The 56,887-nt window shown below is 43.5% G+C and overlaps 1 protein-coding gene across 3 annotated transcripts; it reads right to left on the minus strand.

Moving 5' to 3' along the window:
• Positions 1 to 30,561: 30,561 nt before the first annotated feature.
• Positions 30,562 to 55,976, minus strand: LOC147895554 (uncharacterized). Of its 3 annotated transcripts, none has more exons than XM_087383925.1 (5): positions 55,510 to 55,976; positions 38,001 to 38,139; positions 32,538 to 32,629; positions 31,157 to 31,262; positions 30,562 to 31,005 (listed from the first exon to the last, which is right to left on the minus strand). In XM_087383925.1, the coding sequence occupies exons 1-5, from the start codon at positions 55,852 to 55,854 to the stop codon at positions 30,893 to 30,895; spliced, it is 795 nt and encodes a 264-aa protein (XP_087240051.1). In that variant the 5' UTR covers positions 55,855 to 55,976; the 3' UTR covers positions 30,562 to 30,892. The 3 variants fall into 3 exon arrangements, with proteins under 3 accessions (XP_087240051.1, XP_087240053.1, XP_087240052.1); XM_087383927.1 differs by having other exon boundaries at positions 30,562 to 30,984; positions 31,147 to 31,262; positions 55,510 to 55,975; XM_087383926.1 differs by having other exon boundaries at positions 30,562 to 30,984; positions 55,510 to 55,973.
• Between the last annotated feature and the right edge of the window lie 911 nt (positions 55,977 to 56,887).

Below are 56,887 nucleotides of genomic sequence, written 5' to 3' on the forward strand. Positions count from 1 at the left end.
GACTATGGAAAAAAATAAAAAAAGGCTAAAAGATTAACGGGCCTATTCCAGAGAAACCCAGCTCACTGCCTAGGGGATCTCTGAAACTAGGGCTAACAGCCGAGTGGGGGGACTATATAGCCAGCAAATCCCTTGCAGGGTGAAGATGTAGAAAACTCCTATAGGCCAAGCCTTGCAAAAATGAGCATGCCTCTCGATAGTTTCCCTGGAGCTAGCCTAGAGTCCTACGCTCCCAGGTGGATTGTAGAGTGTAAATGATATCTTGCCATATGGCAACTAGGGTAGCTACGAGTGGAACCGGGTGCTCACCCATCACAAGACTGCAGCGAGCCACCCAAATGTTCCAAGCCATGATGTTGGCTACCACCTCCCAGACACTTTCCCCCTTAGGAGGAGGAGCTAGATTGTCAGGGGGAACTGCCTCGTGGAGTGCAATCCTCTGGATGCTCTGACCCTATATCCGGTAGGCAAGTGAGATCTCATCAATAAAAAATGCATGTCCTACCTCCATCAACCAAGCCACCATCCCCTAGGTGTAGTCTCTACGAAGACTCTACATACGTGTCATGATCTTGAGGGCTCCCATCCAGACCCTCGCTACATTATGATATCTCCACAGGCAATGCGGGATAGTCTCTAGGGCACCATCAGAGCAACAATGGCACTGCAGGTCCACTTGCATCTACTCGAACCACGGTCCAATGGGCAAGCCTCCATGGGTGGCCAACCAAAAGAAGTAAGAGATCTTCCTTGGCCACAAGCTGGACCACAACCGTATTAAGAACCTAGAGTGCACATCCCGAGGCACTCTCTGGGTCACCCAATGTCTCTCCCTTGAAGGGGTCCACCTCGACGAGTCCATCTAAAGCCTCCTGCCAATGCGTGTGGTGTAGGAAAAGAAGGGCACCTCATACACCTCCTTAGCTAGGCTGCCCCTAGAGGGCCAGAACCACTCTCCCGAATCCCACTAGACCTCCCTCAGGGGTCTACCCTCCCACACCCAAAAGCACCATCTAGAGGCATCTTGCTCTGAAATACTAGGAGGGTCAATCTGCCACTCCTTTCCCAAATGGACCACCGCTTTGATCATTTGCCAGTGTATCCCATCAAGACTCCCATCCATCTCGGGATCACTCTCAGTGAGTGGCTGAAGTAGGCCTCCAGGTCCTACACGGAAGAAGCTGGGGTGTGTGCTGCCATGCTACATCAACATCCTCAAGGGAACACTAGTACGGGAAACTACCCCAACCATCTGCTCTCTCCAAATGTGAAGTCCTTCCCACCAGGACTCCGGAATGGCTAAGTCAATCTCACCCATCCACTGCCCTGCCCATTGAAGATGCACTAGGGCATCAAGCCTTGCCTCTGTCTCCATAGGTAGTCTGCTCCAACGACCAGAGGACCCTGCTGGACCACTATCATACTGTGCCCAACCAATGTGAGTCTATTGTCTGAGCATACGGCCCTCCTGATCTTTGATCTCTGGGTGCCACATAAGGGGCTGGCACTTAAACTCCTCTTTGCATCTGGGTGGAGCACGGATGAGACCCCCTGTCAATCTCTGCCATACCTTATGAAGACTCCTCATTAGAGGGGAGCCCTTCCCTGTAAGGTGGGCCTCTGATAAGATCTATCGATGTGAAGGCTGCCAATGTCCCCCAATGCATGGGGTGTTCCTCAGAAGCCCTCACTGTAAGAGGAGCTTCCAAGGCTTTGCACCTATGGTGAGGCCATGAACCACCAACTTGCCTAGAAGGGCCCTACTCTGCATCTATGATCAATGACACCCAAGCCTCCCAATGCCTGCGACATGATCAATGTCTGCCAAGTTACTCGGGCCCTAGTGTTCCTCATGCCATTTGAACCTGCCCAAAGGAACATCCGTACCAACCGTTGGAGCTGTCCAATGCAAGCTCTATGAAAGCACCACCAGGAGGCGATATACCAAGTCATGGCAAGAAGGACCTGGTTTGCCACTAGGGCATGACCTACTAAGGAGAGTTTGGCCGAGCTCCAATAGAGAAGCTTGCGCCAAACACTCTCAAGGACCGGGGCAATCTGCTGCTCTACTGTAATGTCAATACCCACCTGGCATCCAAGGTATCTTGTTGTTTGGCCTCGTGGTATTCATCTGAAACCAAAGTCATTCCCCAACTCCCGGATCTCCTTTGTCTCCTCAAAGCTTGTGAAGAAACCTATAGATTTTTTCCAATTGATCCGTGCCCTCGAGGCCTCACAATAAATAGCAAAGGTGCCCCTGACTCTCTCCAAACTAACTTTGGTGCCCTCAACATACAAGGCTGTGTCGTCTGCAAACTCAGAATCAAGTAGCTCCTTCTCCTGTCTGATTGGGAGCTTCAACCTTGTGAGACCCGCCACTTGTGATCTCAAATAGTAGCCCAAATCCTCCACCACAAAAAGAAGAGGAAGGGAGCAAGTGGGCAACCTTGGTGGACTGAGCAAGAGAGAGGAAAGGCCTCGCTTGTGTGTCCTCCGATAAGCACCTGGCTAGAGCTCCTTGCATATAATGCTAAAACTCCTCTGACCCATCTGTATGAGAAACCCAATCTCCTCATAGTGCCCTCCAAGAAAGACCACTCCACCCTATCATAGGCTTCTTAAAGTCCAAGAGAAGGATGGCCAATGGCTGTGACTCCTCTCTGGACCAATCCACTTCCTCCTAGAACATGAATATGTTGTCTAGGATGCTACACTCCTAGACAAACCTAGTCAGTGTGTCATGGATGATGTTGGTAAGATGGGGCCGTAATTGCAAACTCAAGACCTTGGCAAGGATCTTGTATGCAGTATCAAGTAGACTGATTGGCCTCCATTGTCAGATGTCTGACCTATCTCCCCCTTTTGGGATCAAACAAATCCACACCCTACTCAAAGACTGAGGGAGAAGGCTTGTGTCAAAAATCTCTTAGCAAGCTAGATGGAAAGGGGTGGAAATAATCTCCCAGAAGTTCTAAAAGAAGGTCAGAGTCACAAGCCATCCTCCCCCGGGCACTTCTAGAGCTCCTCATCTGTGAAAGGCTCCTCAAGTTTGTTGCATAAGTCCTGTGAGACTACTGGAGGAACATGATCCCAAACTAGCTCTCGAGCTACAAGACCAGCATCCTTTCCATCTGAAAGAGCTAGCTATAGAAACTCGTGGTCATATCCAAAATCTCATTCGTGTCAGTGTGCATGATGTCCTACGAGTTTTGGAGACACTGTAGCTATGTCCCTGCCAATCGAGGCCTAGTGGGCTGAAATAACTGCTTCATCATCCTGTCCCCTTGCTGCACCCATCGGACCTAGGAGGAATGATAGGATAACTCAACTTGCTGCACCTCCGTATCTTGGAGCTCAAAACGAACACTCTTGAATCTATCACTAAGCCACTGAGACACTGAGTCCTGCTCCCTAAGCCTCTCGATAGAGGCAAGGTCTCTCCTCAACTACTCTCACTCTTGAAGGGTACTCCTCTACCGAAGGGTGTGAGCTTGCAGCTCCTCACTTCTCCTCTGAATCGCATCGGCCACCCACGTAGCCCAGCCCTCACACGGTGCCATCTCTAGCTACTCCTAAATCCATGCCATGACCTGCTGAATCTCCTCGTCCTATAGGAGGTCCTTTGGAATGCGGACCCCCTTCTGAGGGAGACCTCGGCGGGGTTGATCCAAGTGAAGTACCACTAGAGAGTGGTCTGACATCATGGTACCTATCAGAATCCCAGTAGATCCACCTCTGTGTAGTGCCCAGTCCCCAACATAGAAATGGTCTAGTCTCTCTAGCAATCTATCATGTCTCCTTTGTCCAAAGTAGAAGAGAAGGCTGCCAAGTCTCTTGCTAAAATCTGGCTCTCTCCATAAGTCTCTGCACGTGATCATAAAAATGAACTGCTCCTAGGTGCTATGCTTTGTTGCTAGCATCTCAGAAAAAGAGGCTCTGCCCTGCTTGTCTTCCCCAAACTCTAGGTTGTTGAAGTCACCTCCAACAATCCAAGAGTCTACATATGGAAGACACTTTGACAGCCTCCTCCAAAAGGCTGGGTGGTGTTGTCTACATGCTGGGGCATACACATTCAAGATCTTGATCTCGGACTCTCCCGTCTGAACTCCCATCCAAACTGCCTGTCCTGGAATGAGCTCAACCTGATCGTAGACCTATGGGGCCAAAGTCGGTGAGACTGAGATGCAAACCCTCCACTCCATCCTACCGCAGGGGACCACTCCTCTGGACCTCTTCCTGAGAGAAGGTGATGGCATCGTCTAATGTCTGAAGCTGAAAACATGTGCTCCTAAATCATAAGGATGTCCACTACTCATCCTACCACTACCCTCTGCAACTCCTACCAGAGTATCAGGTACTACTACCGGCTATGAACATAGTCATGGAGCCCATGTACGTTCCAACTCACTATGGTCCAGCTCATGAGGATGAGGGAGTCAGGAACAACAAGGCTCTCCTGTGATGGGTGCCTATCCCAAAAAGGTGGAGTATTTCCCGGTAGGATTTCTATCCTATGATCTTTAGGTCAAGTCGAGGCGGTAAATCTTCTAAGAAACAATCAAAAAATTGAGAAAGAAACTTTTGGTGCGTAGGCTTAGTGTTTGGCTGAGTAGCCATTAATTGCTCTTTTGGCTTGTGTGTGGTTGAGTAAAGGACTAGATCTCAGGTTTCATTGAGCTTTTTAGACATATTTCTTGTCTGTCCTTCTTAATCCACATCTGATGTGAATCATAGTCTATCTTAGGATTGTATTGATGTCTCCATGGCATTCCTAAGATGATGTCCACTCCCTATAGGGGTGCCACTAGAAAGTCTCTTGTATCCTTGTAAGGTTTGATTGAGATTTCAAGATTCTTGACTTCTCTAGTACAATTGTACTTTGTTTTGGTAAAAGTAGCTTTGACCTTATAGTTAGATGGGAAAGACTCTAGGTTTAGCTTTGCTAAGGTTCTTTCCGAAATGAAATTATGAGTACTACCATCATCATGCAGAATAACAACCTCTTTGCCATTAATGAAACCTTTCATCTTTAGAAGAGCATGACAATTATACTTACCTCCCTCTTGCTTGGCTGCTTCGTCATCAATCATGTGCACTTTTGCCGTCGGGGTCTTCTTTCTTTCAAGACACTTAGTGGCTATGTGTCCTACCTTGTTGCACTTGAAACACCTTATTTCTTTCTTTGGAAAATTTCCACCATTTGGCTTTGAAGAAGAATCTGTCTTCTGTGGAGCAAAACCATTTTTAGATTTAAAGAAGGGCTTTTTATCAAATCTCTTTTTTTTATGGAAAGGTACATGCCGTTTTGAATCTTTCCCTTCTTTTGGGATCCCATTCTTCCTTTCATAATTCATTGTAAGAGAAATTGTTGAGCTCAGTGAGCGAGGACGAAACATGTTAATCTCGGCTCTCAACTTAGACTTTAGACCTGCCACATACTTCTTGCATTGATCTCGCTCATTAACTTTCTCTAAGGATTGTAATTGGATCAACATTTGCCAAAATCTATCAGTATATGTGGAGATCATTTCCTTATCGAACTGCCTGAAAGTATCCCATTGTTGTCTAGCTTTTGCTTTGAAATGTGAGGGAAGAAAATCTCTCTTGATGAGCTTTTGAAAAGACTTCCAAGATTTTCGTCACCTTTTACTATGCTTAGTGATGTTCCACCAAAGTGCAGCACTCTCTACTAAATGATTTGCAGCACATTTAATCTTATCTTTTTCTAAGAATTTCTCCCCCGAAAAATAATCATCTAACTGACTAATCCAAGACAAGACAGTCCATGCTTCTTTCTTTCCATCAAAATTTTGAAATGAGAAAGCTTTTCTACTTATCTTACTCTTCTTCCTCGAATTTTGTGCTCTCAGTGTGGCTTTGACTATTCTAATAATAGTATCATCATCGAATGACTCATCATCAGATGAATGTCTCTTTCTTTTCTTACCATTGATTTTCTTTTCCAATCTCTCCCTATGCTCACGCTCATCGGCCAACTGTGCTTGAAGTGCATCTAGCTGCTCTTGGAGCATGGGTGGTTGTGGCTGATGTGCCATGATAATGTGATAAGTATAAATAAAGTGGAACGGAGGAAAAATAAAGATATTAAGTGTATGAGAATTAAACGCATGAAATAAAGATGTGATTGAAGTGTATGGTAAGACAACGGATGGCAGAAGATACTAAGTGTATGAAATATAAAGCAAAAGAAATCACTTATCTCGCTCTTTGATCAGAGGTGAAAAGGACTAGAGTGGGAGATATGTGGCCAATGATGTCACTCGTAGTCGTCTTTGCATTCGACTAATCTCCAATTAATCGCTGATTCGTGGTTCCAATCGCCTTCTTGATTCAAGCTTCTCAGATTTTGCTTTCCCTTTTTCTACTTCTCTTTTTTTTAAAATACGCCTTTGATGGTCAGTGGAACGGCCTCGTACTTTGTGTTACAGATGCCAAAGAGAGGAAAACATCTTCTTTTTGAGAACCTTAGAACGCTCTCTTTTTTTTTGAAATAAAATAAATCCTTTAAAGGGACTTTGGAGGGGTTATTTCCCCAAGGGTGGTGGTGCAAAATCTACCGCTGTCTGCGTTGACAGAGGCCCAAGAGCCAAAGGCTACTATTGTTGGTAAGTATAGGTATGCAGAGGCAATAGGGGTGGCCTCTATGCAATGAGACTATAGGGATGTACCACATGCGAAGTCAGAGAGCTAGAGGCTTCGAAATCCGAGATGGCACGATGGCCGAAATATTGTAGGCGACTACAGGTCCGTAGACAAGGTGCACAGAAGAAGAGAGATTTCCAAGGTCTCGTAAGGGGTTGCCAAAGCAATTAGAGGCTCGAACAGCCTCTGAGGTAACACGATTGCACTGCGCGTGGACAAAGAATGCCAGTGTACTATAGGCCTGCATAGACGAACGTACAAATTTTGGAGGGGCACGCAGATTTTAAAGATGTGGATGGCACGCTGTCGCGCTCAATACTGGTAGGTGGCACGAAGCACACTATTCTGTTCGTGGCGGCTGCTATCCAGCACTACTGAGATTGAGGTGTTGCAGAGTCTAGAGGCAGCTGGTCTTTGCAAAGGCTACGTTCTTAAGGGCGGCGCTATTAATGACTGTAGGACTAGTATGCGTAGCTGCTCACGATAACAAAAGGCTTACTACAGAGTCCAGTCACGATGGAGATCCTCAGAAATTGAGGTGCATATAGTTTTTTCAGGAGTGCGGCATCTATAAGTGGGGCACTGTCACACTGTGCAGAGCTCTGGACTATGTAATTTCATGTCAGCTGTCAAGGTGCAATGGTCAAGGTTGATTGCACAAAAACCATGGTGCTGAATTTTTTTTTTCTTTTTAAAAATTCTCTATCATTGCGCCCGCTCCCTTGATAAGAGAAACTTCTTATTACTTCTCACATGAGCCACAAGGTAGCCTTCTTTCTTTACAAGAGTGTTACCTAAGCTTTGATACCACTGAAACCAAAAGGTAATCTTTTCAACACATAAATTCACCACATAATCAATTGGAGAGAAACACAATCACACCATGAAAGCAACATCAGAATGGGTACAATCTCCCCCCCCTAGATGAGTGGCTCACGCTTCCTCATCTAGAGTATTTATGATATTTCATAAAAGCACCAACAAGCCAAAATTATCCCTCTCATCCAAAAATGAGGGATTTGCTTTACATAGCCATCTTAGGTCCCAAAATGAATTATGTCCTCAATAAAATATATTGCTCAACTTACAATAATAAAACAAATACAAAATTGGCCCATGGCCATATATAATGCGCTGTGTGACACCTTGATCGGTACCCTCACACTAACTCCAATCCTCGCTATGAGTTCCATCACCTGTACTCAAGCTGCCAATTACATTAGTTATTAACAATCGATTGAATGAATCAACATAACCACACTCAAAGAACAATAATCAAGCACAACACCAATAACACTAGCGACATCAGTATTAACATGGAATCACCCACAATACCGACCATCTAGCATGGCAAAACACAAGCTAGTCAGGCATCCCCAACTAACCACACAAAGTATCCACTAGGACCCCCGCCACATCCAGGAGTACTTTGCCATAGTCACACTTGACTAAAGTAATAATATCCAAAGCAAGATATATAAAAAATAATAATTTTCGTAACATAGTTTCATGGTCAAGGCTAAGAAGTAGCCTTCATCATTTAATGATTCTACAGCTAATTTAGATTTGCCTTTTCTAGAGCATCTATCCTTGCCGTCATCACTATTAAGGATGGTGTAAATTGCACCATCTAGATAGGGCATATGGGCACACCCTATCCCTAAGAGGTACTCATGTATAGATTCATGTTCATGTTCAATGCAACATAGTGTACATCATGTGCACTCCTCTCTCTCTCTCTCTCTCTCTCTGACTCCTCACTTTATCATGGTATCAGAGTTGATGGTGCTCCCATAACTTCATGAGTGTGAAGCCCTCCTTTCATGAGGAATCCTCCATATTGAGAGTTTTCTAGAGAGAGAGTGCAAGCCCTTGTTCCCTCAAGGCACAAAATCCCTTGTTCCATCAAAGTGTAAGCTCTCCGATTGAGGCACCTTCTTCATTTCTCTAGCTCTTCTTTTTTGTGGGTTCTTAGAGAGATTTATGTCTAGTTCATTCTCTAAGCTACATGAGTGGTTCAATGTGAGAAAAGAAAACTATGAGTAGTTAGAGATTTTGTCTCTCTCCTTCTCACAAGAGAAGAATTCTCCAGCAGGTTTGAAGCGAAACCTTCTCCAAAGTCTTCTCAATCAATGAGCTAGCGGCCACATAGTTAGCATCAACACTCAGCCTCCCTTGGGCCAACTCACAACCAAGGCAAGGCAAGCCCTTATGCCATCCATAGGATTCTATGGACTCTCCTACATCTATGAACAGCCCTCAAGAGAGTTCATGAGTGGCCTCACCAACAAGTGTATTACAAACTACAACATTTGGCTCTCTCTCTCGATATCCACAATTCACCAACAGAGAGTGTCTCTATCCCAAGGCTGAGCATAGTGATGTCTCCTACTACAAGCTCTCTCACCTCCATTTATAGTGCCAGCCCACAAGGGAGTTAAGCAGCCAGGGCTCTACAACAAAAGGAGAAATGGCTCCAAGCAATCCTACAACATCTACAACTAGCCAATGAGCGCCAATCTACAAATACTTCTAATGGCTCATTAACATTGACAACTCTACGTCCTTCATCAACCACAGAGAGTCACAACAGGGAGCTTCAAGCCTCCTCCAATCAACGACTTGCAATGCCAAGCCCCCACACAATGAAGACGGTTAGCAACAACCTCCTCTAATGAGTTCTTCACCGCGGCTGCCACAACACATAGAGGCATATCCAACAACTCACAAGCTCCTACACTGATAACTACATCACCATCAATTTGCAAAAGCATATAAACGGCTCTCATTGCTCAAGTGGCTCTTGGCATCGAATGACTGCAACAACAAGGGAACTGCGGTCTACACACACAACTCCAACGAGATAACCCTGCATGCAAGAAGAATGACACGGCCTAAGAGCCATCCATAACCCAACCTCCATGACCCTCTCAATGGCCTTCAACAACACTCCTTGGAGTAGTGCAGCTGTAGCTTGGCCGACGACAAATAGCCCAATGAGTCTCCATCAACTACTTCAACAAATGATTGACAATGCTCCACTCAATGGCTCCTCTCCATCAACAACACTCCATGGCCATCCACAATAGCTGTCTCACCCCATCTCAAAGATCGGTGCACAATCATCAAGCTCTAGTAAACACAACAGATGAGCAACCCGACAACACCTCCACGACTAAGTCTTTACACACAATGGAATCCTTTTAGATTTTGACAAAATCTAAAAATATTCTTTGAAAACTTATCAATGCAAGCTTGGTCTCTCTTGAAACATGCAACACGCTAATCCTATCTGCCACATGCCATCTTAGCCACATCAGTAGATCAACCTTATTTGGCCATGTCAGGTTTCATAATAGCTGCCTCCCACATCACCGTCTGGATGTTAACACCTACCACATCATCAACATCGATAGTGTGACACATCATCATGCCCTAGTTGCCATGTTAGCCCCAGCTACCATATCACCTACCACATCATGTTGGCCACATATGCTGCCATGTCAGTAGTGGCCATTCTATGCCACATCATTGTTGATATCATCATGCCACATCATCACTCCACTTAATATCACATAGTGCCACATGGCACCTCTACCATGTCAACACAGTGCCCAATCAACTTGTCTAGTCATCTACCCAGCCAGCCTGCCCAATCAACATCTATGTCAACATGCCTCATTAACACATTGTGCCACACTGGCACCTTTTTTAAAAATCATGTGACCTCCCAATGCCACATCACTCTCCATACCACATCATCATTTTTAATCACCCTCTTGGGATCAAAGCTTAGCCATCCTTCCGAGAGCCATAACTTTTGATCTAGGTGGAATTTGGAGGTGATTCAATAAGCAAAAATGATTACTAGATCATTCTCTACGAGATGAACACCTTAGATTTGCAGTCTGACATTTCCACAGGTTAGAAACATTAAATCCTTATCATCAGATCCACCTCATGATCCATTGCAATGCACCCAGCACATAAAATGAATCAAGATAAAATGAAGTACAATGGCCAAGGAAAAGGAAGGAAATATGAAGAAAGTAAAGTCTACCCTGCCCATTGTACTTTAGCAATTCAAGATTTCCCATGGGTCTTCTTCCATGGTTGTTGAGGTTTGGGCAGTTGAAGAAGTTGTTGCCATCGTTGTGGAAGGCAAGGTCATCATCATCATGATGGTGATCTACCACGTCGTAGATTGGATGAGGACAAGGTTTTTGATTAATTGGAGGAGGTAGATTTGATGAGGAGTGTTGTCGTAGATGCCGATCGAATCGTAATTGCATGCACACTTGAAAAGGGTTTGTTTGAGTGCATCCTTCTTTGGTTTGGAAGTTGACTTGTGAGCGTTATGGGAATTAGAGATGTGAGATTAATTTGGGGAACATCATTCTAGAAATGTGCTTAGGATTGTTGTCCAAAAATTAACCCATGCATGAGCATGAATTACTGAGTGCAAGGGATGCTGAAATGGTGTGTAATGGGCTGGAAAAATAACCCGTATTGTGGCATTTCCATGTGTGAAATTTGGGTTCAAACCATGTGTAAAATCGTCACCATGTAGTTTGTGGAAAGAACAAATAAGGGATGTGCTTATTCAAAAGAAGCAGATTAAACCCTTGGCAGGGATTGAAGCTAAGCTTGCAGATATGTTTGAGGATGATTGGAATGCGTTGGATGCATTAGCAAAGTCTACTATTAGACTTCATCTTGCAGAGTCAGTTTATTTCACAGTAGTAAATGAGCAGACTACGGAGGATTTGTGGAAAAAACTGTGTGCCACTTATGAGAAGGAAACTGCCTCTAATAAAGTTTACCTCATGAAGAGGTTGTTTGAGCTGCAGATGAAGGAAGGGGTCTCCATTGCTTCTCACTTGAATGAATTCAATATTATTTTCAGCCAACTTCAGGCTCAAAAAATGAATTTTGATGCAGAGACTAAGGCAATATTTCTCTTATGTTCATTGCCATCCTCATGGGATACCTTCTGTACATCTGTTAGTAACTCTGCACCTAGTGGAGTACTGAAATTTGATGATGTTATGGGTAGCTTGTTGGCCAAGGAGATTAGACGGAAGTCTATGGATGGCAACAAGCAGGATGCAGCCTTAAATGTGCAAAGGGCAGATCACAGTTCAGGGAGAATTCCCAAGAAAGAGTGAAGTCACGTAGCAAATCCAGGGCACGGAACATTGAGTGTTACCATTGTGGCAAGAAGGGCCATATGAAAAAGGATTGCTACAAGCTAAAAAGAGAGCAAAGGGATAAGAAAAAGAATGCAAATTGGGGTGCAAATCAAAAGGAAGAGAGTCCAAGGGAGGACAAAGGAAAAGTAAAGATCGAGGAGATCAATGTAGTCACACATGATAGTGACAATGACGTTCTCTTCATGTCTAGTTTATCTACAGAGTTGCTTACCACTTCAGATGATGCATATTCCCAGGATTGGATTTTGGATTATGGTGCTTCATTCCATGTTACTCCCCATAGGGAATGGTTCTCCACTTATGATAGTGGAAAGACAGGTTGTGTGCATCTTGGAAATGACTATGCATGTGACATAGTGGGAGTAGGTGACAAAGTTTTCTTTTGCAAATGGGTCTGCATTTGTTTTGAAACATGTGAGACATGTGCCTAAGCTGACTAAGAGTCTTATTTCAGTGGGTCAGCTAGATGATGCTGGTTTTCACACCACTTTTGGCTTTCAAAGTTGGAAAATTCAGAAGGGCTCTATGCTTTTGGCCAGGGGTGCCAAGTGTGGGACTTTGTATCCCTTACATGTATCAGGGGTATTTGATCATGTTGTTGCAATAACCGAGCAGCCAAGCACTTCTTTGTGGCATTGCAGGTTGGGGCACATGAGCCAGAATGGAATGAAACTCTTATGCCGTTTGGGTTATGTACCGCATTTGAGTTTCTCTGATTTTGAATTTTGTGAGCATTGTCTCTATGGGAAGCAGACTAAATCAGCCCATAAAAGAAGGGGAAAGAAAGAGTTTGAAATGCTTGATTTGGTGCATTCAGACGTATGTGGTCCCATGCCTACACGGTCATTAGGCGGGGCTGAATACTATGTGACATTCATTGATGATGCAACTAGGAAAGTGTGGGCTTATGCTATAGCTCGTAAGAGTGATGTGTTCCAGGTATTTCAGAAATGGCTGGCCTTGGTTGAGAATCAGTCAGGTAGAACGCTTAAATGCCTACGGACTGACAATGGTGGAGAGTATCTCTCTCATGACTTTCAGCATTTCTATGATACATGTGGGATTAAGAGGGAGCTCACATCCCCTCATACTCCAGAGCAAAATCCAGTTGCAGAAAAGATGAACCGTACCATTCAAGAAAGGTTGCAATGCATGCTTTCCAATGCAAGTCTTTCTGGTGGTTTTTGGGCTGAGGCAATGAAGACTGCAGTGCATGTGATCAATAGATCACCTAGTAAGAGTCTGGATGGTGGTATTCCTGAAGAGGCATGGAGTGGCAAGAAGCCCTCTTACTCTCATTTGCGTATATTTGGGTGTGAGGCATATGCACATGTGCCAAAAGAGCTTCGAAAGAAGCTAGATCCTAAGTCTAGGAAATGCATCTTTCTGGGTTATGGTGAAAGTGGAGAGATGGGCTATCGTCTCTGGGATCCAGAAGCAAAGAAGATCATACGCAGCCATGATGTGGTCTTCAATGAGAAGAAGATGCATAAGGCACCCATGAGGGATGTGGAAATGAGGAGAATCACTTTCCAGGATGTGAATCATCGTGCATATGTTGATAGACAGCAAGCTGTCCATGCACCAAATGTGCAAGAAATGGTACCACCAAGTACTCCCACAGGTATACAATCAAGGGTAGATGATGGATCATCTATTGGTGGAAATGATGAGCCAAATGTGGCTGATATGCAAGTGGGACAGCAAGCTGAAATGCCCTTGAGAAGATCATCTAGAGTGTCTAGACTACCTGATAGGTTTGTTCCAGGGGTAGACTATGTGATGCTTACTGATTGCGGGGAGCCTTCTTGCTACAAAGAGGCTATGATGCGTGAGGATCAACACAAGTGGGAGTATGCTATGCAATCAGAGATGAGTTCACTTATGAAGAATAAGACTTGGGACTTGGTTTCTTTGCCACATGGAAAGAAAGCATTGCCATGTAAATGGGTCTACAAAATGAAGGTCACAGGTGATGATGTGCCTAGGTACAAGGCCCGTTTGGTTGCTAAAGGGTTCAAGCAAGAGAAGGGTGTGGACTTTGATGAGATATTCTCTCCGGTTGTGAAGATGACCACACTTAGATGCATGCTTGGACTAGTGGCATCAGAGGATATGGAGCTTATGCAAATGGATGTCAAGACAGCTTTCTTGCATGGGGATTTGCATGAGGAAATTTACATGGTGTAGCCGGAAGGCTTTGAAGAAAAGGGCAAAGAGCATTTAGTTTGCAAGCTGAAGAAGAGTCTCTATGGTCTTAAGTAAGCACCTAGAGAATGGTATCAGAAGTTTGATACTTTCATTCGGTCCCAGGGTTTTAGAAGGAGTGAAATTGATCACTGCCTCTACACTAAAAGGGCTAAGGATAATAGCCTCATAATCCTGGCACTATATGTGGATGATATGCTATTGGCTAGCAAGAATACTTATGAGCTAGATGCATTAAAGGCCAAGTTGCATGAGGCCTTTGATATGAAGGATTTGGGACTTGCAGGTCATATTCTTGGTATGCGCATCACGCGTGATCGGAGTAGGAAACTCCTTTGGCTTTCACAAAAAGAGTATGTTACAAAAGTATTGCAGCGTTTCAATATGGAGGGGGGGAAGGTAGTGAGTACTCCATTGCCTCCATATGTGAAACTGAGTCATACAGATAGTCCCAAATCAGATGAGGAAAGGGCCATGATGGCCAAGGTTCCTTATGCATCAGCAGTTGGGACTCTTATGTATGCTATGATAGCTACTAGACCAGACATTGCATTTGCAGTGGGAGTTGTTAGCCGGTATATGGCTAATCCAGGAAAGAGGCATTGGGAGGCAGTTAAGTGCATCATGAGGTACATGAAGGGTACCAAGGAGATGTGCATTTGCTTTGGTAAAGGAGACATGCGTGTACTTGGGTACATAGATTCAGACTATGCAGGGCATGTGGATAGTAGGAAATCCACTTCTGGTTATGTGTTCACCTTTACAGGTGGTGCAGTGTCATGGATGTCTCGTGCACAGAAGTGCGTGGCTTTGTCTACCACAGAGGCTGAGTATGTTGTTGCAGCCACAGAGGGTTGCAAGGAGGCTATATGGCTTGATCGGCTAGTGGGAGATTTGGGGATTCATACAGGTGTACCGACATTGTATAGTGATTCCATGAGTGCTATTCAGCTAGCACGGAATCCGGTCTTTCATGCAAAGACCAAACACATTGAGGTCAGGTACCATTTCATCAGGGAGGTACTTGAGGACAAGCGCATAGAGCTTGTCAAGGTTCATACAGATGATAACCCTGCAGATATGCTGACGAAGAGTCTACCTAGTCAGCGGTTTGAGTATTGTCGTGTATTGATGGGCATTAGATAGTATGCTCACTGGTTGTTCTCCCTTAAAGGCACATTGTCCTTTAAGTGGGAGGTTGTGGGGGTTAAAGGTCACTGTGCCTTAACCCCGGTTATGTACAATACTCAAACACATATATAAATGAATGAAAAAGAAGATTAGGGTGGTTCTGCACCCACCAAAACTTGTGTGGCTCTCTGTCTCTCTCTCTCCTTCTTTTGTTCTTGCTTCCGTTGAGAGCACTCTCACCGAGGTCACAATAAAAATTAACACTTAGCCACAAACTTATCAAGCGTGTTTTAATCATATGAGTGTTAAGTAGATTGGAGTACAATGAGTGGATTTTGTGCTTTAGAGATTATAGAGGGTGAGCTTGGCACTTTTGTAGAAGGAAAGTGTCAATAATAAAAGGGGGAAGAGGAAAATTAATAGAAGAATAATGAAAGGAAGTTTTAAGATCATAGAGGGAAAAACTTAGAGCATCTTCCCTATGCTCCAAACACATGCTCAAGATGAGTCCATGTAGCATGAGCAGTCTCAAAATAAGTAATCGTAAAGCTTAGTTAAAAAAAAAAAAAAAAACAATAGTAGAAAAGGAAGTAGAGGATTTTAAGGAAGTAGGATAATTAAGGAAAGGAAGTAGAAGAATATAGTTTTAGAACTAATGAAGGAGGTTTGTAAAAAACTAATTTAAAAGGTAAAATTAAAAAGGATGAGGTTAGGTGGTGAGGTTTTAGAAGAACTAATAAGAAAAAACTAAATAAGGAGTAATAAAGGGAGGGGGGAAATGAGGCGTAAAGGGAGGGGAGGAGAGAATAAAGAGTAATAACGGGGGGGGGGGGGAATGCATATTAAAGATATAAATGATTTTAACTTAGAGGGGGAAATAGAATAAATGAGCATTAGAGATTAGCTTAGGGGGGGAAAAGTTAGAGGAGGTGGGACATGAAAAGAACGGGGGTAAAGTAGTGAATAGTTGTAAGGGAGAGAGGAGGACATAGTTTAGATATAATGAGGGAGTTTAAAAAGAAATAAAAAATGATAAAGTTAGGGAGTGAAGTTTAAAAGAAATTAATAATAAAGAACATTAAAAATTGTGAAATTAAAAAACAATAATAAAGAAATTTGAATTAATAAATGGGAGGATCTCTGAGAGAGGGGCTAGTGTAAGTGATGGGGGTGTACACACTACGGGGAGAAAAAGGGGGGAAAGGGGGAGGGAAGGAAAAAATAAGAAATTTATAATATGGGGGGTTATAAGTATTAGTAAGGAAGGGGGGAAAAGATTGTGTAATATGAGAGGGAGGGGGGGGGGCGGGGGTGGTTTAATAAATGAAGAGCACCTGAGAGTCCATTGTAGAGCAGTGGTGGGAGGTGACGGGACAACCGTGATGTGTGCCAGTAGGAGGAAGAGTTGAAAGACTAGCGAAAGCTTTTAATACAAAGAATGAGTGTGGCGCTGGACGACATAGATGAAGAGTTGATGGTGGAAGGTAAACGAGTAGCGCACAGTCAATGTGAGGTGACGACAAATGGCAGAGCAAGGATTCCAATCAAACATGCAGAAGAAGGAACCCGCAAAATACGGAGAAGATGGCGGGAGCATATGAAGATAGAGAAAAGCTATAGGAGTGGCAAGGCCAGAAGTGCACAAACCGAGTCGATGGAGATAGGTGCAAGAAAAGATGGCAAGACTTGGGAGCTGATTAACAAAACTGAAATCATCAACTTGAATATAAAGTGTAAACGCAAGAGCTTGATGTGGAAATAGGAGGCGGCACAATGCTAATGCTTAGGACGTTTGACGTAGGAACGTAAGCCATGCTTTTGACCTCAAGGGCCTTAGAATAGAATTGCGAGATCATGGCAGCTAGTAGAGTTGCCAGCGAAGAGCATAGCAGCTGAATGAAGAGACTTGTAAGATGAAAGGAATCTATGCCACCATCATGGGCCAGCAAATGAAAAGATGGAAGGAGCAAATGAGCCGGCCACTAGGAGCAAAAGGTGGTGGAGGATGCGGTGGGCGTAGAGACAATATGAGCGACACATAAGAGGGTGAGACACCGAAGTGAAGGAAATGACGTTGGTCGCTATGCAATAGATCAACGAGTAAGAAAGGAAGTCGATGGCACAATTGCACACAGTAAGGGCAGGGGGATAATACTACTACTAGCAAAACGAATCGATTGGCTAACAAGGTTGTGCTTAGCATAGCTCATCAAGTGTATCAAAGCTGTCGCAAAGCTCTCATGAGCAATAAGAGGTAAAAATCAAAGGGTTCACTAAATGAACGGACGAAATCAAACGTGTCTGGGAAGCAAGAGTGCAAGAACAACACGTTGGAAGTTTACAGCAAATAAATCTACAAGAAATGAAGAGAATACTGAGCCATAACCGGAAGCTAATGTATACAAAGTGAGCCCGTGCCAAGAGAGTAGTGACCTGAGCTTGTAGTTCCAACGATGCCATGTACTTTGAAGAGAAGCCAACAAGTCTGCAGAGAAGTTGGAGGAGTTGCGCACAAAGCTAAGAAGGAGGAAGTAAACGAGGGAGGTGTGAAGGAGGCCATGACAAAAGCATGCAACTGTGACAGGAATAATCCAAACGCAAAGTTGCATTGCATGTACGACAAAAGTTCCAACACCATTTGCAACTTCATTGGATCCCTTTTTTCGAAGGCACAAATGTTTATTTTTTGGGTCAAATGATGTTCCTACGCTTTAGGAAATAGTACTTCCGCGCTCTAGCCGGATGGCCCTCGAGCGTGTTGTAACCTAATGGACCTACTGTGTTGTGGCTCCTTATGTAGTACTGCTCTAAAGTTCGTGCTTTGTCTACAGTGTCTGTTGTTTCCAAAACTTTGATTTCGAAATTTTCTTTGAAGGGCTTGTAACGCTGCAAGTCCTCTTTCATTTTCGCCGGTGGTTTTTTATTGTGCTGTTTGATCCTCCGCGGCAGGTCCATCGTGCTCCCTATGTATTTTCTATTGTTGGGCTTGCACGTGATGCAGTAGATGACGAGGCTCGCGTGATTCCCTTGCGCGGGCGCTTCAGTAGAGGCTCCTTCTTCATCTCGAGGCTCGCGTCTTTCAAGGTCGTACCTGCGTAAACATTGACAATTACGTTAGTCATCGAGGTTTTCGGTCTTTTTTTTTTTCGTTTGACGTCCATAATAGAATGCATTTATTTACTTGCCCTGGTTTTTCTCTATTGGCGTGAAAGGATCGTTTCCAATACCGAAGCGCTCCTCGTATAAGTCCCTGTCGAAAATATACATAAGCTTCTCCATTGTCGTCACTGGGTGCGTCGCGTCGTGCGTCCCTCCAAATCGTTCCATGAATTATTCGAGTATAGCCGTTCCTTGATCGCGCGTCGTGTCCCTCAGCAACTCCAAGGATACATTGTACCCGTAATGCAGCAGCTCGCACGCATACGCTGTGATCCCTTTCATCTTCGTGTCTAGTAGCTTCTGCCCCTCCAAACTTTCCATCATCCTATCGGTCTCATCGAACTCAATGTCAAGCTCCACAAGGATCTCTTTGAGGAGTCTTGTAGGAGAAGTGCAATCCATGATGAGTTTGTTATTCTTGCAACTCGTTAATTCTTTTTCTCAATTGTTGCGGTTTTTTTTAATTTTCGGAAGCATTACGTACCATTTGCGAATCTCAAGCCTCCCGGCTGTCTTTTAGCTGGGAAACGCCTATTGCAGTTGTCAATGAAGTCGCGTAGTTTCGCATACGTGTTGAAGCCATTGATGTAAGCTCCCGGACGTTCTCCTGCATTGTTTGCTAGTCGGAATTGCTTTGTGGTTAGGAAGAACTTCCTCTTTGCTGGTGGAGGTTTTGTTGCCTTCGCGTTGCTTTTGTATAGCTCAAATAGCTGCTTGCAGGCACGACTTATTACACCGTCTTTTCAAATGAGCCGTCTTTTTAAATCTTCAAGAAAAAAAGATTCTTTCATGTTGGTGGAATTTACCTTGTCTGCGTCCATGTCTTATGCTGCAATGTCCCGAGCTTTCTGATTCTCTGCACTTGTTCTCGACAACAGATAAGATATTAAAACCATTTTCCTTGCACGCATGTTTGACGTAACATATTCATGACTTATCTCTGCCTTGTTTAATCTCTGGTAGTGAATACCTTTATGCATGTGGTTGTGTTGTCGGCTGTGAGAACTCTGGTGGAATTGGTCTGAATATGTCTGGATGTGGGCAATGTAGTATGCGTAGCCTCGTTCTCTCAGTCACTCTGGACAACATCACATATGCTAGGCCAGGGGCAAACACTCCTCGGAATATGAGCAGCGCTTTGTTGGATATGGTTGCGCCTTGGGATTTGTGTCCCGTGATAGCGTATGCTAGGGTTAGTGGAAATGTGGACTTGTGGAACCATTTTCCATTTATTGCCTTTCGCTGATGCTTCGAGCGTCGTAATGTGAGCACGGCCGCCGTTGTGTCCACGACGACAGTGATACCGTTGATTTCTCCCCTGCTAGTTGCATTGATGCTCTTGATTTTGCACATTGCTCCATTTGCGGCACCTATTGCGAGGTCGATGTTTTCCGTTATCATTGCCTTCGCCCCCACGCAAATTTTTCCTATCTCGTTGAAGCTTTTGTTCTCCAACCATTCTTTGAGAGCTGGTTCGCTCGCGGCGTTACTGTGTATTTGAACATGCACAATCATCTCGGGAGTGTTGAATTTCTCCACAAGCTCATCGTTGAAGGTAGCGACATCGACTCTGTGCGTGCAAATGATGGTTGTTTCGGCATCGATGAAGTGGCATGCACCTTCCTTGTCGATAATGCACTGCCCCAAACAGTCGGAAATCTCGTCAGTTGTGGGCGTCCTGAGTCTTATGGTATGCAAGAATGCCAAGAACGGCATGTCTCGTGCATGTCGCACCGAGAATTGCATGTGGTACATTTTCGCTTGAGCCCAGTGCGCAGAGGACGTGATGTGGCACGGCTCGCAGAGATCCTCGCGGTGTTTGCAGACTAGCGGTAATTGCGCCAGGTCACCAAAAATTATGAGCATTTTGTGTCTGAATGGCTCATGCAATGTGGCATAAGTCACATTGACGATTTGTCTTACCACGAGATCGAAAGTCATCCTTGTTAGCATGGACATCTCGTCAATGATGATCGCGTTGGCTTCCTTGATTGCAAGGTGTCGCTCATCCATCTCATGGATGTTCAGTGGGTACTGACTACTGTGCACAGGGATCTTGAATTGGTAGTGTACAGTGGTTGCAATCCCGCTCAGCCGCGTCGCAACCACCCCTGTTGATGCATAGAGTATTGCCGTTTTGTTTTGCGCTACCAGATGCGAAACATAGTACCGTATCAAGAAGCTTTTGCCGCTACCTGGTGTTCCACAGACAACGTGTAGCCCCGAGCTTGTTGAAGCTAGGCTTTCGAAGACTCTTTGTTGTTCTATTGTCAATGCGACATTGGCGACGGTGCGAAACTCGGCCATTTTTTCCAACATCCTCGCGCGTGTTGGCCCTTCGACGGTTTGCTGGTCGATGTTAGGCGCTTCCATCGGGCAGTCTCAGATGATCGCAACCTTTTGCAATATCATATTGATCAACTGGTCCATGTGGTCAGTCGCTAGCAAGTTCCTTTGCGTGTATTCGGTCACATACATCTCGAGGTCCTCGTTGCTCAATATGAGGCCGCGCATTTGGCATTCGACAAAGTAGGATCCAGCTGTGTTGGTAGGTGATATGAGCTCCGTTTCATTCCTGAAGCTGAGTTTTCACACGAGCACATTGTAGAAGTACCCCTCTGGTTGATGTCCAGGGTGGTAGTCAGTGAATCTGACTACTCGCTCACATTTTGCGATCCTATTGCCTAAGAGGTCAAGACCAACCATTCCATGTTGCGTTTCCTTGGGCTTTCAGATCACATATTGCCTATGGTAATCGTAGAACGTGCTATCGTCGATGACGCTCGGTCTCCCGCAGTATATGTCGACTGGGTGCAGGGTGACGTTGTTGTTTCGCGAGATGATGCGTTGTCTTAGAGATGGTGGGGAGGAGTCGACATAGTGAACGGTCTCGCTCCTTGTGATTGTTGGTATCTGCATGCAGTTTAGCATGGCCTCTGTTGGAGAGGTTGGTTTTGATAGGAGGCTCGCGGCGATGAGTTTCAGCTTTACTTCGTCGAGATGTTGCAACCCCAAACGCGAGGCGTCTTCTGAACAGATGTTCAGTTTGCCCATTGGTTCAGATTTCATCGCGTACTTGAGGAGGTAGTGAGAGATTGAAGAGTTTGTCACCCGCTATATGTTCATGTGTGCACCCCACAACAGTAACACGGAAGGGTGGTAAGGGACGACGTTTTGGTGCTCATGTCCCAGCCGGTAATACAACCAACGTTGTGTCAGAGGGTCGAGGATGGGTTCATATTCTGGCTGTGTTGCGAAAGGGAAGCCGTGCTTGCAACTGTGGTGTGACGGTCCGATGTAGCACGCTTTCCTGCATACATGCAACTGCTTCCTGAGGACTAGTTCTCGCAGCCTTGTGTTTCGAGGATCCAGGGCCTCGTCCCTGGGGACGTAAGCCACAATCTCATTTGCAATTCGCTGACGGTCATCATGGTGGACCCACAATATGACATGGGCGTGTAGGGAGCCCCTGTTTTGTATCTCATAACGAACGACATGGTGTTGTATTCGGCCAAGCAGGCCGTCGGATGAAAGCAAATGCTTGCGCATGAACATGTGGAAGCGTGCGTGGAAAAGTGCCATGCATTCAACAGGACAGTCCTTCCAAGTGAATTGCGCATTATAATGTGTTGCGATGCTCCCGATCACATTAATTTCTTGCCACCGTGTATCGGTGACCTCGTCTGCAGTGAATGTCAGAAAGAAATCTGGGAGGCCCCAAGCATCGACCATCGTTATGAGGTCCTTCAGTTGCCGTCGATGCCACGATGGGGACCCTGGCATTGTTGATGGCATGCTATAGCGAAGCACGTGTCTCATTGCGTCTTCATCAGTCATGGCAGGGTTGGCTTTCCTATATTGGTCGATGTCTCGTTGCAAGCATGTAGAGTTGCTTGAATTGGCAATCATCACTGCCTATTTTAACTGGAACATGATCAACAAGTACGGCTTGTAGAGCGTGTAGATAGAGAATAAGGTGCATATTCTCATTTTCACATAGTTGCTGAGCTGTATGCAGCCATCATAGTAGCCCCGTCCGAAAGGGAATAGGAAGGGGAACACTGCTGACTCCATGGTTATGTCAACGCACGCACTGCCAGCTGCTGCTACTCCGTCGACATGGAATGAAGCAACCCTCTCTGAAAGCATTTCTGTACCCCGTAGCTGTATGGAGGCAAACTCATGCTTGTCCCTAGCATCAAAGGCGTGACGGTTCGCGGGGTCCACCATGTTTTGCAAAAGCAGGGAGCTCAGGCTGAGATTCCGCTATTGACATTAACTCGAAGGGAGCTGTCTCATCGTGTAGTTCCGATATACCTGCAATGGTTTGAGGACTCAAGATGCACATACCCATCTTGATGTCCGCACGCTCTGCTAAAGAATTGTACTTGTGCAATATTGGATTGTTCTCGATGTTGTATGCGAGCACACCTGACAGCTCGTTCGTCACGATTTCTTGAGCCGAGCTTAGTGGGACGTTTCGCCAAGATATCAGAGGATTGTTTAGAAGTGACCTTCGATCGAGTGTGCCACGAGCAATCGCATTTGCAGTCGTGGTAACTGAAATGGATATATCTATGATGCTTAGCAGTTGCGTGTGGAGGTGGTTTGTTTTAAGCAACTGCCGAGAGTACTGTGGCATCAACCGCACAATGTATCTGCTCCGCTGGGCATCTCGTGTGCAGCTTTGGCATTTCCAGTAAGTCACTTGCATGCCCATATTCTCGCAGGCATCCAAAAGTATCATGTTTCCGAGTGCGGCGTTGTGGCTTGAGATGCCTATGCCTTGCGAAGAAACGATCCTTTGGTTTGCAGACAGTAGCGTGGTTATGCCACAGACACTGCAGATTTGAAGGCTAGAGAAAATAGCCGCGCAATTACTAACCCATTGCTTGTATCTATCTGCGATGGTCAACCACGATGACGTAGCTGGCCTTAAGGACATCTTTCTTGATGTTATATCAAGTTGAATAGCTCGACCTCTGGCTGCTCTGAGCATTGACGAATGGTCATGTTCGAAGGAGTTTCCGGTGGTCATTTCTACATCGTGACATGAATCGATGTCTTACGTTCCGATTTAAACACCTACAGGGATTAATAATAAAAACCATCCGAAACTTTGCTACAATTTCACTCACGTGGTTTTGTCTAAACGCAAGAGGAAAAACAAAAAGGACTGAAACTCTATCTTTAGAAGGTGAAAGAATTGATAAAATAACTTGAATCAAGCAAATACATTTTGTTGTGCGTACCTTTAGGAGAGGACACTCGTTTGGAGGCTGCAAACATCTCGAAAACAGAAGTGTTGCAGACATGATTAGTATGTTGTTCGAACCAAGCAAATGTAATGTTCCCTTGCAGAAACAGAATGTGCGAAGAAGTGTGCGTGCTCAAGATGAGGTGTTAAAAAAAAAAACCATACGTAATGTATGGTGGAGAGCCGGCACATGTCTCTCCAAAAATTATATATCACAGGGGAAAGTGCCATCCCCTCGTTTCGAATAGTCACCTCCAGTGTTGGAGGTGTAGCGCATTAATGCGGACCAGAGCAACAGACGGTGCAGAAACATTTCAGAATTGAAATGACCGTACATTCTACTTACGTGGAGTATCCTTTGTGATGTCCACAGCTCGACGAGAAGTCGCCTATTTCTTTGCTGGAATGTTGGAATCTGAAAAACAATCATGATTAGTCAATATGTATTCCTCATGTTCTGCATGTTTGGATATGTTGGTTAGCATATGTGCAATTTCCTAAAGATGATAAATTCAAGCACAAAAGCTATACACAATCCAATGTCAGACATCGTCCATGTGTTGATATCTATCTCTCGGAGGCTTAGTTCCTTTAGTACTTATTTGTCAATGCTGCGAGCTTGTAGCAACGTTCATGGGTTGCAACAACGGCCAATGGCAACTAGAACTCGTCATATATCTGCAGCAAGCAAATGTTCAAGGTGGATATGCACAAGCGTTGATGATAACAGAGGTGGTGTGCAGGGTAAGCGAGGAAGCAACTATGGAGATGTCTGACTCTTGCAAGCTGTTCTTCTCTGACTCAAAGTCTCAAGAGGTCACACTCCTACCCACCCAAACGTTGCACATGATCATTAGTGCCCGAGAATTGCGCCCGAGAATTGCAGATCAAAATTAGAAGCAATTGTAGAAATTATAGCTAAAGAACTAGAGGATCTCTCATTGCAAGCCCACGTTCCGACTCTCACAAACGCTGCGTTGGAGTGTCTTTGAAGAGCTTAACGGATGAATAAGTTTCATAAGCTATCAACATATGGCATCTATGAACGTCTGGGAAAAATGGATGCAAAGGTGATCTCAGCTCCAAACTTTCTTTGTGTGATCATTCACAGCATCTACAAAGCTGCAAATTAGCAGCCATTTCGGCATGAAACTGTACCTCTGGATGGTGCTTCAATTCAAGGCTTCAAAATATCGCGCACGCCATAACTCGTTTGTCGTTTCGTCTCCCCTTTAGGAGACAAGTACTCCTTGCATTTTTGGTTTCGATATCATCCCGTCTCTCCGTTCAGACATGCTGCCTGCGTTGATTCTTTACAATGTCTTACTATGGCGTTCGCTAACGGATTGCCTCGTCAATCATTTCATTTATATGTCAGCCTGATTTTCTACGCTCCTGCCGGATTTTCTACACTGGAAGGGGTCGAGACAAGTCACAGAAATCCTGGAGCGAAGTATGTTGGAAGCCGAGAAGGTGAGTGGGAGCTGAAAGCTGCAGAGGAAGCAATGCAAAAGCAGGAGAAGGGTGCGAGAGGTGAAAAGGGAATCGCAACGGAAGAGTGGGGGAGAAAGAAGAAGCGAAGAAGAGGGAAGAACTGAGAAATGGTTTCACAGAACGTCTCCTAGTGTGTTTGTGAGGAAGAAGGTCCCACTGACAACAGTTTAAACAGACCAATCTATAGCCATAAGCTTCGTTGAACCTCTCAAAGACACAGAAAGCATAACGAAGGAGATTCATGGGCAGTGGCTCGATACAAGCTTCAGTATAAGCAGGAGCAAACCTGATGGTGACGGCACGTGAACATTCGAAAGCCAATATGTGAGGGTCTCTTCACAAACCAATAGCCTTCATAAAGCAATCTACGTTGTTTTTGGATTACGTTCATCCGTTTCGCCTATATTTAAAGGTTTTGCCTTGGCTTAAGCTTTTGGGCTTTTAGAATTTTAAAACTCTAAGGGTGTATATTGTGCCATGTGGAAGCACAGGATTTCAGAATTTGAAAAAACGTCCTAGTGCTGGCCAAGTAAAAAGGGGGGTTAATTACTTATATATATATATATATATAAAGGGGGCCCGATAATTACAAGTAAGAAGGACTAGGTTGAGGGGAATAGGTTGGGACTAGGTTGGGTTTTTGGCGAGGGATACTTTACGCGAGAATAGTAACTACGATTACAATTAAATTAAATTTATTATTCCAGAAGTCAAGGATAATGAATAGAGGGGGTTAAAAGTGAGAGAGAGAGAAAAAGGGGGGATGGCACTTCGTAGATAAGATGATTTTTTAATTTAAATTTTAAAAAAGTAAAAATGAAATGAAGCAAGACCTGAATGAAAGTAATACCGGGAAAAATATATAGTTAATAAAATTAGCAAGGGTAAGAAATAAAATAAAAGGGGGGTTATTTTGAAAAAATTGGGGGGTGCAATGTGCATGTGTGAGCAAAATTTATTGAGAAACATTTGTGTGTGTGTGTGTGTGTGTGTTACAAATTAAGGATTAATATGTGTTTGTGTTTGGGGGGATTTGGAGTATGTGTGTGTGCATACATAAATGTGCACAAGAGTGTATAGAAAACAAGTGTGTGTGCGTGTGTGTGTGTGTGTGTGTGAATAGATTTTTTCAAAATCTATCCAACTTACAATAAAGTGGTGGTTCTGGGGTTAGAGTCGGGGAGATGTGTGCGTGTGCATGTGATTTTTTTTTGGAGAAAAATGTGTGTGTGTGCACACGCGCATGTGCATGTATGGGTGCATGTACCCACCCTAACCAGAGTCCATATAGCCTAATGGTAAGGTAGTGGATGCTCACCTTAGGCACCAAGGGAATAATTTATAAACATAACTAGGAATCTCTTCGTTACATGTAAGAGCTATTAGCAGCCAAGTTGGATTCTTCCATGGCCGGAGGTGGTAAAGATAATAAGAGCATAAATTCATTTGTGGCAATGGTGTATATGAGCCGATGCAAGGGTATTTTTGACTGCTAAAGTGTGAATTGTCCCTATGTGGAGCATACATGAATGAAAAGTGAAACTCGTAAAAGGATAAATTTTCCAATTCGGGGCCCTGCAAGGTCTAATATACCTCATATTTCTCAACAACAACTGTGCCCAATCCTCCTCTGGATGAAGTGCAGCTTTGATAATCCAAGTAAAAGAAAGCTTTTTAGCAGCAGAGGAAATATCTAGCACCCCTAGTCCCCCTTCTTCCTTGGGTTTGATACAGTAGTCCCATCTTACTTTGGAAATTTTGTTAATACGTCCCCATAAAAATGATCTGCATAATCTGACGAATCTGTCTAGGAGACCAACAAGAGAGAGAAAAAATAACAATGGGGTAGAGGCAATGGCTAAGAAGTGTTTTTCTTCCAGCCAGGTTGGCTTGAAAGCTTCTCCATTTATCCAGTTTCTTCTAAAATCTATCATTACCCAGTCCCACCTCTGTTTCATTGTGACCTCAAAACCCATTGGAATTTCCAAAAGTCTGAAAATTGTCCCTTTTTTAATTTTAAGGATTCCTAACTATTGGAGAGCACCCTGTTCCTTGCCACTAAGAGTGTCATACCCTATTTTGGAGTGGTTGATAGAGGATCCTGAGGCTTGACAAAAAATATCAAGACAGTTCATTACACATCTAACATCCTGATCAGTGTTTCTGCTCTTTTTAACCCTTGTAAATCCAAGGGGAGTCCCCTATGGAAGTCTCTTTGGGGGGCTTTTGAAGAAATAAAAGCTTACCTCCTTTTCTTTGGCAACAGCACATTTATGGCCATTGATTCTATTTGGTTGTCATCAATATTTAGCCTCTGACATTCTGTTAGATGAGCAGTTTACAGTTGCAGCTAGCTTATTCAAGAAAAGTCTTCAAACTTGGGGTCAGCTTTGGAATAAGGAGCTTTTCAGGTGGAAATATTGGCTTGAATTTACTTCTCTTTTCTTATTCTTATGGAAAGGTGATTACTTGACAGTTGTACTACTAGCACTCTAGCCAATAATTAAAATGTGTAGCCTTATGTTATGCTTGTATGTATTACTGCTATTATGTTGATAGGCTAAACATAACTTATTGTGCCATTCTTGACAGTCATGCACACCAAATTGAAGTTAGAGAACAAAGATAAAAGAGCATGGAGATATAAGAGAAGGTAATCAAATGAGCAAGATTAAAAGAGATCTCAAAGCAGCTAATCAAATGAGCACAATTAGAACCTTATGATGCATCAAACAAAACCAATAGAGATTATTGGTATTGCACATGATGTGGTGATGCAAATCTAGTATGAGTGCTCCTAAAGGTCTCAGTGATGCTACAATGAAGACAATATAAAAAATTATCATGCCATCATATCAATAATGCAATACTCAAAGAATTGTACTGACAAAAACCTTTTTGTTATTTGTTTCTACTTAACACTAGTGTTTCCTTACTAGTAATAAAATTTCTAATTGCATCTTTTATGCAATGCAATGTTGGATAGGTTGCAAAGGTGGACTAAGTGTGCAAGGAAAGAGGAAAGAGGAAAGAGGAAAGAGGAAGAGCTCGTGATTTTGACTTAGATCCATTGTTGCATTGCAAATATTCATTCTTTCGTATGGAGCTTTGGAAATTTAACATAGGGAGCCTTATAATATGTGATTGAATGAGATTTCATATTGAATTCAGTATGTGGTTTAAGGATTCTCAACATAGGGAGTGTTGCAATGAGGACTAATTAGTCCAAGAAGTTCTATTTGACCCCCCTCTTTTTTTAATTCATATTGTCAATTGAAAATATACAAGTTTTTATTTTTTCATGTTATGTCTAAATTTTTGAATTTAGAAGAGCTCAAATAAAAACAAATAGGCCATTTTCAGCCTGTTGGCAAAGTGGAATGTCAACCCTTTTGCGAAGTTTGAACTTTTGTTGGTTCAAAATATGCAACTCACATGTCCACATAGGATCAAATTCTACTTATTCATTTGAGGAGCTTTGCCTCTATAATTTACATAGGCCATTGCCAAGTATCTACCTATTTTGGATGAGATAAAAGATGCACCTAATAGTATTTTGTTTTATCATATCTTGAGGTATCTAACAAAGGCAAAGTTAGATTTGATAAATATGATATGAACAAGTACTGATTCTAATGAAATGACTGAGTTTAACCAAATTCTTAATAGGTTTGTGGATATTAGCATAGAATTGAATATATTCCTATCTAGGACCTTATTACCTTCTGATATTGGACCTATAGAAGTAGTTAAGGTATGGAGAATCAAAACCTAAATAATCAATGGTTGGATCCGTACACAAAGGTAAGCATCTTTACATTTCAAATGAGTAAGCATCAATAAAAGCTAAATAATTGGAAGTGGGATCCGCACGTTTTGTGAGCTTAACAAATGTCTCACATTGAAGAAATCAGCTATCCTCATCATCAATCCAAAAATCTCCCTTGTCATTTTAATTCATCATAGAACCTTTTTCTCCTAACCTCATTTTAAGGGCTAAATAACCTTCAAGGTTTAGTTTAATTGTGTTACCCGACATATAAACAATTAATTGTGGAGTTACACTCCACGTTGATGTGCTAATGAGCAAATTTTAGTTTGAGGACGTAGAGTACTTCAAAACTTTTCAACACTGGTTAAGGTCTATCTCGCATTCAAAAGACGGGAGGAAAGAGTAATCAATGGCAAAGATGGTTTATTGATATTGGTTCTTCCATCATGCTTTCTAAGCACTTGGAGGAACTAATCACATTATTCCTATGATTTATGTTTCAATTTCTAGGTTACTATGAACTCCTACGCAATGTCTCAAAGCTTCGACCCAACTTTGGTGCAATAGCAACTCTTGGTTAACATAGGCGCACACCATGTTAACAAGACACAACAAAGCCTACATATCCTTGGTATCTTTTACCTATCCATCATGCACATGTAATTTCTTTATTGGCCACTAGAAGAAGATCATGCAAATCCAATCGCATATTGTGTCCTAATACATCATTTAAAATATTCTCATTTGAATGTTATCATGTTACAAGCAAATCCTTCATGGTGCAACCTGGCTTAAAACACTTTTTAGACGCAATAGATTGATTGTTCATCACCTGCCTCAATAGACATAGCTTGACGACAGACAACTCTTGTGGCACGCAAGTGTCTACAGTCATCATAAGCGACAAAGGATTGATATGGACACTTTCTCAAGTCCTAACAAGTATAATCTTATCGCCACCAGGGGTGATAATTGTCTTATCGGAAACTATTCCACCATGCCCGCGTATTGTAGAAACAAGGACTTTCCCGGCTTGCAATCCACGAATGAGCACATCCTAAGCAGCTTTATTTTTTCATTTATTTATTTTTACCAGCTATTCACCCCATTGGAGTTGTTTCTCTTAATAAGAAATCACTTAGAGGGAAATGGACCTATCGCAAGCACCTACCCACCACATGGGAGGAGCATTTCCCTCACCAATTTTATTGAATCTTCTCCTAGTTGGAGAAGGGAGTTTGAAGAGAGGCACCAAGTTGGGTGGTGACTATGCACCCCACAGACAGATTTGAGCTATCATCGAGTTGCAGCATATCAAAAACCATAAATTTAATTTATCCGGTTGCATCCACTAACTCCCCTATTGAATGCATTGAGCGCATAGATGGTATGGCAACAAACCTCAAAAGCCTGGAAGAGGCAGTTAGATAGTGCAATGAGTACCCAGGAAGGATATTTCTGAGACCCATTAGGTCAGAATCAAACACGCGAATCAATGATTAAAATACTGAGTGGTCACAATACAACCAGACAATCCACCTTCATCATCACATTGCATATGTGCTTGCAATTCGAAATCCTGACTAGATATTTGCAGTATCGAAGAGAAATTTGTGCAACTGCTTTTGGAAAACAGAAATTAATAAAATGCAAATTTACCACGGCTGATTTAACCAAACATAGGCTAGCCTTGAAATAGCAAACTATTTTATGGGCTAACTTTCTAGAATATACGACACCAAAAGGCAACGAGGTTTAGCCACGACTCCAGACAGAGACCCATAGACAATGGGCTCAGATCTTCCACTACACAAATCTGTCCTGATATACCAGTTCAAAAAATTGACAACTTTTTGGAGAACCTTTTGCCTTCTGTCTTTACAATAGGCCATAAAGGAGATTGTCCAACTCGACTTTTCTTTGATTGTTTATTGTGTTGTTTCCTTTTTTGACTACCCTTGGGCTTCAGAATGTGCGCCCTGATTATTTTCCACCTTAAAGAAAATCATCCTCAAGGTCATCACCGCTTCCAAACACAATCCGTTTTGAGCCAGCGCCTGGGTGAGAGGCAGGCACCACTTCCTTTGCTGCTTCAAACAAATAACCACCTGACAACAATCATTTCATCCACCTATGCTTGTATTTTTTCAGATTATGTTCACTTTTAAAACTTTAAGAGATGGTATGTCATCAGACTTAGTCTCCCTACCAGTGCACTCAGTAGACAATAAGCTTGCAGAAAACTTGACCTGAACTTACATATCTGCAGCTTCAGACGTCCAGGTGCATCACTGGTTCCAGTCATTTTTTCAGGACAATCTTTGGCAAGGTGAGTAACACCTCCACAAACTTTGCAAGATCCTCCCTGCTTCAGATGAAGTTTAAACATCGTTATAGATACTTGGCAGAAAGCCTACATCCATACTAAAAAGAGAACAGGAAATGTGCAGCACCAAGGCACCAAGTAAAAACAAACTTGCCTTCCCATACGCAGAAGGCAGCATATACAGCATCAGCAGCACATAAAGACATCAGCAATGGTGCTACTAAGCCTTAGATTCCTATAAATTTACTTAAAACACAGCTTTGAGGCTCACAATTAAGGTGCCAGCTCAGATGTAAAGTGAAATTTTCGAAGGACTCACTCCTCAATTATCTACCTTCGAATACAAATGATCTCAAATAACACCAACCCCAAGAGAACAGACACCATCCATCACAAAGAATCATCAGACGGGAACACACATACCAATCTCAAATTAAGCCCCCAGCAATCACAAGCTATGTTTTTTTTTTAAAAAAGCCCAAAATATTGACATTTTTTAGGAATGCAGGAGAGGAACACGTCTCCTTCCATAGCTCAGATCCACAATATATTTCCCATCAAAGACACCTTACAATGAAGAGGGTCATGCCCTTTTATGCATTTCCATTCCGCACCTCTCAACCCCCTCACTATTTACACCTCAAATCACTCCACCAACTCAAACGTCTACATGTGCATGCATTGCACATCTTCTGTCCTATGATCAAATGCTTTTCATAAATGAAATATACCTTTGTAAGACTAGAATATGTCCAATCATACAAATTTAGATTTTTTGTTGTTCTATAGTCCAAAAAACTACACAGAAAATAAAAGAGAAAACGAAAGAGAAGAAAAAAGAGGTAACAAAAACTTTTTTGAAAAACAAGGAAGACATACTTAGCAAGCAAAGCAACACTTATGTCATTATCACTGCCCAAGCACTATGAGAAAATGTATTTGAATTGTCTTTAATCACAACTGTGCTACAGACTTTCTGGCTGTTAGTGTACGTTTTAGAATTTTTGGGTAGCCTGGTAAAAATTGTCTTTAATCGCAACTGTGCTACAGACTTTCTGGCTGTTAGTGTACGTTTTAGAATTTTTGGGTAGCCTGGTAAAAACCTTTGATTACGTACATGCAGCCAAATTTGAGCAAAAAATTCCTATAGAGCCCATGCAGCCAAATCTGAGCAAAAAAGTCCTATACAACATCCTTAACGAAAAGAGACATTTTTCAGAAAACACAAAGTATCATAAATAGTGGACAATTGTGTGCTTGATAAAAGAGCCCTTTGCAGTCAAAAATAAACATTGTAAGAGCAATTGAAAAGACCTTGGGATAGATGCCATGAGTATTGGATGGACACTGTTTGCTGAGATGCCCTTTCTGTTTGCAAAGAAAGCATTCTGCAAATGATGTACCCCCTGAAAACAACTTCGCATATGTGAGCCATTATTACCAAGAAAGAACTGGGAGCCCGAGCCTTCTTCAGCTGTCATAAAACAAGCAAAGCTTTGACACCACAAGTTTCGCTTACAAAAACCAATGGAATTGACATCATTAGCAGCATCCAGACCCACAAACAATTTTACATTTGAGAGACTAGAGAGACCAATCAAGAGGGTCCCTAAACTTTGCAGATACATAAGCATTAGGTTGTCCTAAATATCCCTTCAAATGTGTTACTTGCTGACAGAAGATCTTTCCTTGCTCCCCCGAAAACAATATCATAAGACCTTAAGCTCCAGAAACACGTGACTAATCAGCCTGTACATACACTATCTTCAAGCTTCACATAGAAACACATTCCACTATACAGGGTACCTTAAGTGTCACGGGCATCCACAAGCCCATGGCCATGCTAGCTGGTGCCAACATACACAGCCAGGTCGACTGCCACACATGCATCCGTATAGCCATGCAGGCAGCCTTGCACAGTCAGCAATCTGCACACAGTCAACAGACAGTCAGTGCCACGCCATCGCAGGCCAAAAAACATAGAGTTGACCTTTGGACCGACCAAGGTCAACGGTCGGCGTTGCCTAGGTCGGCCAGCGGACCTAACAGCCTGTAAAAGGGCAGCCTTTGGCCCTCATTCTTCATCCCACAGTTGGGCACTTCAGCCCTCAGAATAGCAACAGCAAGGCCTCCCTGCAACAGACTAGCAGCCTCAATCTCTTTAGGATCTAGTGAGGATTCACCCCCTCTAGGTAGTCTAGTCTTTCTAGTTTTGCAGTGAGGGTCAGCCCCTTCATACAGTTGTATTCAGCCCTTGGGCATTCATTATTCAATTGTATCTATTTCATCTTCGGAGGTCCACTACATTCTCTCCCTTGATTCTCTCGCTCATATCCATAGCATCACTTTGTGTATTGAGTGCATCATCTTGCAGTTGCAGTTAGTATTGAGCAGGAGAGAGAGTGAGGATAGCTATCTCTTGCTACATTGGTATTAGAGCTTCAGTTTTCTTTCGTGAGATAGGGAGGGTCAGTTTAGGGGCAGCTCTATTGTTTTATGGTCCAAACAACATCCAGCAAGGACACCATGAGCACCAGTGAGCACTCCAACACAGGGGGGGATGAGCGTTCAGTGCCTCAACCGCCACCATAGAATCCTGCAGACACTTCCATGTCTGCCTTGAGAGCCATGTTGCAGGCTATAATGCAGATGCAGCAACAACAGCTTGAGGCTCTCTTCACCCACATGGCCCAGCTTCAAGAGATGCGGGAAGATCATGAGCAAGCCGCCAGAGAGTGCGAAAGACTTGCTTGGGAGGCAAAGGAAGAACGCAATCGAGAGGCTCGAGAAGCAAAAGAAGAACGCGATCGGGAAGCTCGAGAAGCCAAAAGGACAGCTCGGAAGCAAAAGACGAACATGATCGAGAGGCTTGGGAAGCCAAGGACCTTCGGGACCACGAGGCTCAGGAGGCCAAGGAGCTCCGAGAACGTACTGCTAGAGAAGAGCAGGACCGCGGCAGCTTCACATTTCTCTACTCCGACCAAGGGGGAGAAATGGAGAGACTTCCACCTTCAACCAAGCCCTCCTTCCCACGGAAGCTCAACTTCACATGGTACGATGGTAAGCAGGAACCCTTAGTGTCGACTTTGTGGCTCAATCAGTTCGAAAGTTATTTTTCAGTGATGGGCAACAAGCGGTGCATCCTAGCATCCATGCACCTCACAGGCGAGGCAGTCACCTGGTACCTCACAGGCGAGGCGGTCACCTGGTGGCTCAAGTGGTAGGACCACTATGATGCAAACAAGCAAACACCTTTCTATAGCTGGACGGAATTCCTGAAAGATCTTCAATCACGGTCCCTGCCACCACACTACCTAGATAGGCACCAGAGTCAATTCTATGAGCTACGCCAGGGAGACACCGAGACGGTGAATCATTCAAGTGTTCATACAGTTGCAGCTAGAGGACAGTCAGAAGCTGAGCAAATTTCTCCATGGGCTGTGTACAGACATCTGGTGGTATGTCAGAAGTTTCAGGCCACGAGAATATGAGTGTGCATACGAGCTTGCTCAGAATTTTGAGCTCATGCACAAGGGTCAAGGATCCAAGCAGGTCAACAGTAAGAAGTCCTAGGATTCCACGCCAGTTGTTGGTGGGAATGGGCAGCAGAAGAAGAGCTGGATGGCGAAGGACAGCAACGGCTATGGCGGGTACTTCGATAAAGCGACACGAGCACTCTATGCCAAAGAGAACCGATGCTTCCATTGTCATATGCCGGGCCATATTAAAGAAGATTCCCCGCATTACCAGAAGCTTCTAACGGCAATAGCTGCGTCACATGGTTCAGCAACAGCTTCAAAAACCTCAATAGTCATTGAAGAGCTTGATAAACAGCAGCAGACTACATGGACAACCTCAGTAGTCATACAGGAGCTTGAAGCTCAACAAAAGGGGGAGCCTCATCAGTTTTCCAATAGGTTTCAGTTTTATGGACAGATCCGTGGCCAGAAGCTTCTAACAGCAGGAGCCGCGTCAAGTGGTTCAGCAACAGCTTCAAAAACCTCAGTAGTCATTGAAGAGCTTGATGAACAGCAGCAGACTACATGGACAACCTCAGTAGTCATATCGGAGCTTGAAGCTCAACAAAAGGGGAAGCCTCATCAGTTTCCCAATATGTTTCAGTTTTATGGACAGATCGGTAATCAGAAGGTCCCTATCCTAGTAGATTTAGGCAGTTCTGAGGACATCATCTCCACCAAAGCAGCTCAGAAGGCTCAGTTGTCTCTTACACCAACGGAACCAATGACCTTGAACGGTCCATTTGCAGGGCAGCAGATAGAGAGCAACATGCAGGTAGCTTCAGCCACTCTGAAGATCTCAGGGTGGGTATACAGTCGGCCACTCAAGGTCGCACCTACTCAAGCAGCGGACATCATCTTGGGAGCACGATGGTGGCACCAATTCGAAGTCCGCCGACCACATTATCAGCACCAAGGCTTGGATGTCAAAATCCTAGGACATGGCTCCAAGTTCATCTATTGGAGTAAGGGTGTTCCACCTCAACCTTTGATATCAGTCATTCAAGAGGTTCGAGACCGATGCCAGCAAGACACAGTTGTAGAGCAGGGTACAATATTACAGTAGGCAACAGGGTTACAACAAGACCAGGATGCCTCTCTCAAACCTAGTCTTCCTCCGTGCCTATCACCTATATGCACCAAGGAAACCCACATGGAGCATCAACCCACAGCACATATCCTTACTAGAAGTTAGCACTAGATCCAAGCATTCAGTATGTGCAGATCAGGATTCATGAGTTTAACAACCATTTGCGGATTCATGAACCAGGCATTCAGATCAGGATTTATCATCCAAGTATACTATAGATAGTCACCTCCGTCAACACGATGGGAGGTCCCTTTCATACCCTAGTTCAAGTTTCGGCACAAGGGGATGTCACGGGCTTTGACAAGCCCATGGCCATGCTAGCTAGTGCCAATGCAGACAACCAGGTCAACCGCCACATAGGCATCTATATAGCCATGCAGGCAGCTTTGCGCATTCAACAATCAACACACAATCAACCGACAGTCAACGCCATGTCATTGCATGTCAAAAAACACAGAGTTGACTTTTTGCCAAAAGTCGACGCGTTGACTTTTGCCCAACCTGGTCGGCGGTCGGCGTTACCCAAGTCGGCCAGTCTGACCTAACAGCCTATAAAAGGGCAGCCCTTGGCCCTCATTCTTCATCCCACAGTTGGGCACTTCAGCCCTCAGGAATGGTAGCAGCAAGGCCTCCCGGCAACAAACCAACAAAGTAGCCTCAACCTCTTCAGGGATCTACTGAGGATTCACCTCCTCTGACAGTCTAGTCTTTCTAGTTTTACAGTGAGGATTTCAGCCCCTTCATACAGTTGTATTCAGCCCTTTTCCCTTTGGGCATTCATTATTCAGTTATATCTATTTCATCTTCGGAGGTCCACTACATTCTCTCCCTCTGATTCTCTCACTCACATCCACAGCATCACTTTGTGTATTGAGTGCATCATCTTGCAGTTGCACTTAGTATTGAGCAGGAGAGTGAGTGAGGATAGTCTATCTCCTGCTCAATACTAACTGCAACTGCAAGATCATGCACACACTAAATATCATTCGTCGTTTCCAAGAAGCAAATTCTCGACAACATCATGTTGACATAATTCAACATTATCATGATGGATTACAGTCTCGCTTAATAGTACAAGAAAGAAGCATGACATCTGCCTTTATGGGGAAGCAAGGCAATACACCAAATGAAGACTCAAAACCAGCTTAAGTGATCAATCAATTGTCATATACGACCAACATATTCTTTCCCTCTGATTCTCTCACTCACATCCACAGCATCACTTTGTGTATTGAGTGCATCATCTTGCAGTTGCAGTTAGTATTGAGCAGGAGAGTGAGTGAGGATAGTCTATCTCCCGCTACATTAAGTGCCCACACTAAATATCATTTTGTCGTTTCCAAGAAGCAAATTCTCGACAACATCATGTTGACATAATTCAACATTATCGTGATGGATTACAGTCTCAGTTGATAGTACAAGAAAGAAGTATGACATCTGCCTTAGGTGATTTCTTTTCATGACACACATGAGGATGCCTTAGTCTTTGATGTTTCTTCGGGGGGCAGGTACACCAAACGAAGACTCAAAACCAGCTTAAGTGATCAATCAATTGTCATATACGACCAACATATTCACCTAAGAGAGTAATATGTGACCTTCCACTATCGCAACTTTATCAAGGCTCTACAACTTCTCAAATAGAATATTCCATAAACCTCTACGGAAAGAGAAAAGGTGCCGACTACTATGTTTATACTACCATAGGGGAAGTTCATGGCCTACTCTCTAGAATACACCAAAATAAATCTAACGTTACCAATTGATAAACAAAGTAGAAAGAAATCGATATACCTTTGTAAGAAAGAAATAGGCATGAATACAAACAAGCACACGCACGGGGAGAGGAATCATAAGATTGAGAAAGAAAGAAAGACAATGAGGTCTTTAAATAAGATACAACATTAAAAATTAAAAATAGGAAAGAAATATAATTCGTAGCCAAAACTAGCCTTATGGCTTTATCAATACCAAGGATAAGCTATCATCTTGAAAGATTTTGGCATTGCTTGGGTAAACCTAGGGCTTCATAAGATATAAAACCAAAACCAAAAAAGGGGAACATGGGTAGAGAGAAATCATACACTTTCTTTGGAGCATGCACTACAACATCCTGTTTCAAGTATGCCCTCAAGTGTTAGCATAAACAAAGACAAAGCTCAAACTCACCATCTTTTATGGGTTTCTTGCACTCTGCTAGGCGATGCCCAACCTCCCCACAATTGTAGCAAAACTTTGCTTCCGGTGCCTGCTTTTTGCTTGGGCAATTATTTAAGGTATGCCCTCCCTCTCTGCAAAAGAGACAAATCTGCAAAAAAGCAAGGCACTGGTCTGATCAATGAGAGATGTTTTCTTTAAAAGAAGTAGAATCCAGGTTATCACAATTGAAAAAACATCATCGACAAGCACTGCACAACACATAACTGTAGCATACCCATTAATTGTGGATTTTGAGGTGAGATCTGTAGCCTGATTTTTCATGGTTTATCACACAGGCATGCAGATAATAATAATCACACTAGACCCTATAGGTTCAAATGTTGTCCCCCAGCTCTAGGCCTTCCTGTTATGACCCCCAAGTCATACCATCAGCTCGCACTAATGATGGGTTTAGGAGGTCCGAGCCTTAGTCATGGAAGTGGCATAGTGCTTGGTTACCTCAAGCTCCAAGGGTGATCCTTTTTACTGGATCTATGGCTGGGTGGTGAGCTAGCGAATTCCCACTATCTAGTCTTGCTAATCTATGGTTGTTTTGCAGGACTTGGTGTCAGGATGGATTACACCCTTGTTGTGGGTGCCCATTTCATTTGGTATCAGAGCCACTGTGTCACCAAAATTCGGGTGCTCGTCCTCGTTTGCAGGTGGACTTGACTCTATGTTTTTTGGTGCACACCTTCTTGAGAAAACATTTTTTCCAAGTGAAGTAAAACCTTGAGGCACTGGTAGAGGATGTGGATTTGGAGCATGCATGTACACATCTTCCTCTAATGAAGTCATGGATTTGACTGCCTCTAGATAGAAATTCTGGTTTGGCTTCTTGAAGGGAGCCTGTCTGCGAAGCAACTCATAAGTTCACATGTAGTGAACTAGGCATGACCAGAACAGCAAGGAGGTTGTTTCTAGACAGGTTGAGCTTAACTTTTCTCAGTTCATGTACATAAATGCTGCTTGTGCCTGATTCATTAGCCTGATGCAGGCCATCAATTGCATGGGAAAGCTGTCTCGGCTGATTTGTTGGCTTGGGCAGGCTGCACGATCTAGTCTTGGGAAGGTTTGTCAGCCTAGGACGATTTGGAGCCATTTGGCAGTTTGACAGCCTGGACTGGCTGTGGTAGCTGGCAATGGAGCAGCTGCTGCTGCGTGCTGAATGAACCAGCCTTGGAAACCCGGGTTCTTTAAAAGATTGATAAGCAAATAATCAAATCAGTTCAAGGTCATAGCAAATAAGTAAATCAGTTTGAGGTCATAGCAAATAAGTAAATCTCGCAAATAACTGTGGCCCTTTTTCAAGCCAATGAAGTTTTTCCTGGTGAAAATCAGGTTAAACACCTGATTCTTACCACATTTTTGGAAAATGAACGATAGTTTTCATGTCAGCAATTTTCAGGCTTATAAAGGACAACCTCCATCACAACCTCTACTCAAAGAAGAACCAGAACTTGAAGACGCAATAGAGTTATTGACACCTGAACAGATTCTTTACCATTCAGAAAAGGGGTACCTGCAAACGAATGAGAATACAATACTTACTGAGTTGAAGAACCATCTGGCATCATCTTCATCTTTCAAAGGGGGTAATTGGTACCATCCAACTTGCCCGTAACCCCAAAGTTTGGAATTGGCAGCCATGGCAAGAGACAGATAACCAGGATGAAAGCTGGAAACTCTAGTAAATATACCTTGCTGAAACAGGGTCTGCTCTTTCTAGCGAGAAGCTCCTTGCTTCAACGTTGGATGAAAACAGTTCAGAGACTTCCAAAACCTTGCCTGCAATAAACTCAGAGCTTTAGAGGGATATTGGGCAGATCGCAACAGGGAATTCTTCTCCTGGAACAATTCGCAGCAGGCCTAAGGCACTTTGGGGGCTGGAAATTCAAACAGCAGCAAGTAGGGTGGCTGGAATACAATTTGCAGCAGAAACTTAAGTCGAGGAAGATCTGCCAAGTTGTCTTCAGTGGGAACATAAGACAATTGAATATCACCTGCTGAGAATCTCTCTCTGACATAGTATTAATTACCCTCAATATGCTTTGTGCGGGCATGGAAAACTGGATTTCATTCACCAGCCAAAGCACTTTTAGTATCAGTGAAGATGACGGTAGGAGCTGTCTGACATACATGAAGATCTGCAAGTAACTTCCGGAGCCAAACACACTCCATTGTAGCTCTAAAAGCTGCTCTGTACTTAGAAGTAGCAACTATGGCAAATGTCTTCTGCAAGTCAAGCTTAAAAGCTGCAATTTGCTCAGCATGTGTCCCAATAACAAGTATGTCATCCACATAGAGTACTAAAATAAGCAAATCTGTCCCACTCTTACGAATGTAAAGGGTAGCCTCTATAGGGTTGTTCTGAAAGCCAAGACTTAGTAAATGAGCATGTATCCTTGAATACCAAACCCGGGGTGCCTATTTCAAGTAACTTCCGGAGCCAAACACACTCCATTGTAAGCTGCTCTGTACTTAGAAGTAGCAACTATGGCAAATGTCTTCTGCAAGTCAAGCTTAAAAGCTGCAATTTGCTCAGCATGTGTCCCAATAACAAGTATGTCATCCACATAGAGTACTAAAATAAGCAAATCTGTCCCACTCTTACGAATGTAAAGGGTAGCCTCTATAGGGTTGTTCTGAAAGCCAAGACTTAGTAAATGAGCATGTATCCTTGAATACCAAACCCGGGGTGCCTATTTCACTCCATAAAGGGCTTTCTTAACCCGTCATAACTTCCCTTCAATACCTTCAACCTCAAAGCCAGGAGCTTGGTTAACATAAACTTCCTCTTGCAAGTGTCCATGTAGAAATGATGTTTTAATATCAAGCTGAAAGCCAAGACTTAGTAAATGGGCATGTATCCTTGAATACCAAGCCCGGGGTGCCTGTTTCACTCCATAAAGGGCTTTCTTAACCTGGCATACCTTTCCTTCATAACCTTCAACCTCAAAGCCAAGAGGTTGGGTAACATAAACTTCCTCTTGTGAGTGCCCATGTAGAAATGCTGTCTTAATATCAAGTTGATGTACCTCCCAATGAAAGTAGGCAGCAAAGGCAATAACAATCCTGATAGTGGTGATCGTGGAAGTGGGGGCACAAGTTTCTTCAAAGTCAATGCCTTGTTGGTACTTTGTGAGAGTCCACAAAACCATCAGCTTTCCGTTTAATCTTGTATACCTACTTAGTTCCAATGGCATTCTTGCCAGGAGGCAAGTCACACAATTCCCAAGTGTTATTCTGATGGATTGAATCCAATTCATCTTGCATGGCCTGCAACCAACAATCATTTTCAAAGGCATCCTTATGGCATAATGGCTCTTTATTGCATGCTACAGCAACCAATGCATAAGCAACCAAATTAGCATGTTCTTTCATGACAGTTGCTCTAGTACAAGCTGGCAAAGGAGCATCTTGTTTGCTATCTTTGAGAGTGTCAAACAACCAATGGGGAAGTCTTTTAGGCTCCTGAATTTCAGCTCTCTCTTGATCAACTGCCTTGTGCATGATATCAGGATCAATCGGAGGATATCAGGCTGAAAATGGTGCTGATTTTCAGACTGCACTAGTGGCTGTAAATGACCATTAGAAGGAGGACAAGGAGCCTCAGATCTAGCATCATCATGGGGGTCTGACTGAAACAAAGGAATCAAGCTGTCAAAGATATCCCATTCATCAACTGTGGGCAGTTTTTGACAATCCAGTAAAGGCATGGATGATGACTCATCAAAAACATCATCTCTACTAACAAAAACTTTGCTCGTGCAGGGCTAGCAGAGCTTGTAGCCCTTGCTTTCTACACTATACCCAATAAAAATACATTTGACAGCTTTGTCATCCAACTTTGTCCGTATCTATGAGGGCACATGTGCATATGCCAAGCATCCAAAAGTCCTCATGTGAGAAATCCTTGGCTTATGGCATGCCCAAGCCTCATAAGGTGTGATTGTTTTAAATGCCTTGGTTGGGCATCTATTCAAAATATAATTTGCACACATGACTGCATCCAACTAATTTGTTAGGCAAGTGCTTCTCTTTTGAGCATACACCTAGCCATCTCCATGACTGACCTGTTCTTCCTTTCAGCCACGCAATTCTGCTGAGGAGTGTAAGGCACAGTGCATTGATGATGTATCCCACGTGAGGCCAAATAATCAGCAAATTCTTTTGACATATAATCACCCCCCCCCTGTGTATTGATATTGGCAATTTTCAGCCCACTTTCATTCTCTACCAAGGCAATGAAGTGTCTGAAACATGCAAAAATTTCATATTTGGATTTCAAAGCAAAAATCCAAGTGTATTTGGTGAAGTCATCAATGAAAGTGACAAAATAGTAAATTCCTTCAATAGCTACAACCCGCATGGGACCACAAACATCATTGTGAATTTTGCAAATACAACTTGCAAGGTGCACCAACCTTGTCCCATGTATGTTGCCTTAATGACACATATGCTAAGCATATCCTCTAAAATTTGGTTGATTCTTTCCGTCTGACCATCCGTTTCTGCATGATCCCCACTACTCATTCCCAACTCAGTCCCTAGTGTCTCAAACACTGCAGTCCAAAAATGACTGGTAAATTTGACATCCCTGTTTGACACTATGGATTTGGGTAATCCATGCAAATGAAATATATGTTTAATAAACAAATCCGCCACTTGCGGGGCACTAACAGACTCTCTAGTTAGAATGAAGTGAGCCATCTTGGTAAGACGATCAACTATCACAAGGATAGAATCATATCCACCTTGTGTCGTAGGCAGATCTACAATAAAGTCCATGGAAATACTCTCCCACCTACCTAGTGGTATTTCCAAAGGTTATAAAAGTCCAGGTGGCTTCACTCGCTTTGCCTTACTTACCTGACACGAAAAACAACGTGTCACATATTCATGAATATGTTTTTTCATTTTCGGCCAAAAGAAATCTCGCTTCACAAGATCATACGTTTTCTGGACTCTTGGATGTCCCGCACATGGGCTATCATGGCATTATTGAATGACTCTCTGCTTGAGATCATTCTAATTAGGTACTACTACCTTGCCATTTCTTTTCAGCATACCATCTCTTATGATATATCTTGCATAAGTTTGGCCTTTTCTAGATGCCAGGTCACCCTTTTCCCCGGTTTTGAATACATGAGCCTTAGGCCAAAGGCTCTGGACGAACTCATCCACCTTTTGAGTTTCTCTTATCTCAGTCATTAGAGCATTTCTAATACCGTGAAACTCATATTATGCATAATGCGTGACAACGCATCAGCAACTTTATTATCCTTCCCTCTTCGGTACCGAATCGTCAAGTTAAACTCCTGCATGAGTTCTGCCCATCTAGCTTGGCGGCCTCTCAAGTCAGGTTGTTTACAAAATGTTTCAGAGTATCATGATCAACATCAACATAAAACTCTGATCCATACAAATAATGTCTCCATGTTTTCAGAGCATGGACAACAGCATACAACTCTAATTCATGAGTTGGCCAATTTCGTTGAGAGGGAGAAAGCTTCTTGCTTTCAAAGGCTACTGGCCTTCCCTCTTGGAGAAGAACTGCTCCTACCGCAATGCCACTTGCATCGGTTTCAAGGAAAAACGGTTTCTGGGGATCAACTATTTTTAACACCGGTCTTGAGACCACAGCTTGTTTTATGGTGTTAAAACTCTCCTGTTGATTCTGTCCCCATATAAAAGGTACTTTATCTGAGGTCAGATCAGTCAATGGTGATACTATTTCGGAATATCCTTTGATATGCCTTCGATAAAATTGGACAAATTCCAAGAATGATCGCAAAGCGGTCAAACTCTGAGAGATAGGCCAAGTCAGTATCGCAGTCACTTTCTTTGGATCCATTTCTACCCCCTCAGGATAAATAATGAATCCTAAATTTTCAAGTCTTACCATACACAGTCCAGTTTTCTTTTTATTCACATAAAGACTGGCTTTCCTCAAAGTATTGAACACTATTCTTAAGTGTCCGTGATGCTTAGCAATACTTTTGCTGAACACAAGAATATCGTCAATAAAATGTACTACAAACTTCCCAATATACGGACGTAGTAAATCGTTCATAAGCATGACGAATGTAGCTAGAGCATTGGTTAGTCCAAACGGCATTAACCAAAACTCATAATGTCCAAACCTGCTTCTAAAAGCGGTTTTATGCACATCCTTGGCTCTTATACCGATCTGATGGTAGCCACATTTAAGATCTATCTTACTGAAAATTACGGCCCTATGTAACGCATCTAGCAAATCATCGATCCGAGCCATCGGATACCTGTGCTTAATAGTGATATTATTCAATGCTCTGTAATCGATACAGAGGCGAAAAGTATCATCTTTCTTTTTTTTTAATATCACTGGCGAAGCAAAAGGTGAGAAACTGGGTTGAATCTGCCCCAGCTTGAGGTATTCTTCCAGTTGTCTTCATACCTCCGCTTCTTTGGTAAAACTTAACCTACAGGGAGTTCTATTTACAAGTTCTGCCCCCGGGATTAGTTCAATCTTATGCTGAACATTCCGCTCTAGAGGTAACCTGTCACGGGGGCGTGAAATTCTAAGTACTTTAATGTACTATAAGACCGTGACAACTTTGGTTTTAAAAGTCCAAGCGTGGGCTTAATAATGTGTAATTAAACGCGGCATGGTGCCTAGCACATAAGCGTAATTAATCTCTAGGCCCAAAGGCATTCCAAGGAATTAAAAGAGTGGTTGTTGGGAAATGATGACGTGGCATTTTTAATGGGCCCCCTAGAGGGCCATGTACCTTCAGTGGCCCCCCTAGAGTTCCAGGTGGCTCTAGTGCCTTCTACATGCTCCTTTGCCATTCCTGGACCTTCCTGGGCCTTCTAAACTTCACATGTGTGGTTTTCTCTCTCATCTTCTCCCTTTGTTGAGATTTTGGACTGGTTTTTCAGCCTCCTTCAGCTGAATTCCGTTTTTCTTCATAACTCCTCACCCGTTTGGATTCCTCGACTTCCGTTTGGCCCGATGGCTTCCCCTCTGCCTCCCCTTCGTAGTGATATGCTTTTCCCTCCGTGCATTTGGTAGAACGGGCAGAGCTGAGCACTTCTTTTGCTGGACGAATTTGCAAAAGTGGCTTTTTCTGGACCTTTTTGCTTCTACCGCCTCCTGGGCCTCTCCTCTTGCAAAGCTACAGCCTTCTGTTGAATTTCGAGTGGTTCGACGCGCTGGTTGACTGGTTTTTCTCAGTTTTGGAGGACTTTCCGGCGATGAAACTTCTCCAAAACCTTCTCAATGCATTCCTCTCTGAAGCACGCTTCTTTTGAGCCCAAGAACTCCCACTTCTTCGCGACAGAAGTGCTTCTTTTCGCATTTTTCAATGAAATTCTTGCTGGTCGGCTCTTGTAAATGCTCTTTCTTCGTGCCTTTGCACTCCTCTTTGGCTGAGCATGCAATTGGGCATTGGCTACTATGTCCTCTTGGCGATTGAGGACTTGGTTCGAGTTTTCAGGGCTTGGTGAGTTGTGATTTTGCTATTGCAATTTCTTTTTGCCATAAGCTATTGGTTGGCCTCGTGTGCCGCCTCTTTCTTGGCTCACACGTGCCCAGGCAGTGCTACATGAGTCATTCTTTGGTTGGGTACTTTGCTGATTTTATTTTGGAGCTTTGAAAAGCTTTGTGAATGCCATCTGGAAACCACTTCAAGAGAGTGCAGCTGGGGTGCAGTGTGATTGCATCTGGACAGCCAATGGAACTGCACTCGGAAAAGAGAATGCCTTTGGATTGAGCCTACGGGTTAAGTGCACTTATGTGATGGTGTTATATGCTTGAAAGCCTTGCGAAGGCTTAGTGAATTGGGGCTGCGTGCTCAGTTGCAGGGAAGGTCTCCCAGATGCAACTTGTAATCATTTCACTGTGAAATATAAAGAAATACCGAAAGGGGCGCCACGGTGTTTGGGGCCAATCGGGTGCACTTGTCTATGTCTGTTGAGCAGGGGCATTCTAGCCTCCATCCCTTTTTCAGTGGTTTTGTTTGTGAACAAATGGGTAAATGCCAAATGGTAATCATGCAATGGTTAATGGTTGTGATATATGCTTTGTGAGCTGTAAATAAGTGCTGAAGTGATTAAAGGTTTAGTTCCACTGCCCTCTGAGTGATTAGAGGCCGGTTTCATTGGTTCCATTGCCGGGATACCACACACTCTTTCTCAAGAGGTGGGCCTCGGTAGTTTGGTGGAAGGATATCTTTGCTGCACTTTTTGACAGCTGAATATTACAACCATAAACATGGTGAGTACCCATGAGCAAGAGAGCTCCACAACTCCTCAAAGGAGAAGGCAGGAAAGCCTTAACGATCCAGCTAGTGTACAGCTGCAAGAAGCACAACAAATGCCTTTTGAGCAGGCCACACATGAAGCTACAACTGAGCTCAACGGTGATACTAGTTCTAGCAGTGAGTCAGATGATGCTACTATGTTGAATGCACAGCTTGCAAGTGCAGTGACTGCTTTGACTCAGCTGGCTCAAAATTTGGCTCAGATTGTGCAAACAAATGCCAAGAAGAAGAAGAAATCAAGAAATCACAAGCAGGGAAAGAGTGAGTACACACATGCATCAGCTTCTCATGGCGGACCGCACACTCATGCATCAGTTTCCCATGAGGGACAGCCATCTAAAATGACTCAGAAAGTGACTTCCAAGAGAGAGGAATCGCCCAAAAGAGCACTTAAGAAAAAGGTACAAAAAGTACAGCCAGTGCAACAGTATGAGCAGCCAGCACAAGGCCTTGGTTTGGGTATTTCTACTCCTCAAAATAATAATGTGCAGTCCATAAATGTGGCTCAACCACCTCAGCCATATTTGAGGCAGCAACCTGAATATTTTGGTACAGATTCGATCTTTGATGCTATGTTGATTTCACCGCCAATTGGGCATAGAAAACAAGTCATGTATGACAATGTGGGAATGCAGCCAGGCATGCAAGCCACAGCATATGCTCCCATGCCTAATGTTCAGCCAAGCATGGCTCTCCCTAGTGAAGGGAATGCTGCAAATATACAGCCATCTTTGGGACAGCCAATATCAAATGTATATAAAGAATTTAAGGATGGTGGTTCTCATGTCAAGTTTGATACATATAATGGAGTACAGGACAGGTACAAAGCCCTCACATTCCTTCAACAGTTTGATGCTGCATTTCTTGGGGGTTTGTTTATAGAAGCATCCAAGATGAGGAAGGTTGCCACATTTTTGAAAGGCAATGCACTTAAGTGGTACACCAACCTTATGCTTCATGGAGATGCACCTACTACTTGGCTGGAATTTAAGCAAGTGTTCTCTTCTACTTGGCTTACTCCAACTTTTGAAGTTGAAGTACTTTCACACTGGCATGACTTGTCATACAAACTTTGCAAGAATCTTGATGATTACACCCAGAGGTTTTGGGATGTTTTGCTGCCATTGAGCTCTTACAGGCATGTTTCTTTGAAAGAGCAAATACAGAGGTATTGTTGTGGATTGCCTAGTGAGCTACGTGATTATTGCATCAATGGGTTCTATGACTTAATTAATTGAGAATGCAAGGACAGCATATGCATGGATGCAGGAGAAGAATTTGGGCTTTATGGACAGCAAGAAAGAAGACAACAAACGGGCTGCCAAACACCAGGATAAGGACATCAAATCTGAAAATAAAAATTATGGCAAACGACTGTTTCAAAAGGGAGGAAAAGCCCAATTCAAAGCTGGTCAAAGGCGTGGACAGCCTAATAAACAGCCCGTACCAAGTTATCTGATGAAGAGAAAAAGTCACTCATGGAGCAAAACAAATGTTTTATATGCAAAGGAGAGGGACACCGCTCTTATGATTGCCCATTCAAGAAAAGAGACAGGTCAGATGATGATAAGAATGGTGATAAACAGGCTGATCGGAAGGGCAAAAAGCCTAAACCTTCTGCAGGACTTCTTCCAGATGTGATAGGGAGTTTGCCACATGCACATGATGAAGAGGAAATGAAAAAGACTGAGATGTGCAGAGCATGGGGAAAAATCAGAAATCAAAATTGTTTGTTTTTCTTTGATTCTGGGGCAAAGGCAAATTTCATAACTCTTGATATGGCAGGAAGGCTTGGCATTGAGCCTGAGGAAATGGGGCCATCCGGCATGTGTGATATGGCCAACCCTGAACTCAACACACCTGTCACTCCTATCATTGGCAAGTTGAGGATGCATATCCAGGGATATCAGGATGCAGAGGACTTCTACATTATGCCTTTGCCAGAGTGTGATGCTTTGCTTGGGATGCCTTGGATGTACAGGGTGGGGGCTGATGTGCAGATGAGAAACAAGAAGATTTCTTTAACTCATAGAGGCAAAAATCATGTACTTGATGTAAAGTTGAAAGGGGAGTCCATCCCTATAGTTTCAGCTTCTTGTATTTCCAATGTAATAAAGCGTCATATTTCAGCGTACTTGATTTTTGTCAAAGAGGACAGCCAACCAGTTCAAGAAGGCTCTACTCTTTCTGCTTTAGATAGAGAAAGGGCTGCTTTTATTTCAGATTTTCAAGATTGTTTCTCAGATGCACTTCCTCAAGAATTACCTCCCAAGAGGCCCGAGGATCATCAAATTGATATAATTCCAGGAAGCTCACCGCCTAATATACCTCCCTATCGTGTCAGTAAGGCACAACAGGAAGAGATAATGTCACAAGTGAAGGAACTCTTGGAAAAGAAATTAATACAGCCAAGTAATTCTCCTTACTGTTCCCCTGTGTTGCTTGTGCAAAAGAAGGATGGCAGTTGGAGAATGTGTATTGATTATAGGGCTTTGAATAACGTCACAATTAAGAACCGTTTTCCAATTCCACGCATTGATGATATATTGGATCGGTTGGAAGGTTCCTCAATGTTCAGTCGTATTGACCTTAAAAGTGGATACCATCAGATAAGGATACGGCCTGAAGATGTCTACAAGACTGCCTTCCGCACTTCATTTGGCTTATATGAGTTCCTTGTGATGCCTTTTGGTTTGACTAATGCACCTGCCACTTTCAATAGAATGATGGACAGAATTTTCAGAGCACACAGAAAGTTTGTGGGCACTTTCTTCGATGACATCATTGTGTTCTCTAAAAATGAGCAGGAGCACAGGAAACACCTCACTATTGTGTTTCAAGAGTTGAAAAGACACAAGCTATTAATAAACACCAAGAAAAGTGAGTTCTTTATGCATGAGATTCATTTTCTCGGTCATATAGTGTCAAAGGATGGAGTCAAGATGGATCCTGCAAAAGTTGAGGCCATAAGGAGTTGGCCAATTTTGAAAAATCTGCATGAAGTCAGAAGCTTTATTGGGTTGTGTTCATACTATCGGAGGTTTATAAAGTACTTTGCAGAAATTGCTTCTCCCTTGCATGCTTTACAAAAGAAAGCTGTACCGTTTCGGTGGGGACCAAAGGAAAATGCAGCTTTTGAAGAGCTGAAGCAAAAATTGTGTTCTGAACCCGTTATTATCTTGCCAGATCTTGCAAAACCCTTCGCTGTAACTTGTGATGCATGTGGGAACAGCATAGGAGGCACTTTGATGCAGGATGGCAGAGTGGTTGCATATGAGAGTAGAGTTCTCAAAGATGCTGAATTGTACTTGCAGACATACGAGAAGGAAATGTTAGCAGTGATACATGCTTTGACCACATGGAAACATTACCTTCTTGGAGCTGATTTTTATGTGCAGACAGATCATCAGTCACTTAGATATTTTCTCACGCAGAGAAAATTATCTGAAAAGCACATGAGATGGGCTAACTTCCTCTCAATGTTTCATTTTCAAATTGTACATGTGCCGGGTAACAAAAATGTCGTGGCTGATGCACTTTCCAGGAAACCACAGCAAGCAGTCTCCAAGAAACCCAGTGTTTCAGCAGTGAGCATTGCTTACAACAATGTGTTAGATGTGATGAAAGATCAGTATGTTAATGATGCTGATTTTTCAACTATTTATGAACAGCTTTCTGATGGTCAAAGGCATGATCACTATATGTTGAAAGAGGGTTTCATTTTGATGCATGGACGACTCTGTGTCACTGATCAGATGCGACAAAAAGTCATAATGGAAAGTCATGCTCCTCCATATGCAGGACATAGGGGAATTACAGCAACAATTACAGCAGTGGAGCAATACTTTTATTGGCCATCTTTGAGGAAAGATGTGGAAGAATATGTGAGAACATGCATGGTTTGTCAGAAAGTAAAGTTTGACAGGCAGAAGGCACCTGGGTTGTTACACCCTTTGCCAATTCCGGATAGACCATGGCAAAGCATAGCTATGGATTTTGTGTTTGATCTTCCACGTACTCCTACTGGACATGATGGATTCTGGACAATAATTTGCAGGTTTAGCAAACAAGCCCACTTTGTGCCAGTAAGAAAGAAAATTACAGCAGATCAAATGGCCAAATTGTTTTTGCAGCATGTCTTCAAGTATCATGGGATGCCTGAATCCATAATCAGTGATAGAGATCCGAGGATGACCAGCCTCTTTTGGAGAGGACTGTTTGCTGCAGCTTTCTTGTATACTCTTTTATGCTATATTTCATGCTCGCTCCTGTGTTTTGGGGCAGCAAACTGTGGTTTGCTGTTTCAAGAGAGGGGTATGTCACGGGGGCGTGAAATTCTAAGTACTTTAATGTACTACAAGACCGTGACAACTTTGGTTTTAAAAGTCCAAGCGTGGGCTTAATAATGTGTAATTAAACGCGGCATGGTGCCTAGCACATAAGCGTAATTAATCCCTAGGCCCAAAGGCATTCCAAGGAATTAAAAGAGTGGTTGTTGGGAAATGATGACGTGGCATTTTTAATGGGCCCCCTAGAGGGCCATGTACCTTCAGTGGCCCCCCTAGAGTTCCAGGTGGCTCTAGTGCCTTCTACATGCTCCTTTGCCAGTCCTGGACCTTCCTGGGCCTTCTAAACTTCACATGTGTGGTTTTCTCTCTCATCTTCTCCCTTTGTTGAGATTTTGGACTGGTTTTTCAGCCTCCTTCAGCTGAATTCCGTTTTTCTTCATAACTCCTCACCCGTTTGGATTCCTCGACTTCCGTTTGGCCCGATGGCTTCCCCTCTGCCTTCCCTTCGTAGTGATATGCTTTTCCCTCCGTGCGTTTGGTAGAACGGGCAGAGCTGAGCACTTCTTTTGCTGGACGAATTTGCAAAAGTGGCTTTTTCTGGACCTTTTTGCTTCTACCGCCTCCTGGGCCTCTCCTCTTGCAAAGCTACAGCCTTCTGTTGAATTTCGAGTGGTTCGACGCGCTGGTTGACTGGTTTTTCTCAGTTTTGGAGGACTTTCCGGCGATGAAACTTCTCCAAAACCTTCTCAATGCATTCCTCTCTGAAGCACGCTTCTTTTGAGCCCAAGAACTCCCACTTCTTCGCGACAGAAGTGCTTCTTTTCGCATTTTTCAATGAAATTCTTGCTGGTCGGCTCTTGTAAATGCTCTTTCTTCGTGCCTTTGCACTCCTCTTTGGCTGAGCATGCAATTGGGCATTGGCTACTATGTCCTCTTGGCGATTGAGGACTTAGTTCGAGTTTTCAGGGCTTGGTGAGTTGTGATTTTGCTATTGCAATTTCTTTTTGCCATAAGCTATTGGTTGGCCTCGTGTGCCGCCTCTTTCTTGGCTCACAGGTGCCCAGGCAGTGCTACATGAGTCATTCTTTGGTTGGGTACTTTGCTGATTTTATTTTGGAGCTTTGAAAAGCTTTGTGAATGCCATCTGGAAACCACTTCAAGAGAGTGCAGCTGGGGTGCAATGTGATTGCATCTGGACAGCCAATGGAACTGCACTCGGAAAAGAGAATGCCTTTGGGTTGAGCCTACGGGTTAAGTGCACTTATGTGATGGTGTTATATGCTTGAAAGCCTTGCGAAGGCTTAGTGAATTGGGGCTGCGTGCTCAGTTGCAGGGAAGGTCTCCCAGATGCAACTTGTAATCATTTCACTGTGAAATATAAAGAAATACCGAAAGGGGCGCCACGGTGTTTGGGGCCAATCGGGTGCACTTGTCTATGTCTGTTGAGCAGGGGCATTCTAGCCTCCATCCCTTTTTCAGTGGTTTTGTTCGTGAACAAATGGGTAAATGCCAAATGGTAATCATGCAATGGTTAATGGTTGTGATATATGCTTTGTGAGCTGTAAATAAGTGCTGAAGTGATTAAAGGTTTAGTTCCACTGCCCTCTGAGTGATTAGAGGCCAGTGTCATAACCTATAAGGTAACTCATTCCTAAAATAATCAAAGAACTCCTCTGCTATTTGATCAGCCAACTTGACCATCTCTCCATTTTGGGTAACATCAATGCTAGCCGAAGGACCATCAATCGGCTCTACCGATGCTGTACAAAGAAACAAAAACTCTTCTTGAGCTTTTCGAACTTCCATTACGGAAACCAACGGTCCTTGAGGTATATCTTTTTCACCTCGTAAGACATACATCACATTATTCATCTTGAATTGATAAATGTGCTTTTTCCAATCTATGGTTGGATTCTTCCTAAAATGCCAACATGAGCAAGCTTTGTCATTTCAAAATCAAGCTTCTCAGCATAGTCCTGAATTCGAAGCTCCAACTGGGTAACCCTTTGGTCCCATACTTCAGTTGAAATTCCATCTGCCATTCTGACTGTATATGCATAATTAGATGGGCTAATCTTTAATTTCAGCCTCTTTACAAGCTTGGAGTTAATTACATTGTGCGTTTGAGTCAAACACAATGACGTCATGATTAGCTACTTGCCCCTTCATCTTAATTAACTCCGTATCGTTAAAGGCTGTATACCTCGTTGTTGCGGGCTTTGATAGGACATTATCAAGTGCACTAGTTACTAGCTTAGCAACAGACACACATAACAAAACAAGTACTGACCTTTGAGAAGATCCCGCTAGCTGAATCTGCATCTGTTCTCCTTTGGGACTTTCCTCCATTTCCACGTCGCATTCTAAGATCATTATCTCAGCCATCCGACGATCCTTGTTTCGTGGACAATCTTTCCACTGATGAGACTGAAGACATCCAAAACACAAGCCTTCTCTCCTCGCTTTTTCTCTTTGCTCAGGGTTCAAAGAAGACTTCGACCAAGCCCGAGCTGCCATTGGTGTTACTTTTCATTTCATTCCAATGGTGGTACTTGGTTTAGGAGTCTCAACTGGCTTTGCCTGCTTGGCTTGACCACTAGGGTGTGAGGCACTCCCTTTGCTAATCCTCGCTTTTTCTCTTTGCTCTGGGTTCAAAGAAGACTTTGACCAAGCCCGGACAGCCATTGGTGTTACTTTTCTTTTCATTCCAATGGTGGTACTTGGTTTAGGAGTCTCAACCGGCTTCGCCTGCTTAGCTTGACCACTAGGCTGTGAGGCACTCCCTTTGCTAATCCACTTCTTCTTAAACCCACTTTTCTTTGGGTACTCAAACCGAGTCCCAACGTGCACAAACCCACTTGGTCTGTTCCCTTTGGCATCCTCATAGTTCAAGGCTATGGCAATTGCTTCATCTAGCATGTTCGCATACTTCGCCCGAACTTCCAGCTTGATCCGATCATTCACTCCAAAGATAAAATCTTTTATCTGGATTGACTGAGGTAGAGGTTCATAAACTTTCATTACACTTTCTCTGAACTTATCAATGTATTTCGCCACTGATAAATTTCCATGACGAAGTACTGATCCCAAGCTCGGGATGCTTCATCAGGAGGTAAGAAGTGTTTTCTAAATTCTTTTTTAAACTTTCCCAAGTAGTGGATGCCACTCCATCTTTCTACTGTTTTATCCACCACCTGTCCGCTGCCTCGTTAAACATATGGGTGGCCTCGCGGATTTTCTTCATATCATTCCTGATTTCACAAATGGCGAAGGCCTCGTTCCATTTGTGTAACCAGGTCTCTATGATATCGGAACTACGGTCAGACATTCGACCAGAATACTTTTCTGGCCTATAATTGGCAATATTAGGCACCTTAGCCCTCCTAGCCTCGACCGTATGAACACTGGTTTCAGGCTCCATTGGAGATTTTCCTTTCTCTTCACGAGATGGTCTAGTAGCAAAGCCAAGCAGAAGAAGCATGCAGATGAACGTAGGAGATATTTGTCTTTCAAAGAGGGGGATTATGTGCACTTGCATCTCCAAAAGAACCGTTACGCCTCGCTAAAGGGAAACACCAATACAGAGCTTGCTCATAGGTATTGCGGTCCTTACAAAATCATCGGCAAGGCTTGAGAGGTAGCGTATCAATTGGAGCTAACCCGTATCATTGTTGAAACCACTTGTGGGACAGCATGTGCATTTCCTACCTAAGTTGCCACCCATGGATGAGGAGGGTCACATTCTCTATATTCCTGAGCACATTGTGGGTTTCAGAGATCGAGTACTCCTCAATAGGGTATACATCGAGTACCTCATCAGATGGAAAGGGATTCCAGAGGATGAATAGTCATGGCAACCATAGAGTATTGTCCAGGAGTACCCCTGTCTTTTACCAGGCTGATCATCATGACCATGATGTCCCAACACCCTTGCGTAACAGCCAATACATGGACTGACTATATAAGTCTCCATCCACCACTTTAGCCAAATACATGCATTCCTAGTTCTTGGACTAATCCTCGTGCCTTGTGGGTGATTTTACCAATGCAAAGCAAAAGTAAAAACAAAACTTATTCTAGTTAAACAAAGTTAATATTCTTTGACCGGAGTCAATCTATTAAAGATTCTTATTTATTTCTTGGGAGAAGTACCAAATTGTGACATTGGAGAACATTACAAGAGGGCTACCCTTGGCCCTCATAGCATGTCAAGAGAATGTGGGAGATACTTGCAGCAGAATACTCCCGAAGGACTCACAAACTCTCTCCAATCTCTCAACCACAAGTACTGAAATGATAAACCAAAAACAGAAAATTGCAAAGGAGCTAGAGACACAAAAGAACCTGGAATATATCATCCATTGATGTCAGAAAAATGTCTTGAAATGCACAACAGACCTCCAGCACATGGCCTGGGAACGCTACAGCCAAAATACATGCAAATTCTGAGAGCTAATGAATACGTAAAACCACTCCTCACTTGCACCATGTGCATGCTCCAAGAGGCTTCAGTTTAGATGAATGGAGAGGGCATTGCCCCTCCAAGAGGGGCCCTAAGCAGAAGACCAGCAAGCAGGACTGGCCTACCAGATTTCTCCAGGCAGCCTATAAATAGTGCCTAGTTGCCTGCATTTCCAGCAACTGTGGATGCACCAAAACAGCCTCAGACTGAGTCACTTTTCCTACATGTAGCCAACCCTAGTCTACTGCCCCCTTGTCCTCCTCATAGTGAAGTATGCACATTCTCATCACAAAACAACAAATCAACAGCTCAAGAAGAAAGATAAGAATACGGTCCTCAAACTCACAAACACTTCTAGCATCTGCGTTTACTCTGGGCAGCGAGCCTGTCCCATCATGAACCGACCAGCTCAAACGAGTTACCTTCTTACGATCTTTTTCAAGCTTTCCGGGGCAATTTTTGGCTATGTGGTTGACCGATTTGCAGATGAAGCACCCTTCACCGGGCTTGTTCCCTGGAACTCTGAGTGGATGTTTAGTGAGCCTCTTACGCTTTGCTTTTCCCTCGCTCGAGCGGGGCTCCTGTTCCGACTTCTTCTGCGCTTGATTGTCAACAGAACCGTCATGACGACCATCTGCCGTACGCAGCAGTAGTTTACTTTTCTTATTAGGATTTGCCCAGTTTTTAGAATCATTGATATCAGTAGGCAAGGAGCCTGGGGTGTGCACAAAGCGTTTACGAGCAAGGCGCTGTCGTTTGTTAGCCATGAGAGCTCATATTCCCGCTAACGGCTAGTAAAGACGACGTTCTTGCTAGAATGGAATGGCCATCGGGGATGACATTCCAATGGATTTTGGTGCCCACATAACGATAGTAGTTGACTAGGTGCACTTGATTTATTAGTGCGCTGAGCAGCCAGCTGGTTTCTAATGAGCAACCAAAGGAAGGCGAACGTGAAAATCAGGAGAATCTCGGACCCTAGCCCGATCAAGGAGAGACATCGCAACTGGCACCTTAGCCTCAACAACCCCCTACCAAGTACATCGCATTGTCTCCACCACCATGTGCTCCCAAGCACGAGGGGGTGCTTGAGATATTATTTTTCTATGAAGCAAGGTTGCCTCCCACAAAGTTACGTGATATTCTGCATACACTGTCGAATGAAGGGGGAGCGTGAGGAAATGTAGCTTAGCACTTAACAAACTACAGGTGGAGTAAGATTCTTTGAAGATGGCATGTAACATCTTATCAAAGGACCAGTAGACATTATAGGCAAAGCATGCAGCTCTTGCTCTTGCTCTTTAGCTCCAAGAAAATCAAATGGCCATGCAGACAACTGAAGCAAAGCTCATTGAAGTGCACAAGCAGATTACGTCCTAGAGACAGATGCTTTGAGGATTCAACTCGGCCTCTGTTAGAACATCTGCCCTTGCACCAAAGAGCTCATTAGGTTGTGAGCCGAGAATGCGGCCCTCTAGAAATGACTGTGCACCCTCGAGCTGATTGAAAAGTTGATGAGGTCACACCACGTGCTTGATGAACATCCAAGCAATGACATGGCCCAAATGATGAAGATGATCCAGCATGCCAAGGTGGCACAAAGTCTACTTCGTAGCCCTCCTCTAAACTCCGCACATTGGCAATGTCTACCAAGATGCTCCAAAACAACTACCTCAAAAGGTACCCAGGTAGTAGGGACTAAACAAGTAGACCTGTGAATCAAAAAATGGTAGTACATTATGGCACATACCACTAATCCAAGACCGGGTCTTGGTACTTCCCACATGGGTTTGTGTGTGT

This window comes from Dipteris shenzhenensis, chromosome 13 (genome assembly GCF_047967505.1).
Source record: "Dipteris shenzhenensis isolate YYH24624 ecotype China chromosome 13, Dip_SZ_1.0, whole genome shotgun sequence".
NCBI classification, from domain to species: domain Eukaryota; kingdom Viridiplantae; phylum Streptophyta; class Polypodiopsida; order Gleicheniales; family Dipteridaceae; genus Dipteris; species Dipteris shenzhenensis.

Excerpts from the sequence above, each read along its gene's own strand:
- LOC147895554 (XM_087383925.1), bottom strand. The coding sequence starts at position 55,854 with ATGGCTAACAAACGACAGCGCCTTGCTCGTAAACGCTTTGTGCACACC. Across the intron at positions 32,630-38,000 it reads CAAGAAACCCATAAAAGATG|GGGGTACATCATTTGCAGAA; the intron begins GTGAGTTTGAGC and ends AGTTGTTTTCAG. Across the intron at positions 31,263-32,537 it reads CTCATGGCATCTATCCCAAG|GGAGGATCTTGCAAAGTTTG; the intron begins GTCTTTTCAATT and ends CATCTGAAGCAG.